Below are 72089 nucleotides of genomic sequence, written 5' to 3' on the forward strand. Positions count from 1 at the left end.
ATGTGAGGTGATATCTCATTATGGCTTTGATTTGCATTTTCCTGATGACAGATTACATATGCGTTCTTCTGTATCACCTAGTCTGCTGTTCATTCTGTCTAGTGTGGTTTTCATTTCAGTTATTTTATTCTTCAGTTCTGACTGATTCTTTTTTATATTTTCTAGTTCCTTGCTAAAATTCTCACCATGTTCATCTATTCTCTTCTGTTGTTCAGTTAGCATACTTATTACTAATGCCTGAGCTCTTTATCTGGTAAATTATTTATCTCTGTTTCCTTAAGTTGTTCTTTTCATGTATTTTTTTCTCTGTTCTTTTGTTTGAAACAAATTTCTCTGTCTTCTTATTTTGCTTAATTTTCTCTTTCTCTATGAAATTACATGAAACAGTTACCCATCCTGGTCTTAAAAGCTGTGTCCTCATGTGGGAATGTCCCTATATAGTCTGTGTGTGTCCAGTGGCCTTTGTGGTATATCTGGATCTGAAGAGAGCACTAGTCACATCTTCCCCCAGGGTGTGCTGGCAGCTATTACATTCTTAGGACGTGGGGTTGGAGACGGAGGGGCTAGAGCCAGAGCCAGGTGTGAGCTGAGGCTTCTCTTCTGATCAGTGGCCAACACCACCCTTTAGGGGCAAGGGCAGGTCCCAAGTTCTGGAACAGAAGCCTGGAGGGCCGGTCTGAGCTGGTCCTATTCCCTTTATGTATGTGCTTTCCTCCTTCCCTGCACTGGTACTTTCACCCCAGAGGGAAGCAGTGCTGTAGCAAGGGGGGCCAGAGCGGCACCCATTGCTGGCAGGGGTGCACACTGGGGCAGTCCAAGCACACCAGCCAGAGTTGCAGACTGCTCACAACCTGCTGCCTATGCAAGTGCCACTAATGGCTGCTCTTGCCCCATTTGGAGGCTGTGGCAGGTCTGAGCTGAATCCAGTCCCCTGCAACTGTACACTTTCCTCCAGCAGCGGCAGCCTTTGCTCTAGTGGGGAGTTGTACTGTGCAGCAAGAGGGACCAGAGTGGGTGCTGAGATGGTTCTGGTACCAATCAGAGTTCCAGAATGTTCCCTATCTGCTGCCTCTGTGATATGAGGCTGCCCTCACCCCATTTGAATTTAGTGCCAGGTCTGAGCCGGCTCTGTCCCCACAATTGCACAGTCTCCTTGGCTGTGACATCCATACCCCTAGTGTGGAGCTGTATCTCTGAGCAAAAGGGGTCAGAGCAGGTGCTTGGTTCATGCTGGGGTGCATGCTGGGGTGGTCGAGGGAGACTGGCCAGAGTCCAGGAAGTTTGAGTCTGCTTCCTCCACCTTGTTTTGGGAGTATGAACTCTTCATGGGTGAGCCTAGGTTTCTTAAAGCCCTGCTGTAAGTCCCACTAGTTTTCAAACCAGCTAAGGGGACTCATCCTCGTGGTGTTGGACCCCAGGTCTGGGGAGCCCAATATGCGGTTTGAACCGCTCACTCCCCAGGAAGGATCTCCGAGCCTGTGTGATCACCCTCCTCTTCTGTGTCCTATCCTAGGGGTCAGGTCCCAACCTGATTGCTTCTTTTCCCTTCCCACCCAACTCTGCATGGAACTTTCTTACAGCCTTGATTGCATAAGGGTCTTTCTGACAGTCTGAAATTTGTTTTTTGGTGAGAATTTGTCTACATGTAGATGTATTTTTGATGTGTTAGTAAGGGGAGGTAAGCTTTGCATCCTCCCACTCTGCCATCTTGATCTCCTCCTAGATCTAATTGTTAATATTTAAGAAACATTTATGCAGGGTGAGAATTCTTGCTCCAAACAGAAAACATTAGTAGTTAAACTTATTTTTATTGCTTATTAATGTGAAGAATCTTATGCTACAGTTGACTTAAGTAGATCTTCAATTTTTATAGTGTTTGGGCAATGTATTATAGCATAACTGGGAAATGTATACTCTAAGAACATCTCAGAGGGCTTTGGGATGAGCAGAAACCTGAGAAGTTCACATTGCACTCCACAGCATTGCCTCCTTTAAAGTTCTTCACAATTAATATACCCAAGATTTAACTGTAGGAGCAAACTAATGCTATAACACATTAGAGATGAGCTACCTGCTCTGGTTAAATTAAGAACTGACCTAAACCCTTTCCCAAGGTTGAGTCTAACTATTTGGGAAGAGTGATTTCACCACTAAACATTTGCAGACCTAATATTCTAGCCAATGCCAGTGCTGAAAACCTCAAGGAGACATTTGTTTTTAGAGGCAAACTAGCTGAAGTAGAAAACTTTTAGAATCATAAGAGTTGATACTTCATAACAACAACAACAAAATGACTCTGAGAAACTGAATAATTTTAGAAGAAATTCTACTTTTACCTAAATCATATCAATAATTCTACGTGATAAATCAGTAGGCCAATAAAGCAAATTCTTTAGTTTTTTTTTTTCCCTAGCTACTTAGAGAATTTAGGCAAAAATTATTTTCTGTAATTATATTACTCAAATAACATGTAGACCAAACTTAGGCCTTTACTATCTTGACTAATTCAAAATATCTATGACTAAGATGACTCGATATAGAGAGAGAACAAAATATCCTGATTTCTGTATCATCTAGTAGACATTTTAAAAATTGTTTGTTTTATATTGCATTACTTACTTTAATTTCCCACCCCATTTCATATATGAGATTTCTAAAAATCCTAGCTTCAATGAATCAAATATTTTAGGGAAAAGTCAATATTTGTATATGTTTCCTCATGAAGAGCCCACTTTCTTTAAGTTGTTTCATGCCAACTGTGAGCATGGAAATTTTCTGAAATTTTCTGTGGAAATTTTCTGAAGTATTCTGAACCCAGCTATCTGTACTATTTAAATATATACTATTACATATCCCAGATCAAGTGGTTTTCAGATCATAGGATGCATTTTAGGTTGTGACTATTGGTAGAAGATTGAGTATTAGATGCTTTGTTTAGATGATATCTCAAATAATTATACGTGTGGTGCAGTCACTACTAATCTTGAGGTAAATAGTTACGTATGCAGTAAATCTAACATCAGCTATAGAATTGAAAATCAAATATAGCAAAGAATATATATACATGTAATATGAATATATATGAATAATACATTCCATTAATAACATAATCTGTTTTTATTTGTTTTTTTACATAAAATGTGGTGGTGAATATATGAGAAATAAAGTACATCTACCAGAGTTAATTTAGGAAAGAATGAGAACAGAACTAACATTGAAATGGCAATCAGGGGACTTCCCTGGTGGTCCAGTGGTTAGGACTGTGCTTCCACTGCAGGGGACATGGGTTCAATCCCTGATCTGGGAACTTAAATCCTGCATGCTGCACAGTGCGGCCAAAAAAAAAAAGGCAATTAGGTTTCTATGTTCTTACATCATTTTCATGACTAAATTATTTTAAGAAAAAAATGAAAAATTTGTAGGAAAATGTTTTTTATTGTACTATTTATAGAAAACATTTTTTTCTTCTTTAAGGACATATTTGTTTACTCAATGATGTAAAACATAATTTCCTTTAAGGATATTGTTTCAGTTTTTGTATCTAGAATTGTGGTGTTTATTATAATTGTGAAGAACACTAAATAAACAATGTGACCTGAAGAAAATAAAATCATCCTCTAATTAATTTGAGCTAAATATTTATTTTAATAGTAAAAATTAGTATATGATATGCCCTTTTGGAATAGCTTAATGTAATTTTATAATTGAATATTTGAACCATGAGAGAAAATGAAAAGAAAATTTTTGAATGTCTACTTCTTTTACAACTAAACTATTCAGTGGATTATTATGTAGATATGTTTTAAAACAATCTCTAAAAAAATCTTAAAAACAAAATTTCAATCCTGATTTTGAAAAGATAAAATATATATTGTAATTAATGTGATATAAATTTGATTAGTGTGTGCCTCACTCAGAAACTCTTTCTCCTAAACATTTGGTTTAGGGAAAGAGATGTAGAATACAATAACTTCCCTGACTGAAAATGAAGGGGGAAATTTTTAAGAAATTGCTTTAAGCAAGGCTAAATTCTAGGGCTCTCACAGTGTGTTTAAGAGCCAAGCTTTCTTTCCCTCATCTTCTCTCCCTTTCTTTTTTTCTCTCCCTAGCTCTGTTCTCTGCATACGTCTTCACTGTCCTTGTTCCAACCAGGGTTTTTCCATGTTTCATCCCTTGTGGCTTCAGGTATAAATCCACAGAACTCTCAGGCACAGTAGAAAAACAACAAAGAACAAATAACCAAAAACCACATTTCCTCCAGGTTGTCCCAGCTAAAATCTCAGGACTATCTCTGATTGGACTGACTTGAGTAATATGACCATTCTTGAACTGTGGTGCAAAGGGTGGAACATGTCGATTGGAAAGGACAGAGCCTGGTGCTTTCCTGTGGTTACTGCAGGAGGGAATAGTACCATTTAAATCACAGAGAGTGAGAGCTGAGAATGTATGATTCCCTGAGGAAAATAAAGGTTCATCCACAAGGCAGAAGGGAAATGGCTATTGGATTTAAAAAACTCAACTTTCACTCTAACTTCTTTCTGAAACCGGAAGGTTAATGTGGAAAAATTTGAAGAAAGCTGTGATTGATTGGAGAAACTAAATGGGAAAATACAGATACAGCAATTCCTGTGGTACATTTAGGTGACAAGGAGTATCAAAATCAAAGTGTATCTGAGAATTTCTTTGTTGAGAACAAGGGTTAGAATGGTAGAAAATGACATTTAAGCCAGTTTAAGGAGAGCCTAAAAGCTTTATCTCATCATCACAGAGAAGTTACTGGACACTTTTTGTGCATGAAAATAAAAATAACCATACTTAAGTGTGTAGGGTATAAAAAGACTTTCCTTCTACCCTCCTACGTTCCATAGAGGGGTCTATAAAATAAACTGGCAACAGACAGATTAACAAGAGAAAAGGTATATAAATTTATGAATTTTTAATATAAGAGAACAAAAGTGAAAACCAAAAAGGCAGTGAGACTTGAGAGCTTATATACCATCTTAATAAGGAAAGAGGAGAGGGATGTAGGCAACTTAGGGAAGTGTAAATGACTTTTAGGAAAGATGAATGGGTCCTTAGAAGAGTCGATGGAAGTTTTATAGTTTTTGACAGTTTGTCTGGGTGTGGTGTTGACTTCTAATCTCCTCTCCTGTGAGAAGAGTCAATCTTACCTGGTTGCTGAAACTCCCTGGGAGAGGATTTATGACAACTGCTGTCCTTTCGGAGGATCCTCCTTTAGGCAGGTAAGGGGAATTCAGAGAAAGCTTCTCCCTGTGTTTGCTATTTTTCAAGTGGCTTCAACTCAAAATAATCAGTATACCAAAGCATAATATTTTGGGGTGGCATGTGCTAATATCCTTCAACTGACAGTAAAAAAATTCTATAAGATATACAAAAAGAAAACTCTTGTTTTGTTAAATAGATATATAAATGTATATGTGATTCTAGACTATATACAATAGATAAATGTTTGATCTATGCATGCCTGAGAAATTGATAACTATAGGTGCCTTCATTTCTGGTGTACTATATGTAATAAATTGAAATGGTCTCTAGGAACTACAACTAATGTGCTGATTAACTTTAGTCCTCCCAATATAATTTTCTTTAGAGGAAGATAACATTTTTAATTTAAAAATAAGATGGAGGTTCACAAAATGCTTATGGAATTATTATAAAATTATTTTTCTCTTCAGGGCTACAAACAAAATAACAGTTTAGGTTGACTTGTGGCTGGAATTTTGGTAGCAAATAAACTGGGAAGAAAGTTGAGCATAGTAGCATTGTATCTTTCCACAAACCTTTGGGGAAAAAAAGTGACATGTCTTAAAATATATTTTTTTAATTGTTAAAGTAAGGATGCTAAATAGATAACCCTGTGCAGATTAAATATTGATATATATGTGTATATAATATGTATATATCATGTATATCAAGTATACACACACACATATAAATCCAATGGCATTAGAAATTTCAAAACTGAGTTTATGAGCTGAAGGTTTAGGGTGATGGTCAATGGAGAAATCTCTCATCGGAATAGTTGCATGAGAATATGGTGCAGTAGACTGTACATCACGACTCTTTGCACGTTCTGATACTGTGGGTACCTAATATAATGTAAATTTTAAACTTTACATACTTACATATTTTTCAATATAAAATATGTTAACAACTGACAGTGCTGCTTTCCAATATTCATTTTATTCTGAGTGTGCTCTGGATTGAATACAGATTTCTATTAACTACCCCACTGCTTCAGCCTCCTTCCCCCAGAGCTTACCCTGCAGAGACATGATGAAAGCCAGCTTGAAAACTCTCCTGTACAAGGGCCAAACACTTCATTGGTGAGAGACAAAAACAATGGATTTTCTCAGTTTATGTACATAGATATGCATATATACACTTACATGTATATACATATGTATGTATATATTTCCCAAAAGAAGGAAAACACATTGCTCTTTTGGTGGAAAGGATCCTGGATTTTCACACTAACTTTTTGGAATGTAAATACATCTTCCCAAGGACCAGATAAATGCTTGCTGTCTCTGGCTTTTATGACCTAGAGATGTCTGTCAGGTCTGTACTTCATTCTCTTGAAATATAAAAACCTAGAAAGATAGTGTTCCAGTCTACTTGGCACTTGGGGAGCTTAATCTAGGGACCTAGTCTGGGCTATAGCTATTTGACTCTCTTGAGACAGTATGGAATGCCTATTATCCTTTCAGATAAGAGCAATTAACTTATGAATAATGACATTAATGTCACAGAGAGAAAGTGAGCTTTAGGAAAACAAAAAGCAAAACCAAAATGTTATTTTGATCTGTGTTATATAATTCCTTGCCCTTAACTAATTGTGACTTTGTCTGAAATACATGCCTCCTAGGCTTGTGAATTTATTAGTCTGTATTATTTGTTTTTAAAGAAAGGCTAGAAGTATTTTTTTATATTAAAGTAATTCTGACAATCGTTTTCTACTGACTTCCTTACTCTATGGCCAGTCTCTGGAAACTTAATTCAAGGGTTAAAAGGAAGAAAAAAATGGAGATTTATAATATGGTATGTTAAACAGTATATTATCACATCATGATATAGTACATCAAGTTGTATTAAAAGGGGGACATAGATCAATAAACTTACTACAGTAATATTTGTAATCAAGTTAGAAAATACATGAATTCATCACTTTTTTAAAGGGACTTTTTAAAATAACTATTGGGTTTCTGGTATCATTTTCTCGGCTGTCACATGAGACAATCTGAAATACAACCTCAGTGCCAAGATTTTGACCCCTAATGCTCTGATGCTATTCTTCACTAATCCTAAGAACCAGAATTCTTAGGAACCAAGAATGACTGATTCTATATTTGAAACAGGAAAACTCAAGGTGAGCCTTGTGAGAAAGAAAATATTTTTTCATAGTACTAGAGACTGTACTAAATAGGATCAGATAGAAATTTCAACTTATAGGGGAGAAAACTAGAGGCCAAGAGGGACAAATTGAACATTAAAACAAAATAAAACTCCTGCTTTTGAGTTAGTATAGTTGGTCTTGGTGGGACACTGCTTCCTTTGACAACAACTAGAGGAATCTGCATATGTTCCAAACACTGTATTTTTTTTTTTAACATCTTTATTGGAGTATAATTGCTTTACATTGTTGTGTTAGTTGCTGCTCTATAACAAAGTGAATCAGCTATACGTATATATATATCCCCATAATCCCTCCCTCTTGCGTCTCCCTCCCACCCTCCCTATCCCACCCCTCTAGGTGGTCACAAAGCAGGAGCTGATCTCCCTGTGCTTTGCGGATGCTTCCCACTAGCTATCTATTTTATATTTGATAGTGTATGTATGTCAATGCCACTCTCTCACTTTGTCTCAGCTTACCCTTCCCCCTCCCATGTGGGCATGTAAATTGATAGAGCCACTATGGGGAACAGTATGGAGTTTCCTTAAAAAACTAAAAATAGAACTACCATATGACCCAGCAATTCCACTACTGGGCATATACCCTGAGAAAACCATAATTCAAAAAGAGTCATGTACCAAAATGTTCATTGCAGCTCTATTTACAATAGCCAGGACATGGGAGCAACCTAAGTGTCTGTCGACAGATAAATGGATAAAGAAGATGTGGCACATATATACGATGGAATATTACTCAGCCATAAAAAGAAACGAAATTGAGTTATTTGTAGTGAGGTGGATGCACCTAGAGCCTGTCATACAGAGTGAAGTAAGTTAGAAAGAGAAAAACAAATACCGTATGCTAACACATATATATGGAATCTAAAAAAAAAAAAAAAAATGGTTCTGAAGAACCTAGGGGGCAGGACAGGAATAAAGACACAAACACTGTATTTTTAAAGCATCCAAGAGCTGTGGAAGCAATGAGGACTAAAATGAAGGAAAACTCCAAAGAAGGGAGAATTTTTCACACGTGAGCTGACAACTGGCAACTATTATTTTTCCCTGTGGTGCCATGGGTTGCTAAAATGACAAAATTAGAGTCTTGAAGGCCTTGGATGTATGGTTAGTTTTCCGTGCTAGACATTTTCTGAATCCGAAAGGGCGGTTGAAATGGTCCATTGTCTTGCAGTGCTTAGGAGCAAAAGGTCCGCTGCTCACCTGGGAGAAGGAACGTGAGAACCGGAGAGGCTGGATAAGCCAGCCTTAAGGAAAGTGATGAATTGACACTGGGGATTTTGAGCTCCTTTTCACCTGTGCACACTTATATTGGGGCTATATAGAGCCTGAGAACCCAGGGAAAGTCCTGGTCAAAAAAAAAAAAAAAAAAAATACTGAGGAATAGATAACCAGGAATCATTTTAGCCTTCATGTGGGGCTGAAGTGGCATGTTAGAATCTTCAAACACCCATTCTTTATCTCAAGGCATTTATCAAATTTTGAAATTGTGTGGGGTGAAAAGAGCTGAGCTAAAGATGTCTGAAGGGCAAAACTCAATATCCCGAAGCCTTGCAGTGATGGGATGACAAAGACTTGTAAGATCTCAATTAAAAGCCCCAGAAAGAAAGTAATGCCAGAAGGCGATCTTAACAAAGGAGTCTTACCAATATAGAGCCCCAACCTAACTCATAACTAGGTCCAAAGAGGGACATTTCATTATGATAAAGTGTTCAATTCAAAAGGAAGATATCAGAATGCTAAATCTAGAAGTTGTGTGACTATTATGTCATCTACAAAGATTTAGAAAAACACGAGGATATGAAACAGTCCCCAGTGGAGTAGTCTAGGGCTTAAATACTTGAGCAGAATGAGTATTCAGTTAGAATTAAATGTCATATATTTTTCTAATTCTTCACAGCATTCTGAATTTTCAGTCAGGTTTTGTTTTGGCAACTAGAGCAAAAAAAGTGGATGGTCATGGTAATCTAAAAAATTAATTTAGAGTATGATAGTGAGAAAAGAAAAACATAGGTGACCATGTTTTTTTATAAAATCAAATGTAAACATAAGTTCATAATTGGCTTGGAAAGTTAAGAAGTAAAACATTTATTGATACTACAGAGGAATACTAATAAGTTCAGCAAAAAAGGGGGAGATTTAGAGTTTGAGGAGGAAAAAGTAGTCACTTTAGGTGTGTTGCTGTGTGATATGCTCTTGCTAGCAATGTTTATTTGGACTGGAGCATCATGGTGTCAGTGAGAAGGCTAGGATTGTGAAATTTGAACCATGTTTGGGAGCAACATGTAGGGGAGAGGTTAAGAGATAGAAACTGGAAATGCACCCAAGCTTTCAATCAAGAAAGGAAATAAAGTGAGAAGTAAGAAGAGGTAGTCATGATTCTGAAGTTGAGAGAAAACAAAGGATGAAACACATTTTCAACAAACCTTAATAAGCAGTTACTTCAAGTAAAGGTAAAGAACTAGTTCGTAAACAAGATGATGAGTATTTGTGGCAGTCATGGAGGGGGTATTCAAGTGACTGTTCACTGAAGAAAGGGAAATGTTTAGATATTCTGAAGAGGATTACTGCATACAGGGTTTAAATTGACATCGATACCTGAATACCTGATACAGTAATGACCTGAAGTGTCATTATGGCCCTCCTCTTAGAAAGGAGTTACATGGAGGATGGGTGAAAAATGGACTAGTTCAGTTCATCAAGGTCCAATAATAGCAAAAGTCCAGTGGTTCCAGTGGTTCTGCAGACCAATTTAGTAGATATTTACTAGCTCCTGAATGTATAATTGGAAGTGACATGTAGTCACACATATACACACATATATATATTATAAAGTATATCATATTAAATATATGTTTATATATAGATACACACATATTATGAAGCACAGAGAAGCTACATAATTTTATACAGCTCTAAGTGACAGAGCTGAGGTATGAATCCAGGCTGTGAGGCTCAGATATCTGAATAGTCAACCCTTATGATGCTGCCTATTCGGAAAGTATAATAGAGTATCTGCTTTTGGGTTCACCAAACTGTGGAGTAAGCACTGAACTTAAACCAGTAACACCCATTTCCTCTCTATTCTAACATGTATTATATAGTAAAATAAATAATATCACAAAGCAAGTCATTCTGCTCTATAAAATTGCAGCGACTTTTTTCATCTTTCAAAACATAGTCTGACTCTGGCAAGTTTATTGTGCTGCTGATTTGAGTGCCAACGGCCTCTTGAAGAAAATTGGCTTTTGCAAAATAGTAGGTTTTAAAGCAGTCACACTGCAAACCCCTGCAGCAGAAAGGAGTAAAAATGCTATTACATTTCTTTTATAATTTCTCTTGGATCTGTTCTTCTGGAAAAGATAAAATCGAGCCAAATAGTTTTCACTACATTGGAGGTCACAGAAAAGAATCCTTTGTTTATGGGAAATGCTCCACAGAGACAGTACCCAATAGCATCCAATTAAATTGCTGGAAAGGTTGAGCTGGGTTTGCATGGCCATCCCTGTGTTTGCCACATTGCACCCCTGATGAAGGGAAACAATTATACGATTCTTCCAACATTGTAATCAGAAGTGAAATGAGTAATCATCAGTTTGCATCATCCATTCTGGTTTTCCAAGGCAAAAAAAGTTATGATTGAGGCCACAAAGAGAGAAAGACTTTTTCCAAGACTCCTATGGAACAGGAGGAGGAGTTGAAGGCATTCCTTTTGTTCTCTTGATCTCCTACTTAACATTGGAAAAGTTATATTTGCCTTTTGTTTATTACATTGCTTAGTAGATTTTGAACAATAGAGTAGTACCTAATCTATGTTCATATCATTCCATTTTACCCCAATAGTCTCCTACTGGTAAGGAGAAAAAGTCATTCAATGTTGATATTGTTGAAATTGATTCATTAATTTACTTAATACATATTAATTAAGCCATGATGATATGTCAGACATTACATTCAGAATTAGAGATAAAAAATGAATTATAAATAGTAATATCCCTAATAAACATCCAGGCCCACAAGGGAGACAGAACTGTAAACAAATAAATTAAAATAATATATAAGAAGTGCTTAGTAAGATTGTATACCAGGAACAGAGGCAGTACAGAGGAAGGAATGATTAACTGTCTGTCTATACTCTTCCTGTCATCTTCAGACTTTTGCAACTCCATCAGAAGAAAAACAAAACACATAAAAATAAAAGTTAATGTTGAAAATTAGTTTATTAGCACCCTCAAATGTGTACAAAATAACTGGTAATACTCAAATTTGAATATGGATTGGTCATTTGTTTATTCTTTCAATCACTATGTCAAGGATTAATTTTTAAATTTTTAGTTGTGCAATAAAGTTCAAAATATACATTATCATATAGTAATTTTTCATAAATTTTTAGGAAATACACTTTGTTCAAAATTTTCAGTGATTTCTCAAGATTATTGCTTAATAATTTTGTTACTTCCTGAGTAAGAGGCTTGGAAGAATTAGGACTGTTCTGTAAATGACTAAGGGACCAAATGCTTAAGCAACATCTTCCATTAATGTAATCCGTAGCTAGGTTGGCGAAGAGGCCATCTATAATGTGACCCGTGGTATTTATCACTTCCTTTCCAAAGCTTAAAATCACCTACAATAGCAAAAACCAGAAGAAGAGGATTTAATGGACATCTTTGTTTTGTTTAATTAGCATCATGTCTTTGGGATAAACTGAGAGGTAACTGCATGCTTTTCCTTCGAGAAAATTTCTTCCTCCTCACTCCAACTTTATGTTCCTGACCTTCTCTTTAAGAAAACTCTGACTATCTTGGCCTATCACAGTACTCCCATTCTCCTGGCTATCTAAAATCATCCTCTTTGTGTCACACTATTCTGTATTAAGTTCTTCACTGCACTCCTGCTTAACTAAATTGATTTTATTAATTTTTTTCCATGCTGGTTCTTTGATTCCCCCATTGTAATTTAAAATGCACAAAGAGAGAAGGAGTTTGTCTTGTTCACTCCTATATACCTAGATTGAGATCATGACCTGGAACATAATAGGTTTTTTATATAATATTTACTGAGTGAATGGACTGGTACAAGAATAGGAATGTGGTACAAGAATAGGAATGTGGTACAAGACACAATGAAATTCCTTCACCTAGAGTTTTCCAAGTGTAGTTGCCAGGGAAATTTCCTTCTCTCTTGAGTCCTGAAGTTATGAACAGGTAGTCTCAGGGCCACCAGCTTTCATGTCTCCACAGAAAAAGCTCAATAAATAAAGGTGACCCACAGCAAGAAGAAGAGATGAGATGACAAAGATGGTGAGAGTTTTTGTTGGATTAAATATCTGGTTCATACTTAATATCCATCAGAGGAGCCCTGGTGTCTGCAGATTATTTTTCATCTCAGAGTTACTTCAATATCCTTCCAATAAAGAAGGATCCTTTAGCAAAAACTAGAGTTGGAAATCTGATTTCCATGCCAAAACAATCCTGACTAATCAGGGTAGAAGAGGAAAGCAGTTTGATTCATTGAATTACTATAGATGGAAGTAAAACTGCTCTAATAATACTTAATATTTTCTACTTAATTAGCACCTTAACAGTGTAAACAGCACTTTCACAGAGTAGCTCATCTGAGATTCATAATACCTCTGTAAGGAATTTGGTGTATCAATAACATCTTTTTTCCAGATGAAAGTTGTAGTGCTTAGGTAATATTTATTAATATCATAATAATATCATTGAATGCTTAGAATATGCCAAAGCTTGCACTGAGCATGTTAATCCTCATGGAAATGCTGGAGGTAGGTTCTATCATAACCTCTATTTAAGAACTGAGGAAGCTGTGATTGAAGAGGTAATTCTTTCCAGAGACACACAGCTAATAGTTAGATGACCAGCCAAATTCACAACGCTAGTCACTGAGATAGCCAGGACCTGAACTTGTCTATTATAATAACAATAATTGGATAATATCTTGTATTATGACTAAATAAGAATCAAAGTATGTTCACATGGGTTTTGTGGGAAATTTTTTTGAAAGTTATTTTATTTAACATAACAGATTTACATCTCTTGTGGATTACTTCCACATCTACATGTCTGTTCCTAATTCCTAATTTTCTTTCTGATTTATAGACCCAGCTACTTGAACAGCAAATAGTTCAGTGAGACTGGAATATAGATTGGAAGAAAAGGGCAGTGTGAGATAAGACTGGGAAGGGTAGCTACTAAATAAATAAAATGGGCCAATATGTGAAGGGCCTTAAATAACAGGCTGAGAACTGTGGCCTTTATATCTAAGTGAAGGGGCCAGTAGAGACTCTGGAGATACGTAGAGACTCTGGAGCTGTGTACTTGCTCATATTTCTCAAGACATGTTTCTAAAATGAATGCTGTGAATTCTCTCTTGGACTATGTAACTTGCTTCCTGCTTTAATCTTTCCACTTTCTGATTTTAAGCTACTACTCTGATCACATTGTTCTACTCAAAAAGCATCAGTGTCTCTACATGTCCTACAGAATAAAGTCCAGATATCTTAGGCTGAAATTCACTGAACTCTACCTAAAATTTCAGAAGCACTTGCCCTACCCTGCTGAGATGTTATCTTTGCTGAAACAGCTTCCCACATGCATTTCTACTTCCATCAGGCTGTATTCTGATATGACTTGCATTTTCTAATCTTGGTATTTCCTATACCTGCAGTGGTCTCCATTGACATTCCTCTACATGAAAATTCCCCCATCTTATCATTCCCACTTCACATTGCACTTTCCTTATTATGCTGTTCTCCTCTTTCAATGGAAATTCATTCTCTAATGCATCTTTTATGATTTGATGGCTCACCAAATTTTGATCTCGTTGTGGAAGAATTTTTCTGTGTACAAATTGGTTTGTAAAATGTTGGGTTAAAGAAACTTTAATAGATGTTTCTTCTGACAAGCCTTCTAGAGGCTTTTATATGATAGTGTGGATGTCTCTAAGAGGGGAATATGCCAGTCAGCATTTCCCAAAATTATTTAACTAAGGAAATTATTTTTTTGTGGACACCTAGGATTACTTATTCACAGAATACTACTTGGGAGGAACAGCACTATTTGACACTACTTTGTTACACTTCCTAATTATATTTGTAGTTATGTTGCAATTGTTCATAAAAATGCATTCCTTCCTTTCCTTGATTGTCAATTCTTGAGGGCAAAAAGTTTATCTTGTTTATACTTGCTTACCTTTAGGAGCTTAGCAAAGTTTTACAACATCTAGTAGTTGTTCATTAAATGATAGTTGAATTTAATGGAATTTTTGCCATATACTTATGGTTTTCAAGAAGAAAATAAGACTTTTTTTTATTAGTGAATATCTTATGTTAAATACTTTGTACACGTGTATCATAGTTTATGAATTATCACAAATATTTGCATGTATTGAAATATATGCTTTGAGTTATTTTGCCATTTTTGGTTGTTTTTGTTGTTATTCAGAAATGCATTGACAGGTGATGCTCAACTTAATTTCTGAACTACACACACACAAAATATAAGAAAAATTCAATAATAGCAGCCATAGGTAATTTACCAAAAAGTTATTAAAGTTTAAGTTTCAGGGGCCCTCACTCCATGCTGATACCTTTTGAGATACTGGGGAAGATCCTAGCAATGTGTTCATGTGGTATTATTATTATTATACATTATTATTCTATGGCAACAATAAGATAGCTTAGCAGCAGTCATTTATTACTCTTATCATACTTCACTCTGAATTCCCCTCTGTCATATTTACTCACATGTTGGGTAGCTCTGGAATGACCACAGTTGACACCTTTTTAATTTGTGATTTTCTGATGTTTATTTTTTCTTTTAATTAAACATCCAAGTCCATACCCAATATAGAAGGAGTTGTCAGTACTCTTCCAGTATTCCCTGCCCCAAGTTTACTCAGAAACTCAACTAGGGCTTTCTGCTGGACAGTTCATGTGCTCATCTATGGTTGCCCATCCCCTCCTTGGGACTTTCTCTGGCTGCAGGGGTGTGCATAGCCCGTGGGCACACACAAGCACGGAGAAGGCCCGAAATGCCCAGGAATTACTACCTCAGGAACAACCCTCAATCAATGAGGAATAGGAGTGGTATAGACCCCATTTCCCCTTCCCCTCAGGGGGACATCGGACATTCTGAGGTGTGATCTAAAATGTCTCTCAAAGGGCTCACACCAATTGCTCAAAGTGGTGACTATTATTTATGCCCCTTTATTGGTTTTCTCCATATCAGCTTCACTTCCTCACACAGCTTATGGGATCACTCCCCATGTAAGTTAATTGCACCCATGTTCTCTTCCTAGAGGTTGGTTTTGGGAAACCCCAACTAAGACATTTGGTTTTGTATTTGCAAATTGGTATTATTTTTCTTTAAAGGGTCCCCCGTATTGTGTAAACTTCACGGCCTATCCAGCCTGGATCCTCCCCTCAATGTGGCATACTTATGGAAAAAGAAAACCATTAGTTAATTCTGAAAGCTCCTCACTCATCACAAGCCAACAGGGTAGGCAGTGGGAATTACTGTTATAAATTCACATAATCTTAAAAACAAATGCTGAAACTATTTTTTGATGTCATGAGATAATCTGTCCAAAGAAAACCTTTAGTTTTATATTAAGAAAAATATTTTAAAGCTTGACCTCTATCATTCCTCAATAACAGCGCTTAGAGGTTGAAGCAGTGAACTTGGATGCCGTTTTGACCTGTTTCATTCAGCAGCCATGCCCCTAAAGCTACTGTTAAATTAGAGAAGTTAAACCAACAAACCAAACAAAAACAGTAAGTATATGTCAATTTGGCTTGCATTCCCGTAAACAAAAGTAAGACTTCTGTAAATAAAAGCAAATCAGAATCGGATGGGTATGTCTTCAATGCCTCACAGGATCGGTAACAGGGTATGCGCAGCTCTCCTTTCTGGGTCAGCCGTCTGAATCCAGCCCAGGTCAGTTGAAGCCAAAAAAGTCATTGTTATTACACAGCTGACTTATACACTCGGTGGAATGAGGCTGGTTTCGCTCCAGGTTTTGGAAGACAGGTGTCTGCAGCTTAGCACTCCCCCCTCACATGGTGCACTAATTGGCCCCCTTGTTAGCAATCTGGACAAGAAAGGCCAAGGTTTAAATGAACACTGAAACTGAATGGCACTCACTGTGGCCGACCCAGGAGCCTCATTCCACTGGTCAGACAGGATTGACAGCAGAGCAGTGTTTTCTTTTTCCTGTCCCACACTGTGTAGATTGAAGGGGAAATTCAGAATACCAGACAGCAGCTTGCTATTTGTCCAGGGAACTTAAAACATTTTGAAAAGAAAAGGATTTCAAAGGAGCTTATCAAAAATTGCTTTTGGCATGGAGCTCTACTTGACATGTTTCAACATAAGAGTAAAATGCCATGGCTGAGTTATAACCCGTGAATACATAAGTTCATCACCACAGCACTTGCAAAGCCCACATTGAAATAGTTGTCCTTCAGGCACTTGGTTGAAAAGTGAGCCTATGTCTGATTTCCGTCTGGTTCCGTGCTAGTAATAGTGTGGTCATTTTCAAGCAGTTCATAAATGAAGAAGTAAAGAATGGATTTTCCATTTTCATAATTTTACTTAGGGTATCTTTTTGAAGTGTGTATTATTAATTTGTCCTAATGCTAACTACCAACTGAAACTAATCTCCCTAATGAGGTTCATTTGTCCTTTGACAAAGCAATAAATAGTTTCCTCAAGAAAAACTTAACTAATAGTGTGGCCAGTACCTTATAATTAATTTTCTTCCCCAATCCTTGCAAGCATGAAAACAAACAGTAAATTTTTCATTTGTTCATCTCTTTAGAACAACTGTTTAGCAGAGATATGCTTGATTAATGGATTTAATTTGTTCCTTTCTTCTGTAGTCAGTTTTCATATTACATTGGTTATCAGAGGATAGGACAATAATGTGGGCATTCTCATTGCACTCCACTCCATCAGTGTCAGCACTGGCTTCTAGTTCCAGGTCTGCATCTTTAACCTTTGTCATCCTGCAGAATCTTTCATCAATCTGTGTTACAGTCACCTTGGGAAGAAAAGGCAGAAGCACTTGGTCAGCACTTACAGCTAATAAAGTGTGTCATTATTTCTAACAAAATGCTGGCAGCGGTGCACCTCTCATTTCCAAGTGAAATATGATTTGTGAGATCAGCAAGGCAACTGTTAAAAGGGAAAAATGGAAGGTACCAGTCTGGTCACTACAAGGCCCTCTGTAAAACCAACACAAAATACCAAATGCTTCCCTGAGTGCTGAGCACTTTCAAATGGCTGGGGCTAGTTTGGCAAATTGAATATTTTTGTCAGATAATGAAAGTACCCATGTAGGGGTCAAATAGCATCATAAAAAATATAATAGCAGACTTCAAAATACTGACCATTTCATAGTAGGGGAGAAATCTCCATGGTTCAAATCTGTAGTTCACTTGACTTTTCAGTGTGACACAAAATGGCCATAAATTCTAGCTTGAGGGTTTTTTTTAATTTTTTTTTTAAACTAGGTGTAATATAGGCTTTGTGGAAAAATGGAAATGTTTAAGAAACTTTAAGGGATGCCTTTTTGGCAATTTTTCACTTCACCATAAAATTTTAAACTAAAACATATGTTTAGATATTTTCTGTGTATAAAATGTACTTATACGTTATGTAATTTGACCATGGGTGCTACTTTTTTGCATATTAAAAGATAAAACTCTAAGTTAGTATGTTTAAAATACAGAAAATATAAACTAAATACATGCTGGTAGTTTGAAGAAACTTTCACAATCTTATTTTGGATACTGAATTTCATACTTTAAAAAATGACCTTTCTCAAATGTTATAAACTTCCAGTTATAAGAAAAATAAGTACTAGGGATGTAATATTCAGCATGGTGACTATTGTTAACACTGCCATATGCTATATATGAAAGTTGTCAAGAGAATAGATCCTAAGATTTCTCTTCACATGGAAAATTTTTGTTCCTTTTTCTCTCTCTCTCTTTTTTTTTTATCTATATGAGATGATGAATATTTAAACTAATTGTGGTAATCATTTCATGATATATTAAGTCAAATAATTATGCTATTTACCTTAAACTTGCACAGTGCTGTATGTCAATTATACCTCAACAAAACTGGAAAAAAAATAATTGGAAAAAAATGACCCTTCTTTCTGTATAGTTGAGGATTTCTTCATTATTAATAATTAATGAAATTAATAATAATTTCATTATTTTTTCTTAGTGTACTTGTCAGTATTATTGGATATTTCTCTTACAATAATATTATATTCTTTGCAAACACTTCAAATGAATACTGCAGGGAATAACTCTAAAGCAATATATTTTTAAATGATTTTGGCATTTATTCCAAGCAATCTTTTCTTGACCTGTTTTGGAAATTAAAAATACAAACCAAAATAAAATACCTGATACTTAAGAAAACTTTCACAATTTTAGACGTGAATTGATGTAGAGTCAAGATTTGGGTTCTACTACCAGTTTTGTCATTTACTATTTTTAAGTTATTAGTCTAGTCATTCATTTTTGTCAGAATATGCAAATGTGAGGCTCTGTCATATTCACAACGGAACAACATATTAGTGGCTCCTCACGGTGCACTAATTTCCTCAGTATTTCTCGTTTTAGCATGCAGTGTACTCAGCAATCTAATCTTCCAGCCATGTATCACACTGCACACCACATCTCTCTTCTTATTATATACATGTGTGCAAACTTCCAGTCATGCTGAACTTCTTACTCTTTTCCCTATTCCCTGTGTATTGTTACGGCTCTGCCTCTGTAAGGTGTCTCTCCCTGACTAGTGCCTACTCATCCATCTTCCCTACAGCTCTGCTCAGTAAACGCCTACCTATCTTCACAGCTCAGATAAAATGTTCCTCTTACTCCCTGAAATCTGTACACATTATCCCAGTTTGAATTAATTTCTTCCATCTTTGTGGTCTTATAGTACTCTGTTAATTCTCCTAACGTACTAACCACGTTGATTTGAAAAATAGTTGTGAGTATATGTATCAGTCCTTACCACTAAACTGTTAGGTCTTGAAGTCTAGACTACATGCTTTTCTAATCTCCTCCTCACCTTGGCCCTGCCTCACAGGCAGAGCATAAATGCTTGGTACAGAGTGGAGCTCAATAAAATACATTGAATGGATACATGAATAATTTGATAATAAATTACAAATATTTTTTATTGTTCTGAAATCACAAATACATTTTGCCAGATATTATCCCAGAAAGGGGACAAGGAATAATTTTTCAAAGGAAAATATGTAAATACAAAAACTTCCTGTTATTTTATTTTATTTTTTCCCCTTTTGTCACACAGTATGTTTAAAAATTTTCTTTTCTTTCAGTTTTATTGAGATATAATTGACATCCAGCCCTGCACAAGTTTAAGGTATACAACATAATGATTTGACTTACACACATCATGAAATGATTATCATGATAAATTTTGTTAATATCCATCATCTCATATAGATACAAAATTTTAAAAAATAGATAAAAAATTATTTTGTGTGATGAGAACTATTTGGATTTACTATCTTAACAACTTTTATATATAACATATAGCAGTGTTATTATATTTATCACATTGTACATTATATCCTTAGTTCTTATTTATCTTATAATTGGATGTTTTTACCTTTAGACTGCTTTCATCCAATTCCCAACACCCCCCCTCCGTTTGTTTGTTTTTAAAGTATAATTGACCTGCAACACTACGTTATTTCCTGTTGCACAACATAGTGACTTGGTATTTCTGTACATTTCAAAATGATCACCACAATAAGTCTAGTTACCATATGTCACCATAGAAAGATAGTACATAGTTATTGACTATATTCCCCACATTGTACATTTCATAACTATGACTCATTTACTTTGCAGCTGGAAGTTTGTACCTCTTAATCTCCCTCACCTATTTCTTTCCTCCCCCACTCTCTTCTGTTATTTTAGATTTCATAACATTTTTTTTCTAAAATAGTTTCATGTTGCAAAATATTACATAACTGTTTCATAAATTTGCCTATAACTTTGGATTTCTCAAATTATTCTCTGGCCATGATTTCTGTTTCTCTTGTCCCTCAGGTAGATACTGCAAGGCTCCATCCACAAGTATTTTAAAAATTATAAAAGTTCATGCAGCTCAAAGTATGAGAGAGAAAGAGAAAAAAACTCAACAAAATAATTTATATATTAATTTTAACTTAATCTGCTACAGTAATGAGAACTTTGATAGTGGATAAGGAGAACAACTTTAGGGAAAAATTATTAATAACTGGAGAAAGTCTTTAATCAAAGCTATTCAGTTTAAATCAAGGGAGTCTATGAAACTCCTCCCACTGCAAGTCACTGTACATTTAATATATGGTGTCTCCAGGCCTTTGTCATAATCTCAAAGATTGTCTTTCAAGTCTCAGAAATTTATGGAAACAAAAGAGGTCACAAGACTGAAGTCCGTATTTGCATGGCTCAAGAAAACCTCAGGCTTCCCTTTGAGATCTCCCCACCCTGCTATGTCTGGGGGGGCCCCAGTGTGTTTCAGTGATGTTTCTCTTCTCAGATGAGCCTGAAGATCTATCCCATTAAGCTCCAGTTGCCCATATTTATTTTACCCAGAAGCTGATGCTGGCCACATGCCAGGATTGCATTCCCTATTCCATCCCACCCCCAGGTTTATTGAGATACAACTGACATATAACATTGTGTAAGCTTAAGGTGTACAGCATGGTGATGATTTGATACACATCTATATTGTGAAATGATTACCACAATAAGTTAATTAACACATTCATCACATCATATAGTTACTCTTTTTTTTTTGTATGTGTGGTAAGAATATTTAAAATCTACTCTCTTAGAAACTTTCAAATGTAAAATATAATATTGTTAACAATAATCATCATGCTGTACATTAGCTCCCTGGAAAGTATTCATCTTACAACTAGAAGTTTGTACTCTTTGACAAACAACTTCCTTTTTCCCCCACCTCTTAGCTCCTGCAAACACCATTCTACTCTCTGCTTCTTGAGTTGACTTTTTTACTTTCTACATATAAGTGAGATATACAGTGTTTATCTTCCTCTGTCTGACTTATTCTACTTACTTATTCTACTTAGCATAATGCCCTTAAGTTTTATCCATGCTGTCACAAAGGGCAAGCTTTCCGTCTACTCTACGGCTGAGCAATACTCCACTGTGTGTGTGTATCCAATATTCTTTATCCATTCATATATGTATATGAATACATATATATCTTCCATTGTGTCTATCCACTTCTTTATCCTAAATATTAAACAACACATATGTTATTTCCATGTCTTCACTACTATGAATAATACTACAATGACTATGGGAGTATAGACATCTTCTTGAGATACAGATTTCATTGCCTGTAGTTATATACCTAGAAATTAGATTGCTGAATCATATGGTAGTTCTATTTTTAATTTTTAAGGCACCTCCATACTGTTCTCCATAGTGGCTGCACGAATTTACTTTCCCACCAACAGTGTAGGGGGGTTCCCCTTTCTCCACATCCTCACCAACACTTGTTATCTGTTGTCTTTTTGATAATAGTCATTCTAAAATACACCTCTTTTCCATTTTCCCCTTTCAAATTACAGAAAAGATTGCTCCTTTTGTTATTATCATTATTCAATGTCTCATTTACCCAGCCTTAAATAAAACTACATGAAGAATAAAACATTGGAATCTGCCAAACCAACTTTACTTTACTTTAGATCATTGGCAATCTAGACTGTACAGTCTTCTTATCTTCTGACACTCAGTGCTTATCTTTATGGATCAGTTGTTCTTAACACAAGCAGACACACATCCACCAAAGCAGTGACGACTGAGGGCACAACCTGGGACAAAAGAAAACTGGGTGGAAGGATACTTAAAAGGTGAAATAATGTACAAAAGTGCAATTTCACTTCCAACATAGACAATCGTTTATATTAAAATATAATACAACTTGGTTTATTAAGACCACAACTTCTTAAACATGTGTTTATAAATATGACTTAGGCTGCCTATAGTAACAAGATCTGGCAAACTTTTTCTAACTAGGGGCTGAACAGAACCTTTCTTATTTTTTTATTTTATTCTCCACACACATAATTTTTGTAATAATTTTGTTAAATAAGACTTTCATAATCTAAACCATTACACTTGTATAAGTGTGAAATAAACGTATCAAATATTTTTCTAACACACTAATTAATGAGGGAGCTAGTAAAAGTTTAAAATCAGTAAAATATAGATTTGAATCTCAGAGATTTACATCCTCTACCAAACTTCTTTTGCATCAGAATGAATGAGAACTATTTCATTGCTATGAACAGGAAACATTTGTATTACTTTTAGTTTTCAACTAAAGTTAAAACTAAGTTAAGGCCTTCCCTGGTGGCACAATGGTTAAGAATCTGCCTGCCAGTGCAGGGGACACAGGTTCGAGCTCTGGTCCGGGAAGATCCCACATGCCGCGGAGCAACTAAGCCCGTGCGCCACAACTACTGAGCCTGTGCCCTAGAGCCCACGTGACACAACTACTGAAACACGAGCGCCTAGAGCCCATGCTCCGCAACAAGAGAAGCCGGCACAATGAGAAGCCCGCGCACTGCAACGAAGAGGAGCCCCGCTCAACGCAACTAGAGAAAGCCCGTGCGCAGCAACGAAGACCCAACGCAGCCGAAAGTAAATAAATAAATAAATAAATAAAAAACTAAGTTAACTAAGTTAACTTCTGTCTCTGCAGAATTATAAAATAGTTTAGTCAAAGACATTCAAAGGTGCACATTCTACAGCATCAGATAACCCCAGAGTCCACTAGACTCACGCAGCATTCCTTTGAGAGAAACCTCAGTATTTTGCCCTTTCTAAGCTTTTACATTTTTCCTGACCATCTTTATATTAAAAAACATTTTCCTAATTATCCATAATTATTAAATTAATAACACTGTTTTTCACTTAAAAACTCAAAATTTTATTCTTGGAGGAAAAAGATGTTTCCTTCTGCTCCTTTTCAAAGGACACTTTATCCTTATGGCTAGTTTCTTGCCTAGTTATTCTAGGCTAGAGTGTCTAAATACCTAAGATGTGTCATATAGTCCCTTAAGGAAAAAAAAAAAAAAAAACTAATTAAAATCACTCAAATTCAGAAATGTACCATAGGTGACCTTTCCATGAAGAAGAAAACCTTTGAAAGGGATGACATTTGCAAGAACAGTGATAAGGGCATAATTTGGGGGAAAAATAAATTCTCAAAGGATTTTAACGTCACTTTAAGAATCAGTGCTATAACAGATAGTCATCAAACTCATCATCGAAGACGTATTAATGTGCAGGATAAGCTATGGAAGCTAAAGACTTCTTTGGTATCTGAGTTTTAATGCATGAGAGAAAGAAGTAAAAAACAATTCCAATTCTGTATTTCCCAGAGACTGTCCCTGGTTAATGTGATAGACGTTCGATTGTTAAGCCTTACATAATAAAGGGAGCCACCTTTTAGGAGGAAAGGAAGTTTTTGTTTTGTAGTGGTTACTTGACTATTTAATTTCAGAGATGTCCTTGAGGCCATACAAGAATGTGAATGTGCTTGCCAAGTTATTGGTTGTCTTGAAAATATGGAACAGGCAAAATCAGAATAATAATAGGGCTTTGCAAAATAGTAGTGGATATATAACTTGGCTCCTTTACAAAGATATACAAATCCAAGACAGAAAGGGAAATTGTTATGAGATAAGCTCTGGGCCGTTAAGTTTTCAGTTTGAACCAGTTAGAACTAGAAAGAGTACTACTGAAGATAAAGTACATTTTAATGCTGCCTGTAAGTAAAGTGGAATGAATATAATGAGCTACAGAGAAGGCCAGTTTCTAGAGTGGTGTGTATTGTGTATTTTTCCTTGGGGTATCTGTAAATGCCTTACTAATTGCCCTCTTTTAGTGTTGAAAAGTGTTTTAAATAATTCATGTCTTTGGTTATATTCCAAATTTTTAAAAATAAGCATATTTAAACTTTAAAATCAGAAAACATAAAATAGATGTTAATGAAAATTTGGCTCTCAGAATGTGATATAATATGAAATGTGGGATCTACAATGGTATTAACCTATTGATTTATTTAATGAATTAAACAGAACTATACAGTTCAGCTAAAAATGAAAAGGGAATCCACTAGCCATTTGTATGATTACTATATATTTATGATAATTAATTATTTTAGTCAACTTAGATTAAATTGTCATTGTAAAATACTCTGCTAAATATTTTTTAAATAATACTGCTAAATATTGAGCTTATGATTATTTGGTCTGTACTGATTAATAATGAAATATGCAGAGAAGCAAATAGCAGATGGATTGCTCACTTCTCCACATCATGTTAGTTAGTAAAGCTCAATGTTTGCAGCAATTTGTGTGTAAATGATCTGTAGCTTCTAACAGACCACAGCTCAATATTATCCCAAAAATCTCTAAACTACAGCACAGGCTTAGACTGCACAAATAACTAGGTTGTGTCTAGGTTGTGTTCTAGTCGTGATTAGGAATAATTTCATTATATGCTAAGCTAGACAGAAAAGCATTTTGCAAATTGATTTCAGTTCAAGGTAATACACTTTAAGAGGAATAATTACATAATAAAAACAGAAAGCATCCATGGGAAGGAAGGAATATAGTACATAATCTGGATTTTACTTAATAGGAATAATTGAGTAAATGAAATAAGTTTAACTCAGAAATAAGAAGGCATGATAAAAGGAAATATATGTATTCAAATATGTGAAGAGTTGCCAAATGTTAAAAAAAAAAGTAAGGAGGCTTACTTAGTATTGTCCTGAAGTTAAAAATTACAAGAATGCAGATTGTGGATCAACATATGCAAGAATTTTCCATGCTCTCCTCTTCGTTGGTGTTGTCTACACTATAAAGTTGGGAGCTCCCACTCACTGGATACATGAAAACTTAAACTGGTGATCCATCTCCCCAAGGTATAATGTATCAAATTATTGCACTTGTTCAAAAGTAGACTAGAAGATAATCAAGGTTCTTTTGACTATAGATTCTATGAGAATTTGGTGGTTATGTTAATGAACACTGTTTAGTATATCTTTAGTGAAGCCAGAGTTATAAATTTTAAAAGAGCTTTAATGTTAATAACCATATTCTATAATGTGAAGTCATACCAACTATGTTATCACCTCTTAAAAAACCATGCTAATGCAAGGAAATAAGAAGTATAATCAAGACTCTTTTAGTGGCAGCCAGAACAAACTGGAAACAGCTTGTTTTGGAAGTTTACAAAATCACTTAGCTGTAAAGTCTTGGATTGGAGTAGGTAGATTCAGGCATAACTAGATCAAAGTGATCAAAAGATATTTTTAGAAATCTTTCTTCTTGATACGTACATCCCCTCTCTCTTTCTCCATCTCTTACAGTGGGTCTTTTATCTGTTGTATTTTATTTTCTTGGAGGTTCTCTTCACATGCCAAGAAATATGACAATATGCATGTTTAGGAATACCTAGTTCTAAAACTTCCTGATCTCAGAGAGCATAAAGATCTACTTTCTCTAGCATTTATAGGGATCATAAAATAAATATTCTCATTGGCACTGTTATTTACTTTTGATTGTATTAGAAAAATCCCTGTTGTCCAGAGGGTGAACCTAGATGAAATTCACACTCTTGTGGTTGAGGATTGGAAGAACTGAGCAAAAAAATCACATGAAATTAGAAATAGTTCTGAAAAAGAAGACAAGAATATAACAAATATTTAGTACACGCACGATTAATAGCTAATCTAAAGTACACTCCAATAGACATGCCCACATGAACCATTGCCTTTCTTACTTATTTCTTAGGCCTTTTGCTATTGAACAAATTACTAGGCCCAAATCCTAGCTTTGAAATGGCCCAAATCCTTGCTTTGAAATAAAATCCAGATTATGTACTAGCTTTGAAATGTGAGTAACATCTCTGTGTAAATAGAAAATAACTTAAAGAAAACCTGAACTATTAACCAAGCATGGAAAACTTTATATACTACTTGTTGTGTGGAATTTTTAGTACACATACTTTGCCAATATATTTAGCCAGTGGCCACAAAGCAACTTAATCTTTAGTCATTTGCTCATTAAGTAAATATTTTTTGAATGCCAGCTAAATATCAGACAGTGTTGCAGGAATAGATTAATAAAGCACAATTCCTACCCAGCAGAACTCAGTCATCATGGAAATAGATCCCTAAATATGTAACTAGAATCACTATTATATATGATATTTTAATACTATATTGATATGATATCAATGCATATTACTGTCGGCATATTATATATTATTACATATAATATATATTGTGTTATATGATATATTTTTAATATGTTAATACAGATCTTCCTTGACTTACAGTTGTATTATGTCTCGATAAATTCATCATAAGTTGAAAATATCTTAAGTTGAAAATGCATTTAACGCACCTAACCTATTGAACATCATAGTTTAGCATAGCCTACCTTAAAAGGTGCTCAGAACACTTACGTTAGCCTGCAGTTGGTCAAAAATTATTTAACACCAACCCTATTTTATAATAATGTGTTGAATAGCTCATGTAATTTATTGAATACTCTACTGAAAGTAAAAAAACAGAATGATTGTATGTGTATTTGTTGTGATGGTGTGGCTGACTGGGAGCTGTGGCCCGCTGCCACTTCCCAGCATCAAGAGAGGATAGCACAGCATGTTGCTAGCCCAGGAAAAAGATCAAAATTCCAAATTCAAAGTACAGTTTCTACTGAATGCATATCACTATCACACTATCGTAAAGTCAAAAAGCCCTAAGTCAAACCATCATAAGTTGAACCATCATAAGTTGGGGACCGTTTGTATTTAGCATATATAAGTTTTAAAAGGTTAACAAGGCCTGTCAGAGCCCAGCAAAGGAATATGTCAACACTGCCCTGAGAGCTGGAGAGATTTCCCTAGATGGTGACATTTGACCTGGGCTTAGCTGGGCCTTACCAGAGGGGCAGGAGCTGGACTGGTAAACAAATGTGGGAATAAAAGAATGTGAAGCAAAGTGCAAAATATATAAAAAATGCCAAAGATTTTAGCAAGATGGCTAAAACAATGTGGCAACAGTATGGGTGGGTGTGTGGAAGGTAGGAGGCAGGAATTCTTATGAGTTTTTATTTTTCTTGGCTCCTTTACTTATTTTTAGATCTCCATATTACTTTAAAGACAGTTTTCATCTATATTTGACTAATATTCTGTGTTTAATATAAGTTATTGTTTCATCATATACATTATGCTTCGGTAGGCTTTGCCCCATAAAAAATTAGGACAGTATAAATAATTTATTTTTGTTCCTTTTTGTGGATAAGCAGTGCCTTTACACTACCTTAAACACACCGAGAAGAGAACTCCAGGACTTACTTTTCTTTGCATTTCCTCTCATTCTAACATTATTTATTTTTCATTCTCATCGCAAACTCTGATAAACTCCTATTTTATACTTGAAGTTTGTCTTAACTAGGAAAATAATCAAATTAATAAAATCGAAGGCTTCATCTGTTTTTCATTTTCAGTGATGACATTTCTTAATTTAAATCTCTTTTTTTCTTATCAGCCAGAGTCCAGTAAGGAAACCTAACCATCCATTATTTTAACAGGAAAAATTTATTAAAGAATTGTATAAATAGCTATCAAGTGTTTTATAACACAGCAGTACTAATCACAGAAAGTAGCTACCATTGTGAAATCTTGCAGACCAATAGGAAGAGGTTGGGATAATTCAAATGCAGAAATGAGGAGGTACAGCCCTGTGCAGCTACGGCTCAGACTGTCAAGAAAACTAGCTGGTGGTGGCATCCCTGAGGTTGTTTGATGAGGCTGGCTTTAGGAGTTTGGGGAGTGTGATGGTTATTTTATGTGTCAACTTGACTGGGCTAAGGGATGCTGAGATAGCTGGTGAAGCATTAATTCTGTGTGTCTGTGAGGGTGTTTTTGGAAGAGATTAGTGTTTGAATCTGTAAACGGAGAGTAAAGATATACCCTTACCAATGTGGGCGAGCATCATCCAATCATTGAGGGCCTTTACAGATCAAAAGGCAAAATCCCTTTCCATCTTTTACCTTTGGACATCAGAGCTTTTGGTTCTCGAGCCTTTGGACTCAGACTTATACTCACAGTCTCCCAGTTCTTAAGCCTCTAGCCTTAAACTTGGGCTTACACAATTGACCCCCAGGTTCTCAGGCCTTCGGACTTTGACTAAATTATATCACTTGCTTTCCTTATTCTCCAGCTTGCAGACAGTAGATTATGGGGCTTCTTGGGCTCCATAACTTTGTGAACCAGTTCTAATAATAAATCTCCTCGTATATATATTTACATCTATCCTGTTGGTCCTTTTTTCTGGAGAACGCTGACTAATCAAGAAGCAAATGGAAAACTAAAGTCAACTGCTATTACTCACACCAACAGCTGCTATTAAGGTGAAGAACCTTTGCTGGAGTGATGCTAATAGGAATAGGAAGCAAAACATGGAGAAGCAGGTCACTGCATCCCCCACCAGCTGTCCGGTTTCCTTTAGTTTTCCAATTTGCATAACCTAACAAGGACCCCCCACTTAGTGAAGAAGAAATGTACATTTGCAGCATCTTAGCCCTAGTATCACAAAGTAAAGTATAGCAGTGTGGGTTTGAAACTGAGAAACACCTGAATAACCCACTCACTGTCCAACTGGTTGAATATTCCTCACAGTTTCCAAATAAAAGAGGAAAATTTTCAATACAGAAGAGGACATTTTCAAGGCTATTACAAATAAGATAAACTACGGGTGACACTAGATCTTTTACTACTTATGTATTCTTGTAGACTCTCTTGTGTTTACATATATTCATCTCTTTACTCATTTTTTTAATAGTAGCCTTCATTCTAGAGCTAGTTCACTGTGGTAGGAAAAAGTCCTGAAAAGGTCAAGCCTTGCCTCTCTCATTGTGAGCTAGGCAACAAGGGCATGTCTCTTAATTATTTTCAGTCCCATTTTCTTCCTCCATTATCCTAAGAGTTTAGATAATATTCATTTATTTATTTACTTATTCAACAAACATTTATTGAGCTCCTAATGTGTGTGAGGCTTGTGCTACATTGTGAGATATAAAATATTGGGTGATATCAAGCTGTCTTTAAGAACCTTAGAGAATAGAGAAGATACAAATTTTAAGATGTCAAAAATTGCACTGGAAAGATTTCCCCAGGTACTAAATTTATACCATAAATACTAAGAAAAATATGTATAACTCAAGTCTGTACTTGCAGAAAGGCCATAAGCCAAGCTTACAATCATTAGATAAATATACGCCTTGGAATTATTCTGCTAGTGATTCATACAAATATTACAAATGTATGTTTAATACTATATTTTAACACATCATCATTATTTTTAACAGAGAAAGCAGTACCAGAGCAATACAAATTGTTGTGATATTGTAAAAACCAAAATGAATTGAATGCATAAAATTTGTAGCACAATGGAATAGTTTCACATTTTCTATTAGCCATCAAATTTCTAAAGTTATGCATAATGTAAAAATATATATATAACCAGTAATAATAATCAAATACTAACTCCCATGAATGACCTATGGTCTAGGATTGCAGTTAAAATAATAGATTCCTCAAAATCAGTTTTTACCAACACTGTTATCTCTATATCCATGTACTAATAATCCATTAGCTGCCTCTATTTCCCCCTTCCTTTTGTAAAGATGAGCCTTCTGTGGCTCTGACAGATGATGATAGTATTCAAAATTATTTTGTCCCTTCCATTTTCTTTGGTCTTGGTCACGTGACTTGCTCTGATCAATACATTGGTGAGCAGGAATGACCCATGACCTATGTATCCTGATCAGAAGATTTTAGAGACCTTGTGAGTTTTCAGCAGTGCTCCTGCTCCTGTGCGCTCTGTCATGAGAAGGATAAGCCATTCCATTGGGGGTGAGAACAGGAATGAGGAGACCTGAACTACCCACAGCTTGGAGCAAATCCCCAGCAACAGACCTGGACCTGTAGCTGCTGACAAGTAGTGGGAGTGAGAGACTGAATATACAAATGAACCACAGCTAGACTGTCTGACTCACAACCTGCAGCAATCAACCCAGCAAGCCAGACCACCTGTAGCAATCAGCCCAAAATATCTGGGACTTGATTAATAATTGACAGATTCCCATTTTTGTTTCCACTTCCAAGTTAGGACTGACTAGAAGAAACTAAATATGCTCTTGTAACCCTTCAGCTTCCCCCTGCCAACAGTCTCCAATCAGGGCATACCTGAAGCCTTTCCTTTTTTCCACTATAAAACTTTTCCACAGGAAGACATTCCCACTCCTCTGTCTGTGAGCAAACACAAATGATAGTGGCTGACTCATTTGCTGTAGGAAGCTCTCACTTGGGTGCTCTTTGCTTGTGTCCACGGTAGTGAGAAATAAACACGAGCCACTAAGATTTCAAGATTGCTCTTCTTCAGCATATACTAGGGATTTCTGACTATTATATTAACAGCTGACTACAGAGGAGATTACCTAAAGGGAAATGGAGAATATTTCGCCATGAGAATTTGGATTGATTTTATTGACCACATAATGTTCATAAATCAAGTAATGTCGTATTTTATGTCCAAGAGAAAGAAATCTTCAAACAGAATAGATACTGCAATATTTTACCAAAATCTTCTCACTGTCACGCCTCGTCCATCTAATCACGTAACAAAAGGCAAGGAGAAAATTTCTAGAGGCTGTTTTTTTCCCTCCCCGTGCTTCCCCCACTATAAATGATACTCAACACTACCTAGGAACTTGTTAGTAATGCAAATTCTCAACCCATCCTGGGCCTACTATGGAATCAGAAACTCCAGCAATCTGTGCATTAACAAGCCTACCTGGTGATTAGGAGCAGGCTAGAGTTTGGATATAGAATATGACATTACCTGACTTGTAAATACTATATGGCCAACAAAACCACCACAAATATCCACTATTTCCCTGTAGGTGATAGTCTTTGTTATCATTTACTACTATAATAGCATTCCTTAGTACCACTGAGTTATTCATACTATCACGCAAAGACCTTTGTGCTTTGAAGTAGTAGCTGCTAAATTTTTCATAAGAATTCTGCTGGTTCCTGCGAGAAAGATGAAGGTATAGCAGTATTTTCTAATTTCCAGGGGTTCCTTGATTGCTAAAAGCCCACCCACACATTTAATTAAGACCACTTGCTCTCAGTGCATTTCAGCTGGCACACTATTCACATTTGGGGTGTAGCATTTCTCTGTTATATGTGACTCCCCTTGCAATGAAGGGAAATTAGGATGCTTACTTCAGTGTGCTTGATATCAGTGACACTCTTCAGTCATTGTGCCATCCCAAAATCTCTGCAGATATTTTCAGACTCTGACTTTGAAGGCATGTACAGTCCCTGTTGAGAACTATTGCTCTTGGGTAGTTGCTGATTTTTAAAAAACTTTGTTGTAATGGATGCCATCTGGAAGCAACTAAGATAAAATTATAGCACATTTATATGTTTCCCTCCTCCTTTACCAGCTTTATACTACTAATCCAGATTTCATCACCAGCTTTATGCTACTAATCCAGATTTTTATTTTTAAGATAAAATTATAGCACATTTATATGTTTCCCTCCTCCTTTACCAGCTTTATGCTACTAATCCAGATTTCATCACCAGCTTTATGCTACTAATCCAGATTTCATCACTTCATCACTTGAGTGATTTCATCACTCAGTACTGTGGGCTTCTAACTAGCTCATTTCAAGCTCTTCTTCAGGTTTTTCTTTACTCCAAGCAATCTTGTATACTCTTGCCAGGCCACTACTAAACAGCACTTTTCTTAGGTAACCAGTTCTAGCACAGTTACTTCTGATTTCATAGTATCAGTACTCCTGTTTGAATTCCACATACATTTATTAACTGGCCATTTCTACTCTTCACAAAGTAAAATTAATCATTATTCAAAACCAACTCTTTGCTTCACTCTGGCAGGGTTCTCAGTGTCTGAATATACTCCTGACATTTCTACTCTGGGACTATGCTCATGTTCTTATTACCGATGGTGCCCTCTTCTCATCCTTCCCTGGTATCTAAATATTATTGCATCTTTTAATATCTAACTTAACCTTCACATTTACGATAGAGACTTATTTTTCTTACTCTCTTTGGTCTCCTGTTATTTGAACTTTTATAAAATTATTGTAAGTACCACATAATGTACAACTTTCTTACATATGGTACTGTTAGGGTACATACTTTTATAAATCATCGTTCTGTAGCCTTCTATTTTAAATAAATTTGTATTTACACTCCACTATCATGTTTAGGATGTCTAAAGCAGAGAGTCTAGTTAGAACACTAGAATATTTAATGAAAGAGACAAATGAGAGGGATTGACAAATTTAGTTGTGAGAGAGAAGAGCAAGAGACTAATCAAAGCTAAATCCAAAATTGGGCTACTCTAAAGAGAATCATGCCTGTATCAGATTTCTCCATAGAAACGGAACCAATAGGAGACATAGATATAAATGATATATATAGATATAGAGATAGATAGGTAGATAGATAGACAGATAGATGGATAGACAGACAGGTAGATAGACACATTTATTTTAAGGAATTGGCTTACATGATTATGGAGGCTGAGCAGTTCCAAGATTTACAGTTAACAAGCTGCAGACCCAGGAGACCAAATCTGAAGACTTTAGATGTGCTGATGGTATAAATTCCAGTCCAAGGGCTGGAGAAGACTGATATCCCAGCTCAAAAGCCAAGCAGGCCAAGCTCCCTCTTAGTCTTTTTATGCTATTCAGGCTTTATAAATTAATTGGATGAGGCCCACCCACATCACAGAGGGCAATCTGCTTTACTCAGTCTATTGATTCAAATGTTAGTCTCATCCAGAAACCCCCCCAGATAGTCTCAGTCAGACCAAATGTCTGAACACACAGTGGCTCAGTCGAGTTAACACATAAAATTAACCATCAGAGTGTCATTAACTAAAATAGTGAATTAAGAAGAAATTGCAGTCCTTAAAATAGTAAGGCAAAATCAAAATGTTAATAGATTACCTATGTAGAATTTTATGGTGGGCAATAGGAAATGCATCATTGGACCTAGATATTAAAAATGGTGATATGGAGCATAGACAATAAGCATGGTGGTGGCTAGGGGGAGAGAGCTGACACAAATAAGAGGAAAAAATTAGAAGGGTGATTAAAGAAATTATCACAGAATATATAAACAAAGAGAAGCATGAATTCACCTACCCTTAAAATTTATTTGTAACCCCAAAATCAGCACTCGAGGCACTTTCACGATGATTGATGGACATGCGAGAACAGTGAAAAATTTGAGTTGCCCAACATGAACAGCTCAGCTGGGGTTGAACAAAGTGATGCTTTGCCTTCTTTCTGATCTCACAAAGTAAACAAGTGTTGTAGTTGTGGTCTATTTAGTAACATTTAAAAAAATTGTGTTGTGCTTTTTGTTGGTGATTCCACTGTTTAAAATGGTCCGCAATAATAGTTGTTTTTTTAAAATTTATTTTATTTTATTTTTGACTGTGTAGGGTCTTTGTTGCTGCGTGCGGGCTTTCTCTAGGCATGTGGGCTTCAGTAGTTGTGACACATGGGCTCAGTAGTTGTGGCTTGCAGGCTCTAGAGCGCAGGCTCAGTAGTGGTGGATCACGGGCTTAGTTTCTCTACGGCATGTGGGATTTTCCGGGACCAGGGCTTGAACCCGTGTCCCCTACATTGGCAGGCAGATTCTTAACTACTGCACAACCAGGGAAGCCCTGCAATAATAGTTTAAGTGCTGTTTCATGTTCCATGGCAGAAGAACACTGTGATGTGCGTTATGGGGGGATAAATATGTCTTAGATAAGCTTGTTTCAGGCATGAGTAATGATGCTGCTGGAGGTGAATTCAGTGGGTTTTTTTCTCCATTTTTTTCTTTTTTAAAATTAAATTTATTTATTATACAGCAGGTTCTTATTAGTTATCTATTTTATACATATTCATGTATATATGTCAATCCAAATCTCCCAATCCATCCCACTCCCGACTGCACCCCCCCTGCTATCCCCTCTTGGTGTCCATAAGTTTGTTCTCTACAACTGTGTCTCTATTTCTGCCTTACAAACTGGTTCATCTGTACCATTTTTCAAGATTCCACATATATGCGTTAATATACGATATTTGTTTTACTCTTTCTGACTTACTTCACTCTGTATGACAGTCTCTAGGTGCATCCACGTCTCCACAAATGATCCAATTTCTTTCCTTTTTATGGCTGAGTAATATTCCATTGTATATATGTACCACATCTTCTTTATCCATTCGTATGTCGATGGGCATTTAGGTTGCTTGCATGACCCAGCTATTGTAAATAGGGCTGCACTGAACATTGTGGTACATGACTCTTTTTAAATTATGGTTTCCTCATGGTATATGCCCAGTAGTCGCATTGCTGGGTCGTATGGTAGTTCTATTTTTAGTTTTTTAAGGAACCTCCATAATGTTCTCCATAGTGGCTGTATCAATTTACATTCCCACCAACACAGCAAGAGGGTTCCCTTTTCTCCACACCCTCTCCAGCATTTGTTTTTTGTAGATTTTCTGATGATGCCCATTCTAACTGCTGTGCGGTGATACCTCATTTTAGTTTTGATTTGCATTTCTCTAATAATTAGTGATGTTGAGCAGCTTTTCATGTGCTTCTTGGCCAGCTGTATGTCTTCTTTGGAGATATGTATTTTTATGTCTTCTGCCCATTTTTGGATTGGGCTGTTTGTTTTTTGGATATTGAGCTACATGAGCTGCTTGTAAATTTTGGAGATTAATCGTTTGTCAGTTGCTTCATTTGCAAATATTTTCTCCCATTCTGAGGGTTGTCATTTTGTCTTGTTTATGTTTTTCTTTGCTGTGCAAAAGCTTTTAAGTTTTATTAGGTGGCATTTGTTTACTTTTGTTTTTATTTCCATTTCTCTAGGAGGTGGGTCAAAAAGGATCTTGCTGTTATTTATGTCATGGAGTGTTCTGCCTATGTTTTCCTCTAAGAGTTTGAGTGTCTGGCCTTACATTTAGGTCTTTAATCCATTTTGAGTTGATCTTGTATATGGTGTTAGGGAGTGTTCTAATTTCATTCCTTTACATGTAGCTGTCCAGTTTTCCCAGCACCACTTATTGAAGAGGCTGTCTTTGCTCCATTGTATATTCTTGCCTCCTTTGTCATAGATTAGGTGACCATAGTTGTGTGGGTTTATCTCTGGGCTTTCTATCCTTTTCCATTGATCTATATTTCTGTTTTTGATGAACACTACTTTTTATCTTATATCAATCACATTCTTCACCTCTCATTTTTATCAAAGAATTGTGTCATTTGTTTCCCACATAGGAGCCAAAAACCTCTGGTATTTATAAACCAAAGGAGGTAAAACTGTCAATGAAATGTGTATACAAAACATTTGCACAATGTTTAGGCCCAGGTGTTTTTTCTGGAAGGTTGATGTGTTGCTAATATCTAGCTAGTTGTAAATATTAAGAAGAAAATTTGAAAGTCAAAGTTCTAGAAGTAAAACTCATTTTGTACAATGAACATAAGAAAAGACTGCTGTATAATCTTCTCTTCTCTAGCTCTCTCTCTTTTAAATTAAGTAAAGCTTTGCTTTAAGGGATGTATACTTTTAATGCAGAAAATCTGAATAATTATACTTCTTCAGAGTAAAACTAGGGCATCCCAGTTTCAAATTACATTTAGCTTCTACTTAAAATTTGAAAAATGAAAGCCTAAGCAAAATAGGTGAAAGATTCCTTTCTATTCAGATAAATACACACACACACACACACACACACACACACACACACACACACACAAGTTAGGGAAGCAAATTTAAGTAGCATTTCTAGATTCTTTTTTAAACGATTCTTTGACTAAGAAATCTTAGTCAAAGGTTTGAGATGAGATTTTAAAAGGAATTCACAACATACTGAGATTAGTTTGAGACTTAGAAGCTATAGATAATTTGAAAAGAATTCCAGTGGCTGGCAGCTGTATGGTATATTGTGCGTCCTATTTGTCAGAAAATAATTTGCCTGATGTAATAGTTACCAGATCCATTGACTATATGTACAAGATAACCTCCCTGCTATAAGAGAGTGTAAAAAGTGTGGGGAAACCCTTGCTTCATGCTAATTAATTACTAGGCATGATGCATGTATAAAGTATATTAAAGTTATGAGTGAAAGGAGAAAATAAGAAAAATACAGTATTTTCACCAGTGGTTCTCAATAAAGTGAATGAGGTCAGGATGACCAAGTCTCCTCACCTTCTTAAAAGGTTTCAAATGTAGAGTATGATGTTATCTTCTTTAGTTATATTTTCAATTGGATTTGGGGGAGGAGATGTTAAAATATGTCATAAAATAGATATCTCCAACATACTTCAGATTTTAATCTTGATTTGTCATTTAAAGTCTCCTCCCACAACCCCCATTATTCTTAGAGTCTAAAAAAAACATAGCCCTGTTATTGCTTTCAATTCATGGTAATTGCAAATTCTTAGTGGGTAGAGGAGAATCTGCAGGCAATGTCTGTGGGTAAAATAGAAAAAATACCCATGAAGGGTAGCAGAATGTTACCACCCAAATATTTATCTTTGGCATAAGGATGATTTTGAGCTGATTATTTTGAGGAACAACAGATGTAGGAGAATCTCTGAAAAGAGAGTGGAAGTTAAGTTCTGTAAGGGAGATTTCCAACTGTAAAGGAGACCTCCATTTGTAAAGGTGTCTCCCTCTCTTTACAGGAAGAGGGCAACTCTAAATCACAAGAACATCTTATGAATGAAGAAGCCCCCACTTAAATCTGCATAACAAACCTTACCCTCACCTTATCAGAAAAACCTTACTTCTTCTGGTAACCTCCCCATAACTGACATCCCCATATCCATCTTCTTTTGTCTGTTGCTGAAGATGGTATTTAAGCTAGTGGCTTAGGCTACCTCAGAGAGTTTTTCATTTTTACCAGAGTATCTCCCATGTACACATGAAGCATACATGTTAATAAACTTCTGTTTGTTTGTCTCTTGTTAATCTATCTTTTACTGCAGGGCTTGCAGCCAAGAACTCAAAAACGTAGAGGAAAATTACTGTTTCCCTCCCACAGCAGCGAGGTAATACAGTAGGTAGAAGTCTCTTAGAGAAAGTGAATGTAGAACTTAGAAAAAGACACCTCATGTTCTATGAATATAAGACGAGGCACTAACCTGGTATGAAAGTTTCAGAAAAGGTCAAGCTAGCAATGTGCTGTACATCAAAAAAAAGAAAAAAAAAAAGTCTGTAAAGACACTGAACATGGATCTTTAAGGTCAAATTTTTTTTAAAAAGATGGAGGAATGACCTACTACCTTAGGTAAATTGTGGACTATTAAGGGATGACAGAGAAATTAAAACAACACATCCAATATTTTGCTAAGTCATTCCTATCATGTAAGATAATATTCAGATGCAAAGAGTAGACCAAAATTAAGACGTTAAGACAATCATTACAGGTTTCTAGCCATTTTAAATAATTTCAATTCTTCAAGATCAAAATGCAACTTAAGATACTGAAAGAAACTGCTGATACAATTAAAGAAGTAAACTATTGTTCAGCTCTAAGAGTCAAAACTTTTAAAGGACAAATAACATTAAATTCATTTGCTAGAATCCACATCTCCTTACCCTCAACTCACTGTTGTTAAGTGATGTTATAACCTCTGGACGCTAAATCAAATAACCACCTTTCCCCAGGGCCCATCTTCCAAACTGGCTTACTTTCCAATATTTTAAGGAACTCTAGATTTAGCATCTGTGATGTCTTGGACCTGTACTAGGTGCTTTATATACATTAGAACTAAGTTTCATGAAAAGCCTAAAATATATGTTTTATTAACTTCATTTTATGATAGGAAAATGAGCCTCATACCAATTAAATTTCTGGCCTAGTGTCACATAGTAGAAGAGTTGGGATTCTTCAAATATAAAAATGGCATTCTGTTCATACTTTCTCTTATTATTCCACCACTTTACTTCATTTGAGAAATATAATTCCTCTGTTAACATTGTCAACAAGCAATGCATGTGTATATTTTCCCATCAGCTTGTTTTTTTTTTTTTAATGTATACTATAGATCACTGCTTCTCAAAATTTATTGTGCATATAATCTCCTGGGGATCTTATTAAAATTCAGATTCTGACTCAGGTGTGGCCTAAGATTCTACAATTTTAACACACTCCCAAGTGATGCTGATGCTGCTAGTCTACAGCCATGCTTTAAGTAGCTAATCATTAACAGTGCTATAACACCATGGTCTGTGGGCCTGTAGTGGTCTGGAAATGATTACTCTTCTGCAATGAAATAAGAAACTTGTACAAGGATGTAAATCAGTGTCCATCTTCCTTCATAGAGAAATTTGTTAAGAAAAGAATGACAGGTGAACTAAACGATGTGCTTAATGACATGGTAGATTTACGTTCTCATAACCCAAGCACCTTACCTTATATGAGACATGGGATGGGCAACAACCAACTCGCTGACAAGCTACTTTCAGAAACACATATACTAGGAGTTAAGAGGGGAGGAGAATTTTGAACACGGAGGAGGAAGAATAAAGTAGGTTTTGCTGAAAAAAACATTATCTGTAGAAATAGCAAAAGCCTTGCTGTGAAAGGCCATAAAGATTGGGTACCTGGAGAGTATAACATCAAAGGAAGGGAAAAAAGAGTTTGGAAAAAGGGTGGTTGGAAGTTAAAGACAGACTATTCCTATTAAATCAATTTACCTTTGGCTGTGGAAGAATGTTCTTCCCACCATTCTAGCATTAGGATCTGGGAAATGGTGGTGACAGTAGTTCTCAAGTCAGACTGTTAGAACCATTCTTGAGAGCTTTAAAAATGATTTCCATGGAGACTATGATTCATTTGGTTTACATCCAATTGCTTGATCATTAGAATTTTTAAATCTCCTCAGGGGATCTTAATATATATCAAAGTTAAAAATATTGACATTATGTATAACTAGACCTCTGAAGACTAACTTGTGAAGCTAAATATTATTTATAACATTGTATAATCCAGTATTAGTATCATCAATTCTCTACATAATTCAGAAGGAATGAAACAGATTGTGGGAGAAGATAGACCAGAGAGGAGTGATTAGTAGGATACAACATGGATTCAGTGAGTACTAGTTGGTGCAAACTAGCTTTATTTACTTTTTTGGTAGTCTTTTCATATAAGAAAAATGGAATTTGCATGATAATAATACTGCTTTATCTTTCTTTTTGCGTTTGAAAGAAAAACACTTTCATGTATATTATTATGTGTGATAGTCACTATAATTCTGAATATTAGGCAAATAATACATCATTAATCTTATTAAGACTGAATTCCTTAGATAGTAAGGGACTTGCCTGCATTTATGCAATTAGATTTGCCGACATTACATAAACTCTCCTATAAATCTCACGTGCAGAAAAGCACTGTTAAAGTCTTTCATTACAACTTTTGGACAAGGTGAAAAGATGTGGGCTAGACTGTAAAGCGAATGGTAGATTTATAGATTATTAAATATATTTATTTAAAGTATGTTGATGGATGTCAACCTTGATAAAGTTTATAGTGAGAAGATCAGAGTCTGTCCTATTCTACACTTTTTAATATTTATCACTAATGAATACAATAAAGATATAGAAGTTATGGTTATCAAATACACAAAGCTGAGATTGACAGCCAGTATTCTGCATACTAGAATCCATAGTTAAAATCCTGGCAGGCTGGAATAAGAGGTCAAATATAGCAAGATAAAATTTTACATGCAGATAAAATTCTGTATTCAGTTCAAAACTTCCAAGTACATTTAAAGAGAACATATTAAGTATCTTCAAATATTTGAAGTATTTTTATGAAGAAGAGAAGTTTGATGTAGTTTGCATAGATCTCCATGACAGAAATCGAGAGTGAACCAAAGATCAAGGTAATTTGTAGTAGAACATGAAAAGATTTTTGACAGGAAAGGAACTAACATTTTTAGAATCTTTGGCCATATAAGGACTGATGTTCTGCCATATTATTCTACTTAATTATTATAGCACTGCTAAGAGGAAGGTACGTTAAACTGGTACTATAGTGAGGAATTTGAGATTACATAGGTTAAGCTTTTGTAAAAAGCCACATATGGAACATGAGGTAAACTCAGAATTGGGGCTCAAGTCAGCCTGCTTCATTTTGCTAGAAATAATTACCAAAATAATACATTCTTTGTCGTGGGAATTATTCAAACTGAGTCCAGAGAAAAGTCCCTTAAGTGGGAAACTAAAATAGATTAATTCCAAGTTTCCAAATTTTCTTTTGAGACATAGTTAGTTGATTGACCAAAGGGTGGGTGGGCATCAGTTTTAGCCTGGGCAATGAATAGTTTCCATGAGATTTCTAAATTTGGGAGCATGTTATTCTTCTTACAGGTTATTCAAAGTACCAAATCTAAAGTTCAAAAATTGGTAAAAGCTATGTTTTCTTTCTAGTTAGAGAAAGCTGGTCTAGAACTAAAGCAGAGAGAATCAGAGATGAGAAAGGGAGAGCCCAGGGGCATCCAACAATCTGATTCTGTATTTCTGAAGCTAAAATACATTCTGGTCATTGGTTCATGACAGGCACTCCTTTGCCTTTGTCTTCAGCTAGTCTGAGTTGGATTTCTCACCACTGCAAAGCAGAGTCCCCAATCACTTTTTTGCCAAGAATACCAACAAATAAAACTTAAGATACAGAAATGGCATTTGAGGATTAAGTCTTTGCATATATGAGTCACAATATTGAAATAAATTAAATTTAATTATTACACAAAAATTGTTACCCCATAATGTAAAGTTTGATATTTATCTCATCTCAATTTTTTTCTTGTGCAAATGAGTTTTGTGTTCATGTCATTGTTTAATTTTTCCAATAAGTTTGCCTTAGTAATAATGGCATAGGGATATGAAAACGCAAGTTACCAATAAGGTGTATATGACTTGACTGTGTGTGGGTTTGTGCGTTTGTAAAATCAGAACTCTAGCTTTAGTTCCTTGTGCTGCTGTATAAAATTAAACTTACTTTCTATTAAAGATATAATTACAACTGAAAGGTTTTTTAATTAAAACATATAAAGCTATACTTCCAATGTTTTATACGGGGGCCTCAACATTAACCCTGCAGTTAATGTATTTAATGAGTTATTTTATATAAAGCTAATTAAAAATTTAGGGTTTTAATATAGTCTCTGCTCCATTTTACTCTCAGCATCTCATACCATATTCAGAATAGTGAATTAAATTATGATGAAATAGTTTGCATTGTATCTATAACGATTAACATTTTGGCAGGGGTTTCTAAACAGAGCCATGTATCAGAGGGTCAATTGTTTGAAAAGAAGTCACTCTGATGGTTTTTATTCAATAATCTTGTTATAAAAATCACTCTTTAATATATACCTAGACTGAAATTTGGGATACATATATTATTCCACTAAATTTACACTTTCCATCACCTTGATTTCTAGAAACAAATGTTATTGTGTCAGTTTGGCTATTGATGTTTTACGTATTTGGTAAAAATGAGTTTTAAGTGGCTATTGCATTATATTAGAAAACATTAAGACATTATTTTTTAAGTTTTATTAAGATAGAGTATATTATTGTAAAAATTTTTAAAACATTACACAAAAATTTTCCTTAATGCCAAGAGAAGGTGGGGATATTATTCTTGTGATTTTCTTTCACATACCTGAAGAATATGAAAGAAATTACTTCTTACCAGTGAAAGGCTGACATGCGTTTTTATTATTTGTTACTTCTGGTAAAGTTATTATACGACATCTAATGTTTTGAGAAATGAAACAAAATGACAATCATGTTATTTTATATAAATCGAATTAACAGTGACAATCATGGTGTTTGAAATATGTTTATAAATATGAATATAAATACATATAAATAAAATTATTAATTAAAAACAATTTACAATTTTAAAAGGTTTTCTGAAAATATCTTAACAGTCATCCGCAACACTTGCTTTTCTTTTGGTGATAACACCACTTTTTCTTGGTGGTTATACTCTTTCCTAATTATTTAATTTCTTATAGCACTGGGACATGAGGGTGAGAATTGACATATTAATAAGCAAGGCAAAATCTAAACTAATCTGACATTTTCCTCTTTAGAATAAGAATCTTAAGTAGAGTAATATTCAAATTTAAAGAACTTAAAAATAAGCACTTCTTTTTATAAAATTCAAAATCCTGTACTTTTGGAGATCTGATTGTATTCAAATTTTCCTACAATTCTGTGAACTGTTCAATGATATTGAATATAGTCTTTTCGCATCTCTATTTGTATCTACTTATCTATGCTTAAGTGTGAATCTATGTCTGTGACATATCAACACTTTTTTAATTAATAAAAAAATTATAAAAGTGTATTTCAAGTCCTAAAACCAGCTAATTTAGTGGCATTTTAATTGTGGTTTTGCTATAGACTTAAAGTTTGTGTTCCTCCAAAATTCAGATGTTAAAACCTAATACTCAATGTGATGATATTTGGAGGTGGAAACTTTGGGAGGTGATTAGGTCATAAGAGTGGAGTCCTCATGAATAGGATTAGTGCTCTTTAAAAAAGACAACAGAGAATTCTCTTTGCTCTCCACCATGTGAGGATACAATGAGAAGCAGGCAGTCTGCAACCTGGAAGAGGGCTCTCATCAGAACCCAAACATGCTATCACCCCAATCATGGACTTCCAGCTCCCAGAACTGTGAGAAAGAAATTTCTGTTGTGTATAAGCCACCCACTTTATAGTATTTTGTTATACAAGTCTTATCTAATAAAGATAAGTTTACATATATTTTTGATATTTTAATAATGCATATAATTACGTGTGAATTATTCTAGAATTAGATTTTCCGTTCAATATTTTAAAAAAAGTACATAATAAACTTCCAGAAATCTTTATGAGAATTTCCTGGTGATACAGAAGATCAGCATGGAAGATGCAACATATAGGGTATTTCTGTGGTACCTCTTTACATAAAGACTTGGTAAAATATTTCATTTGTAATCATAATAATTTTAACTATACATTTTGAAAATTTCAAGATAGAGAATATATATATATTAATTTAAATGTATTTTCTCTAGTTTTATTGAGATATAGTTGACATATAATATTTTATTAGTTGCAAATGTACATGATGATTTGATATACATGTATATTGTGAAATATATAAGTATATATGATAAGTATAGTTAACATCCATAATCTCACATAGTTACACTTCTTTTTTTGTGATAAGAACTTTTCAGACTTGCTCTCTTAGCAACTTTCAAATATGTAATACAGTATTGTTAACTAGAGTCATTATGTTGTAAATACAGATTCACAACTTATTTATCTTATAACTGGAAGTTTGTACCTTTGACCACCTTTATTCATTTACCTCCCTCTACTATCCCCAACCTCTGGCAACCACAAATCTGATCTCTCTTTCTATGAGGGTTTTTTTTAACATATATGTATATTCCATATAAGTGAGATTATACAGTATTCATCTTTGTCTGATTGATTTCACTTACCATAATGCCCTCAAGATCCATCCATGTTGTCACAAATGGTAGCATTTCCTTCTTTTTCATGGCTGACTAATATACCACATCTTTTTTATCCATTCATCTGTCAATGGACACTTAGGTTGTTTCCATGTCTTGGCTATTGTATATAATGTCACAATGAACATAGCGATGCAAATATCTCTTTGGGGTAGTGATTTTGTTTCCGTCAGGTATCTACCCAGAAGTGAAATTTCTGGATCATATGGTATTTCTATTTTTAATTTTTTAAAGAAACTCCATACTGTTTTCCACAGTGACTGTACAAATTTACATTTCCATCAAAAGTGCACAAGGGTTCCCTGTTCTCCACATCCTAGCCAGCGTTTGTTCTCTTGTCTTTTTGATAATAGCCATTCTAACAAGTGTGAGGTAATATTTCATTGAGATTTTCATTTTCACTCCCCTAATGATTAGTGACTTTGAGCACTTTTTCACGTACCAGTTGGCCAGTTATATGTCTTCTTTGGAAAAATATCTATTTTGGTCCTTTGCCCATTTTTAAATTTGGATTATTTATTTGTTTGTTTGTTTGCTCTTGAGTTGTGTGGGTTCCTTATATATTTTGGGTTTTAACCCCTTATTGCATTTATGGTTTGCAAATATTTTCTCCTATTCTGTAAGTTGCCTTTTCATTTTGTTGATCATTTCTTTTCCTGTGTATTAGCTTTTTAGTTTGGTGTAGTCCCACTTATTTATTTTTGATTTTGTTGCTTTTACTTTAGATGTCATATCCAAAAAAATAATTGCCAAGACCCATGTCACAAGTTCTTTCCCTATTTTCCTCCAGGAGTTTTATGGTTTCAGGTCTTACATTTAAGTCTTTAAATCATTTCAAGTTAATTTTTGTAAGTAGTGTAAGAGAGGGGCCTAATTTCATTATTTTTCATGTGACTATCCAATTTCCCCAGCATCATTTATTGAAGAAACTGTCTTTTCTCCATTGAGTATTCTTAGCTTGCCTGTCAAATATTAGGTGACCATATATGCCTGGGTTTATTTCTGGGTCTCTATTCCATTCCATTGGTCTAAGTGTCTGTTTTTAAGCCAGTATCGTACTGCTTTGATTACTATAGCTTTGTAATATAGTTTGAAATCAGGATGTGTGATGCCTCCAACTTTGTTCTCAAGATTGCTTTGGTTATTCAGAGTCTTTTGTGGTTCTATGCATATTTTAGCATTGTTTTTTTCTTTTTCTGTAAAAATGCCATTGGAATATTGATATGTATTGCATTAAATCTATAGATAGTTTTGGGTAGTATAGACATTTTAACAATATTAAAATTCTCCCAACCTATAAATATAGGATATATTTCCCTTTGTGTCTTTCTTCAGTTTTTTTCATTAATGTTTTATAGTTTTCAGTGTAGAGATCTTTCACATCCTTGGTTAAATTTATTAATAAGAATTTTATTTTTTATGCTATTACAAATAGAATTATTTTCTTTACTTTTTTCAGATAATTCATTGTTAATGTATAGAAATACTACTGATATGGGGGTGTTGATTTCGTATCCTGCAGCTTTACTGGATTTGTTGATTAAGATCTAATAGTTTATTGATAGACCCTTTAGGATTTTCTACGTATAAAATCATGTCATCTGCAAATAGAGAAAAATTTTACTTCTTTTTGAATTCTGATGACTTTTATTTCTTTTTCTTGCCTGATTGCTCTAACTAGGACTTCCAGTCCTGTGCTGAATAGGAGTGATACAAGAGGGCACCCCTGTCTTGTTCCTGATCTTAAAGGAAAAGGTTTCAACATTTAATCATTGAGTATGATGTTAGTTACAGGCTCCTCATATATGACGTTTCTAATGTTGAGGTACATTTCTTCTACACATAATTTGTTGAGACTTTTCATCATGAATGGCTATTGAATTTTGTAAAATGCTTTTTCCTACATCTATTGTGATTTTTATCTTTCATTCTGTTAATGTGATATATCACATTTATTGATTTGACTACATTGAACCATCTTTGCATCCCAAGGATGAATCCCACTTGATCACGGTGTATTATCCTTTTAATGTGCTGTTGAGTTCTGTTTGCTAGTATTTTTGTTGAGAGTTTTGCATTTATATTCACCAAGGATATTGGCTGATAAGTTTCCTTCCTTGTAGTGACCTTATCTGTCTTTGGTATCAGAACAATGCTAGCCTCATAAAATGAGTTTGAGAGTGTTCCCTCCTCTTCAATTTTTTTTTGGAGAATTTGTGAAGGATTGATGTTAATTCTTCTTTAAATGTTTGGTAAATTCACCAGTGAAGCTATCTAGTCCTGGGCTATTCTTTGTCAGGAGGCTACTGATTACTGATTCAATCTCCTTACTGCTTATTGGTCCATTTAGATTTTCTATTTCTTCCTGATTCAGTTTTGTGAGGTTGTATGTTTCTAAGAATTTATCCATTTCTTCTAGGTTGTCTTGGAAGAAAGCTAGGTTTTCTAGGTTGTCTAGGTTGACCAGCATGTCTACTTGCACTCTAGGGAATAATACATTGAGAGTTTCCGTTGAAGTTATTTTAAAAATATTATATTATATTTAATATGCTACTGTCTTTCAAGAAAGGGCCAGTTAAATAAATTATGGATCATCATAAAATGGAATTTACATACCTGTCTAAAAAATGAGGGATGTATGTATTAATATACATACACTACCTATTATTAAATGAAAAAAATCAAGGTACAGAACAGTGTGACAGTGTTCTATATTTCTTATGAAATAAGAGGGATTAAGCATATATCTTTTGTCACTTGTGTAAATATAGACATCAAGAAATAAAGACAAAAAAACAGTAATAATCCTTATTTTTGTGTATTTGTAGGTTAGATGGGGGTGAGAATGAGGTGGATTTTGCATTGTATAAGTATAATAATTATATATAAATATATATAATATATAATATATACAAGTAATGTGTTATATGTGCATGCATATATATGATACACACATATAAATGCCACAAGTCCCCAAGCATATATAATGTTGAAATATACAAACTACTGAAAATTAAGTTGAAAAAATTTGCCTCGGTTATATGAAAATGAGTTATTCACTCTTTTGCTAAATAATTACCTTACACAAAGGCAATATCTAGGTAGTCAATCCAGCATTTTCTGTCCAGGTGCTTAAATTTTAGCTTTGTTGTCTTCATTTTCCTGACCTGAGGCCAGTGTTTTGACACTGGTTCTTTTTCTTTTTTTTTTTTTAACATCTTTATTGGAGTATAATTGCTTTACAATGGTGTGTTAGTTTCTGCTTTATAGCAAAGTGAACCTGCTATACATATACATATATCCCCATATCTCCTCCCTCTTGCGTCTCCCTCCCACCCTCCCTACCCCACCCCTCTAGGTGGTCACAAAGCACCGAGTTGATCTCCCTGTGCTATGCGGCTGCTTCCCACTAGCTATTTTACATCTGTTAGTATATATAAGTCCATGCCACTCTGTCACTTCATCCCAGCTTACCCTTCCCCCTCCCTGTGTCCTCAAGTCCATTCTCTACATCTGCGTCTTTATTCCTGTCCTGCCCCTAGGTTCTTCAGAACTATTTTTTTTTTTGATTCCATATATATGTGTTAGCATACTGTATTTATTTTTCTCTTTCTGACTTCACTCTGTATGACAGTCTCTAGGTCCATCCACCTCACTACAAATAACTCAATTTCTTTCCTTTTTATGGGTGAGTAATATTCCATTGTATATTTGTGCCACATCTGCTTTATCCATTCATCTGTTGATGGACACATAGGTTGCTTCCATGTCCTGGTATTGTAAATAGAGTTGTAATGAACATTGTGGTACATGATTCTTTTTGAATTATGGTTTTCTCAGGGTATATGCCCAGTAGTGGGATTGCTGAGTCGTATGGTAGTTCTATTTTTAGTATTTTAAGGAACCTCCATACTGTTCTCCATAGTGGCTGTATCAATTTACAACAGTGCAAGAGGGTTCCCTTTTCTCCACACCCTCACCAGCATTTATTCTTTGTAGATTTTTTGATGATGGCCATTCTGATTGGTGTGAGGTGATAACCTCATTGTAGTTTTGATTTGCATTTCTCTAATGATTAGTGGTGTTGAGCATCCTTTCATGTGTTTGTTGGCAATCTGTATATCTTCTTTGGAGAAATGTCTATTTAGGTTTCCTGCCCATTTTTGGATTGGGTTGTTTTTTTTTTTTCTGATATTGAGCTGCATGACCTGCTTGTAAATTTTGGAGATGAATTCTTTGTCTGTTGCTTGATTTGCAAATATTTTCTCCCATTCTGAGAGTTGTCCTTTTGTCTTGTTTATGGTTTTCTTTGCTGTGCAAAAGCTTTTAAGTTTCATTAGGTCCCATTTGTTTATTTTTGTTTTTATTTCCATTTCTCTAAGAGGTGGGTCAAAAAGGATCTTGCTGTGATTTATGTCATAGAGTGTTCTGCCTATGTTTTCCTCTAAGAGTTTTATAGTGTCTGGCCTTACATTTAGGTCTTTAATCCATTTTGAGTTTATTTTTGTTGACACTGGTTCTTGATAGTGAAAAAATTGCCCTGGGCTCGAGTCCTAGATGTGTGCATATGGCAGAATATTATGGACTCATTCCAGGAACACTAGGGAAAAATCCATCTGCACAATAGGAAGCAAGACTGGGATATCTATATTTGCACATTCTGAATAGCCCCGTATTTTTCCCAGTGTTCAGAAGGTTTTTGTACAGTTCATCAGCCATTAAGGAATATGTTTAAGCTGGGTTCTAAAGGTTTGTTGAAACAATGGCACAAAGCCCTTGATAAGAATTTATTTCTACAATAAAGTATAATTCTTTTCAATCATAAGGAACCAGCACTCTGTATTTTTGCTTCAAAAAGGAAAATTATATATATTCATTATATGTGAAATTTGTGAAAGATGCCACAAATAATGATGTTCTATAATGCAGCCACAGTGATGCATTTGACACTGAGAGAATAGCAATGCCAAGTTCTCACAGAAACATCCCTTGAGCAATATATGATACTTGATAGCATGCTCAGCACATTATATAATTTTTTTCTTTTATGACATATTTTATATAAAGAAAATTTTCTATTATAGTGGGTGTTCTTTAGTGATTGCTGTCATAGTAATACTTGATATAATGGGCTATTTTATAATCCACAGAACACTTTCATTCATATTATCTCATTTGTTTCTTGTGGAGGTTAATAGCATTTTAAAGAAGGCAAAACTAAGTTAAGGAATGTCTGTTTCTTGTTCAAAGCCAAATATAGTAAATATAGATGTAGAGAGAAACTTAGATTTTGTGACATATTATTTTATACTCTCATTATATTTTCTTAGGTCTTTAAAAAATCATATGTTCCAAAATATTCTAAATGTCTCGCTGAGTTATTAGATGTCTCACTAGGGTGGCATATACCATAAATTGTAACCACTAATGTTACTGTGTAAGGGAAATTTCACATTTGGGAATGAGAATATTAATATTTTATTTTTATTGTTATTCTTTTCTTTGTGAAAGGAGCTACATTCCTGCCCTACAGTAGCCTGTGACTGTAAGTACCTAAAAAAAAATTTCAAGGCTCTGGAAACTTTACCATCAGAAAGTAGGTTGTTCAAACTATATATCCTTTAGGGATTCCATCCTCCCCCTTGTCCACCTTAATTGTAGCCAAGTGCATATTGACAAGGAAGGGCCCCCAGAGAGCAGAGCCAGAGCCTGCCCCAGAGCAGGAGTTTATGTTATGGCTGCCCAGCAGCTGTATCTGGTCGTAATTTGCACTAGTCACTTCTGTAAACATTTTCTAAATAGGAATTTTTATTACAGATACATTATTTCATCCCCACCACTGTGCTTTCATTATTATTGAAAACAGAGGATTCATTTATTGGCTTCAGATCAGTGGACTGTGATACGTCGTCTGCCATCCTGTGTGAGACAAACACAAAAGAAGCAAACATCCTGAGCTTCCAGATGGTTTGGTAACTGGATGAAATTCTGAGTCTGTCCCTACTGTGAAAAAATTGACTCTTTCAGTATTTGGGGATCAGTATCTCCTTTGACAGCTAGTTTGCCAAAGGGGTGGACTTTTAAAGGACTAGAGTTACTTACATAGAAATAGAAATCTATATTATTGCAGTATGAAGTGTCCTCAAGCGTGCGCACACACACAGACACACACACACAAACACTTCTCAGACTCCCTTGCAAATAATTATAGCCATGTGACTATGTTCTGATCAAAGCTATTTAAGGAAGAATTGGTAGTAGAAACTTATAGGAAATCACCTTTTAACCTTTCTTCATTTATCCAATACAAGTCAGGCACTAAGGGTGGCAGGACAGAGAGAAGGACTAGACGTGTCCAACAACAGAGCTGCCATAGCAGCCCTGCTACATCTGGAGAAGCATATCTTGCTGATGCCACTGCTATTTCCAGTCACTGTTATTAACACCTGAACATGCTATCCAACTAATACCAGAAACATTGGTACTATTTGTTACCGTATTAGGGACTCACTAGAATGCCATATTCTCCTTGCTGCTTCCCTATTGCCTGAGCTCAGTCCAGTATTGAGACAGAAGAAAAAGGATTAGCAGCAAATAAAAGTTAAACAAATTTAAGAGGACAGAACCAGGGTTTGACATAAGCAAATGAAATGCATTTCTTACTGAACAAAGCAAACTGCAAATAAAATAAATGAATAAAATTGTGAGCGGTTGCCAGACCTTCCAAGTGCAATAGTAGGAGTTACAGTCTGAGAACAGGAAACATATGAGATAGCAGATAGATTTTGCTGATATAACAAATGGATAAAAAAATAATGCCTACTTCATGAGATGTTGTGAGGTTTAAACAAAATAATACATATAAAGTGATTATCATATTACCCAATGATTAATAACTTTTCAATAAATATTATTATATATTTATTAACTAAAAAATGACATTAGTCTTAAGATGGCTAAGGTTTTCCAATTTTACATCAATATAAACTGGGAGAAAGAGATATTCATATTAATTTTTTTTGGCTAAATATTAAATTCATGTCATAGTGGGCACATTTTTACGAGTTTGTAACATAGAAAATATTGTTACTATGTAAATATTTAGCATTTTGTCCTCAAGATTGACTCTGCTTTCTTTCAGCAGCAATTTAGAAAGGGGAGAAAACTGTCCAATAATAGAATGTGGAAATTTTAAAAAAGAAGAAAAGTAAAGCAAGATTTTTCTTATCTGACAGTGACATGTCCTATAATGTTACTGTTAAAAATTTGTGCTTGTTTACATTGAAAATGATTCAAAGATCAGCTAAATTGGCTGAACTGTACAGTAATTACTAAAATGTACTGAAGTTTTTATGTGAACTCATGTATGACAAAGGTGGCTTTTCAAAAGTGTGGAAAATGATGGTGAACTTAGTAATTATTATTAGCATAATTGGACATCAATTGAAAGAAATAAAAAGGTTTGGGGAAGAGATCATTATAGATGGAATAAATATTTATGTTTTAAAAATAAAACAATAAATAGTTGAAAACTACCAAAGAATCTTTGTTTACACTCAGAAAGGACACCTTGTTAGACATGTGAGAAGAGACAAAAGTCACGAGTGAAGAACATTTGGTACAGAAAATGAAAAGATTACATGTAATTTTACCATAAACAAAGTCTAAGAGAAAAATAGACTGAGACATTGTTTACAACAAATGTAGTAAAGATGAATATTCCTAGCTAATTAAGTCACATGAAGCAGGCAAATAGCCCCTACATATGAGATTGAGCATCTTTCTTTGGAAAGTGCTTGCCTTAGGAGCCAGACCAGTTTGGCATCCTCCAATGAGAAAGCCTAGCACCTGTTACCCTAAGATGAGGCCTGTCCATCTACACTTCTCACACAGTTCACAGAGCTTAAATAGCTTTTTATTTTGCCTCACTACTAAATAAAGAATGATGGTCAGATCAACAGACATTTCAATAAATCCTCCCACATAAAGGACATAACAAAACAAACAATGTGACAAAATTCAGGAGCAATGGAGAATATTAACATATTAATAGTCAATTTCCACAAAAATCTAACAAAAGATATTCCATCATCTGTGGGAAAAAAAAGTGCTATAAAACAGCAATTTTTTCTTAAGTACACAATTTTGGAAATTATCAAGCTTATTAAAAGATAACAAACTATAGAAAGGCTAGAAGATAAAGGGTGAGAAAAATCTTCCAGAAAATAGAATTAATATATAAACAAATGTAAAAGAAGAGAAAATAAAGAAAAAAATAGATACCAATGTAGTAAAGCATATATCTAACTAATAGGAGCTTCTGAAAAGCCACAGAGAAATGTTGTTGGGAGATTATATCAAATAAAAATATATAAGGAAATGTATTAATATTGAAAAGCACTAGTTTTCAGATTGCACGACCCACTTAGTGCTTAGCCCAAAGAATTAAACTAAACAATCCAAACAGAAATATAAACACAAAAGTTTATACTTGTAAAACTTTAAAAACCTGAATATTAAAAGAAGATCATAAAATGAAAGAGAGAACAAGAGTTAGCCATAAAGAGAGAGAGAAGAAAAAGCTTCCCAACATAAATCTTATCTTTAGTCATTTTTTTGATCATTAGTGATGTAAAGAATTTTATAGTTATTCAAAGTTTCAAGAATTTTAAATATTTTCCTGGATTGTCTGTTGTTATTTCAACATTGCTCTGCTATGCATCTCCTCCACACTCTCCTATGCATCTCAAGGATGACGTTGTGATCTAGATTTCCCAGACTCGCATGACAGCAGAAATCTGGGTTAGATGCTGCCAGTGAAAGACTATTATACACCTACTGGAAAGAGGGGATAATGGACAGATGGAAAGACAGAGAGCACATGGCTTGCAATGAATTCTGTGTGCACTCACCCCAGATCCTGCACCTCAGGTGTCCTGAAAGCTCAGAGCAGTTTTTATTTGAACTCTGCTTTCCTACTTTCTTGGTGCCAGGAAATCTTGATTACTTTCAGTTTTCCTGATGGAGCCCTATTTAATATCCCTTCTGCGCACGCAGTCATAGGAAAATTAAAGGAAGAAAAAAGAGAAAAAGAGAGAAGAGAGAGAAGAGGTTAAGTGAAAAAAAGCAAGTTACTGAACAGTGTGTAATTTGTATTCAAATACATATGTAAACCTCAAAATCTCTACATCTATAAAGAACATAGATAAAGGTGTGGCAGAGCACATGCTCAATAGTTAATATTGACTATTCCAGAGAGATGGAACTGGAATGGGGTTAAGATAACAAAGAAATGAGGTGAAGATAAAAACACTGTGTTTTTCCTTATGTATATTTATACTGCTTGATTTATTGCAAAGATTATAAATTGCTCAGTTAATTGTATAATGCAAATTCAAATGTCATTTTAAAAATATTTCCCTTACAATCCCTAGAAGGATGACATGTGTCTTCATGTGTCTCTTTCATCCTCAATTCACTCCAGAGTTCTTCCTGAGTTTAGAATTGAGTAGAGCAATTAGCTAATTAGTAGTTAGTTAGCACAACAGCAATGTTTCTAATGACCTTTCTATAAGAGAGTGATAAACTCTGGATTAAAATAATATGAAGCCTATGTGTTTGGGCAGGAGCTAGTGGTGGTAGCAGTGGGAAGCAGGATTAAGTTATTCCGTATACTTAAATTAAGCTATCTACTTGGGAGGCTTTAAACAGTGACTGTATGAGTTTCAAAACAACAGCAACATTAACAAAACACTACATTTTTTTTTTTTTTTTTTTTGCTGCACACCTGCAATGTTGCATGAAGATAGCAGCAAAGACAAGAATAGAACTTAGTGTCTTGTTTATGTATGTTGAAAAATGCTGCCATAATGCACTTCACTGCTATGCAGATCAGCTTGTAAGCTTTTGGAGTGTTTTAAATGTTACACACAAATGGGAAATGTTAGTTGCTCTGATAAGGTTTAATCAAATTATGTCCCAGAGGATGTATTTTTTATTATTATGAATGAGCATGTTGACATAAGGTGTGATAGAAGCAGTAGTTATGTCTCTGCTTGTGCTGACAGCACATTATGTTCACATGATATTTTTGAATTTCGTTTACAGATAAGCACAGTAATTGTAACATGAAGTGGTAATCTACTGCTGATATATGAAAATAGAGGAACTTAAAAACATCATTCAACTGAAATTGTAGACTGTATTGTAGAAGGCTGGGCTCAAAATGCACAGACTATCTACTTGAAAAAATTTTCCATTCAAGTAATTATATGAAATTCTGTCTCTAATAGATGGCAAGTGTTTCTACTGATAACTGATTAACATATCGTTGTATACAATATATATGTTATATATATTTTATATATATAATTAAATTTTGATCCAAAAAATTGAAGTATCCTACTAAGCAGTTGGCTTATGTTTCTAATTTACATTTGCATTAAGTGATATTTAGCTAAAAAATTATTGCAATATTTTTTGTGTGCTCTTGATCTCTATAGATGAAAAAATTTGTGATAACTTTAATCAAATGCAAACATTTTTATCAAGGAGTTTTTTAATGTTAACATTAATTAAGTAGAGAGTTTTTAAAAAGAGTTTTATAACTACAGGTCATCTAGTTCAGTGATTCCCAACCTATTGTAATGCACTTTTAGAAAATTCCCTGGCCTAACTCTGTTTTACTTAATCTGATTCTCTTTATTTGGGCCAGGAAACCTGTTATTTATTTATTTTTTAATAGAGTCTCAGGTGACCTTGATGATCCTTTATTCACTTTTCTGATAGGATCCAGCTTCTCTTGTGGATTGATGAGAAACTGGAAATCTAGAGAGCTAAGACAAATGTTCAAGGGGAGATTAGCGCCCTGTTTGACAGTCTGCTACCTTGCTTAGAATCTTGGTTACCGTGTTTTCCTATTGCAAAGAGTATTCACAGATTTTGAGGGGGTGAAATTTAACAAAATAAAAATTAACATTTAGATCACAGGATATTGGCCTTGACAGATGACCCTATTTGTTTATTTTAGCAAGCCTGGGAATATTTTAGTGTCATAGCGTCTAAATTTTTCCTTTACCTAATGTTGTCACTATTACATTGATATAAAAGGGCAGATGAAAATTAATGAAAAAGTGAGTCTTAATCTCTCTGAATTTCTTTAGAATTTTTATTTATTATTGCAGGCAGCTTCTAATATTTCCATCTATTTTTTAACCTTCCTAATCTCTGTTGCTTAGTGCAATTTCTACTGAGGGAGAATTTAAAAACAGATCACATGGAGATCAAATATTCTGTCAATATACAGTAGTAGACTTATCTGGTGATGTCATAAATTACTTAATTAGCCAAAAGAGATATGTAGGATGTGTAATTTTGTCAGATAATGTATGAAACAATCACATAACAAATGAAGAAAATTTGTGTACCTTGATTTGACGTTGAGATATGGCCTTGGATGCTTTAATTAACCTCTATTTCTCTGTTTTCTTATAATTAGAATGGAGCTATAGTAATACATACCTCATAGGGTTGTTGTAAGTAGTGGCAGGCATGGAACTGCAGTGCTCAGATCTCCTTCATAAAACTGGCAGCAAGGAGCAGCAAAGTTGACTGTTTTCCCCAGATGCCACCCTCTGGATCCATCAATATATTTGCATTGAAGCCATCCTTCTCCCAGGATGCTTCCAGTCAATGACTGACCACGGCAGGGGTTCTAGTGCCCACCTTTTCCTGAAGGATTCAGGGCTTCACTCACTGGTAACTTTGGCTCAGGGACTACCATCAACCTTGTGGAATCTTTCCTAGTGCTGTGCTGTAGTCTGAGACTCTCCCTGCCACAGTATCCTTCCTTTCCCCTCTCCTTTCTCAGATGCCATACCTGCTTTGGATTCTGAAGGCTTCTCTTACATACTGCTGCTTCCTCACGTTTATCCTACACAGAACATTTCCCATCATAAATGGCTTTCACATCTCATCATATCATGGTGGCTGCTACTTGGAGGACCTCAATTAAGACTTGGGAATAAACAAATGAATATTAGTAAAAATATTTAGAATATTGCCTGCACATAGTGCAGTATATAAGCACTATATAAGTGTTACCATGAAAAAACAAGTAGGGTGAAAGGGTCAAAAGGCACAAACTTTCAGTTATAAAATAAATGAGTCATGGGGGATATAATGTACATGGTGACTATAGTTAGTAATACTGTACTGCATATTTGAAAGTTGACAAGGGAGTAGATATTAGAAGTTCCTACTACAGGAAATAAAATTTTTTGGAACTATGTAAGATAATAAGTGTTGACTTATTTTCATGATCAATTTCCAAAGTATACAAATATCAAATCATTATGTTTTACACCTGAAACTAATATAATATTATATGTTAATTATACCTCAATTAAAAATAAGTAAAGGTTTTGAATAATACCATGAGAAATTTTATTAGATACGTATAAGAGAGACAAACTCAACAGAAATATGAGAACTATTATTGTTGAATATGACAAAAAATGCCACTACTGGCCATTTTACTACCAGTATAATTTTGACAATTGAGTTTCCAAGTTCTTGGCATAAAGAGTAAGTGGTAAATTTATTTACTGAAACAAACAATTTTGTCACAGTTACTTTAATTTCCTGTAAAACCTTAATTTCCTGTAAAACCTTCTACAGAGAAACAACCTGTAGAGCAAGTGCAACAATATAATCTCATAGCTTCCTGTGTACTGTATCTAGAGGCTCTGATTTATTTAGCTTAGTAGAGCATTAATTGAAAATTTAGCAGCATGGGCTTAATTCACATTAAGCTCTGTGTCATGGTGTGCAACAATCAATAATTCAAAAGACTCTGGTTGCTTTGAATAATTTTCTTTCATTTTGGGTGGGGGGGAAGGAGGGTGGGGGAAATGCCCAGAGTTAAGCAATTATGTTTATAGAAGAATAAAGGATAATTAATACAAATTGAAACATATAACTTCTTGTAGCCAAAGTAGGTCAACATGGAGTTATTTGTAAAGATTATTTGTCCATAAAATGTTATTAAACATTATAAATTATCTCCTGAAAATTATTTTGAGTTTATATAACTTATTAATTTATCAACATTTGTTCTACAAATTCTATGAAATATTTATTGAATTTTCTTATGTAAAACTTGTATATGAAAGTAAAACAATTTCTAATTCATCTCAGAGCTTTTCCTATCGCTCGTTTAGAATTTGACTAGTGAGTTTTTAGCAAGATACTTAATTATCTGGGCTAAAGTAAGGTAGAAAAATTGGGTTTGAGTACTAGCACTGCCATTCAGTAAACTCTGTGATCCTAGATCTTTTCCAAACCTAAGTTTACCTATCAAATGAAAATATTATATATCTCGTATTAATTTTTGTGGATATTTATATTCATTTTTTATATTACCTGAAAATGAGATTGGTATAAGTTTTCTTCTTTGTGCATTACTTTCTATTCATTCCCCAATCCTCTATGCCACCTATTATGAAGTTGGTGGTTAATCTATTTAAAGCTGCTTCCAGCCTAAAACTCACTTGGCTTAGAGTAATTAATCTTGTGTTGGTTTTTAGCCTCATTACTCAAACTGATAGGACATTGGGCAGAGTAGAAAACAGGGAATTGGGCTGAGTAGCAAGTAAATGAACGATTTGGGCCAATTTCTTGTTTCACAGGTCTTTACAGTCTCATTGGTGCTTTGATACTCTCCTTATTGCTCTCTGAGACCTTACGTGCCCTCAGGTAGTAGTGAACCCAATCAAGACGTTTCCAGGTAACTAGCTGTAATCTCCTTCTGCTACTTCAGCATCCATAGGGAGCCACCGAGAGCTGGAGTTTGAGGAAGCAAATGAAAATAATGTGTTTCTGCTAATTATATGCACACCAACCACTCCACTGATCTTCTAAAAGGAGCAAACTCATACAGAATATTCAGCAGAAAAAGAAAAAAAGGAAAAACAAATAACTGTGGGAGGAAAGGGGGAAGGTGAATCAAAGATGAGAGAGAGTAAGAGGAACACTTCCCTTTTCTCACTTCCAATTCAAGAATCTGAGAAGACGCTCCCACCAAAATAAACACTATCGCTTTCCCTGTTAGGTCTGCAGATTCCCAGGTTTTCACAGTGCATTACTTTACTTTTTAACTCATACTGGTAAGAAAAATTTTATAAAAATCAATGACTCACTTTGTTCAAAACTACTCACATAAGTCCAATTTTCATAAAGGAACATGGGACTTTAGTATACAAATTTCGAGGTGTCATGAGGCACTATTGATGTTGATATCCAGTCTTGACTAACCTTCATAATGAATGTAGGATGAAAAACAATTAATGTTTAATAGATAGAAAAGTTGGGACTGAAAATGGTTATATAGTCTGCCCAAATTCGTGCATTTAGTAAGAGCCCTTGGATTGAAATCCAAATATCTTTCTGCTTTACTACTTCTTTTCAAAAATTTTCAACAATTTACTCCAATTACTTCAAAAAAAGAAAATGTCTATTTTAAGGCTCTAGAAGTTTAGTCTATAGGTGAAAACGAAGTTTCTTACCTTCTCTCTTCTTAAACTTCCTATGTTTCCTCCCCTAACATCCCTTTCTAAACTTACATTTTTATTCTTCTCTATTTTAAAATAGAGAAGCAAACATACAATGTTTTCCTTATCTTCCTACAACCAAAACTACCAGTTTATATGCATTTGTTCTCATACACCTTGGCTGCCCATCTATGTTAATAATAAATAACACTACTTGTATTAAATGCCCATCCTTTGCTTTCTCATGAATTTTACTCCTAACATTACCCTCTATATTTGATGTCATCAGATTTCTTTCTTCTGGAACTTGCGCTCCAGTTTACAAACATGCTCTGGCATGTCCTGTCTTAAACGAACAAAACAGAACAACCAACCATCCAAAAGATAAACACAAACATCTCATAATGGTTCACCTCTCTCTAAAGCAGTTTCTATGTTCCTTTCAAAATGAAACTATATATATATAGTTCACTACATTGGGCTGTATTCCTTTAACCTCCAATGAGACTGCCCTTGTCATGGTCACCAGTGAATTTCATCTTGACTAACTCAATTATCTTTTCTCTGTATTTGATATCTCAACATACATAGTTGATTAACTATCCTTGATAAACTTTTCTGTTTCCTTCCATGATACCATGCTCTTCTATTTTTCTGAGTACTTTATAATCATCTGCTTCTCAGACTCTTTTGCTAGCGTCTCCTTTTCTATAGGTTAAAATAGTCCAGGTCTCTCTCAGGGGTTTCCTTTATCCTTCTACCAGATTGATGGCTTTTAGAGACTCCGGATTTAATGCTATTGATCTGCCAGTGACTCACCAGGAACTCATTTATCCACTTGCTACTTGACATCTACATATAGATATCTAATAAGCATCTCACATATATTTGGCAATAAGCATTCCTTTTATAGTCTATTCCATTTCATTAAAGTCATTACCATCAATCCAAAGGTTAAGAACTCTAGGTGTTATCTTTGATTTTTTTCTTTCCCTTACTCTTTAACTTCCAATCCGTCTGTCATTTATGTTGATTCTACCTCTAAATATCCCAAAGGGGCCCACTTTTTTTCTATTTCATAATTATCACCTACTTGTCTGGGTCCTGAAAAGGAAGAGAAATCCACTTAAACAGGTTAAAAGTGAGAGAATAAAGGAACAATTTCAGGGTGTTGAACAGAATTAAAGAAGGTTATAAGAGATATTGGGACAACCAGGACTAGCGACAGCAAGTTGCTATTACATACCCACGCTTGTATTGTCAAGAGGAAAAAATGCTCTGAAACCCGCTTAGAGCCAGATTCTTGAAATAGGGGCTGCCCAGCAGGAAGGAGCTGCAGTCAACACATCTCTTACATCTGTAAAGAAGCAGAGAGAGAGCAGTGGGAAGAAATAACTTTACTGTTATCTCGTTGTGCATTCCTTTACCATGTTGAGGTCTCTTTGGCAAACGCAATGGAAAGAGAGCAAGCAGTGAAGCCTGTGTGATGCAGTCTATAGGAGATGGCATCCTCGGCCACAGAGTAGGGCAGAGGAGGGTGGCAAATGACCTGGGAGGAAATGGTGAGTAACCAGGACACCTTTCTAGGCCAAGTCACCCATGGCTAATCCAGACTCCTGCAATCACTTCCCAGTTGGTCTAACTACTTGATTTATGTAGTTAATAATATTGCTGTAATCCATTCTCCAAATGGCAGTCCAAGGGATCCTTGTAAAAAATTAGTCAGATCACAGCATGCTCCCGCTTAAAATCCTTAGAGTATTATGCAAAATATTTACACTGGCTCACCAAGGCCTACAGTAACTGGTCCCTGCTTTTCTTTTTAAACTCCTGTGATAGATTGGATTACTGATGATTAATGCATTATTCCCTGACATCTTTGCCTTGTGACCCACTCAGTTTGAATATGGCCATTTGTCTCCCTTTGAGCAATGGGAATGAGCGAATGTAATATACACCAAGAACAACCAAATATGTGCAAACCAAATGTTTGCATGGAAATGCTTAGCTTCTAGTAGTTTTGACCTCCATCATAAGAAAACATGCCCTGGAAAGTTGTGGGTACAAGGCTGAAGATAGAACCAAATTGAACCTGAGCTGCGGTCTGGAGCCAAGTTCAGCCAAGCCCAGGAGATGTTGTTAGATTTTGTTTTTCATGAGGGAAAAAATATGAATTGTCCACTACTGAGATATTGAGTTGTTTGATACCAAACATTATGACAGCAAAAACATTATTAAACTAAAATTGGCCATCCTCCACTGAATTCATATGTTCTAACACAAATTGCTTACTTTCTCTAACCCCTGCATATTAAGATCCATTACATCTGCTTGTAATGTTCTTTATTTAGATCATTGATGGCCACTTCCTTCTGGTCATCAAAGAATATGCTCATGACTTGCAAATACATATTTATAGCAGCTTTATTTACAATAACCAAATATGGAAAGCCCCAAGTGTCTACGGCTAGATTAATGAATAAGAAAACTCTTATATATCCATACAATGAAATTTTACTTCATAACATGTAAAAAAAGTATTGATATATGCAACAACATGGCTAAACCTCGAAATAATGATTATGATTGAAAAGGACACATGAAAATTGTATACATATTCTATGATTCCATTTATATAAAATTCTAGAAATGTAAACTAATCCATAATCACAGAGAGCAGACTACTTATTGCCTAGGGGTGGTGTGGAAGGGGGTGAGATTGATTACAAGGGTGTGCAAAGAAACTTTTCAAGTTGAAGTGTTAATTTTCTTGATAGTGGTGAGAGTTTCTTGGGTATATACATGTGTTTAAACACATCAAATTGTACATTTTAGATATGTGTAGTTTATTTTACATCAATTATATCTCAATGTCACTATAAAAACTAATGCAGATTTTGTGTTCTGTTCCATGTTATACCGCTGTTTCAATATAAAATGTTTTAAATTACACACTTAAATTATTTACCTTTCCACCAACCAAATGTTTAATATATCCCTTGTATTTAAATCAGTGAAGAGAATTGTATTCTATTTTTGCTTGTGAGAGTATTTATTATAAACATGATTCATATTCAAGAAAGTAAATATTCAAATGACACAAACATGAATAAAGTGAAGAATATCTTACATAGTAACCCCTTCCCATTCCCTCCCCACTGCTCACAAGTAAATAATTTTTAGAATTTTTTCCTATGAAGTTAGCCCGGCATTTATTTGTTTTTATCTTTTTTTCTTTTTTTTTAAATCCCCACAATGTACATTTCATACCTGTGACCCATTTATTTTGCAACTGAAAGTTTGTACCTCTTAATCTCCTTCACCTATTACTTTCCTCCCCCCACCTACCTTCCCTTTGGCAACCACCTGTTTGTTCTTTGTATCTGTAACTCTGTTTCTGTTACATTTGTTCATTTGTTTTGTTTTGTTTTTTTAGATTCCATATAGGAGTGAAATCATACACTATTTGTTTTTCTTTGTCTGGCTTATTTCACTTAGCATAATACCCTCCAAGTCCATTCATGCTGTTGCATATGGCAAGATATCATTGTTTTTTATGGATGAATAATATTCCTCTGTATATATACACCACATCTTTTTTATCCACTCATCTATTGATGGGTACTTAGGTTGCTTCCATACCTTGGCTATTGTAAATAATGCTGCAATGAATGTAATGGTGCATATATCTTTTCTAACTAGTGTTTTCATTTTCTTTGGGTAAATACCCAGTAGTAGCATTGAGTAGTTATATTTTTAAGTTTTTGAGGAATCTCCATACTATTTTTCATAGTGACTGGACCAGTTTACATTTCCACCAACAGTGCACAAGGGTTCCCTTTTCTCCACATTCTCCTCAAACCTTGTTATTTGTTGTCTTTTTGATAATAGCCATTCTGACCAGTATGAGGCAATATCTCACTGTGGTTTTGATTTGCATTTCCTTGATGATTAGTGATGTTGAGCATCTTTTCATGTGCCAGTAAGCCATCTGTATGTCATCTTTGAAAAAATGTCTATTCAGATCCTCTGCCCATTTTTTAATTGAGTTGTTTGCCTTTTTGATGTTAAGTTGTATTAATTCTTTGTATATTTTAGATATTAACTGCTTATTGGATATATAGATTGCAAATATCTTCTCCTATTCAGCTTTTTAGTTTGGTGTCCCATTTGTTTATTTTGTCCTTTGTTTCCTTGGCTGAGGAGACATATCCATAAAAGTATTACTAAGACCAATATCAAAGAGTGTACTTCCTATGCTTTCTTCTAGAAGTTTTATGGCTTCAGGTCTTACATTTAAGTCTTTAATCCATTTTGAACTTATTTTTGTGCATGGTACAAGAGAGTAGTCCACTTTGATTCTTTTGCATGTAGCTGTTCAGCTTTCCTAACATCATTTTTTGAAGAGACTGTCTTTTCCCAATTGTATATTCTTGTCTCCTTTGCCCTAGGTTAATTGCCCATACAGTGTGTGTTCATTTCTGGGCTCTCTATTCTGTTTCATTGATCTACATGTCTGTTTTTGTGCCAGTACCATCTTGTTTTGATTACTGTAGCTTTGTAGGATTTCTATTTTAAATAATTAGGATGGATTGTCTCATTACTTTTAATAATATTATATTATTATATATTCCATATTATGAATTACAATTATGTAATTATAAGCATATATTTGATTTTGTTATATTATTAATTATAATTTTATAATTATTTATAATTATATAACTGTATAAGATTATACTCATATAATGAACAATTAAATAATATTATAATACCTCTATTTTATATTGATTTTTCTTGTCTCCTTATTCTTTCCTCACCATGTATGTTGAGAAGTTTTCTTACCATTTCAGTTAACTTTGGCTGCATAATAAACCACTCAATAACTTTCTCCTGTATTGGTCATCAGTTGGCAGATTAGTAGGATAGGAGGGATGGGAAAGTGGGGATGGGTGGGTGGGAGATTGTCTATCCACAGGTTGTCTTGATCTCATGTCTGACATTTAGCTAGCTTTTGGACAGGTAATAGTCATAACTGGGCTTCAGGCTAGCCTGTCCAGCATGCTGGCCCATGATTATTTATATCTTATCAGGGTTTTAGAGCAGCAAGAAAGCAAGCTCCAATGGGCATGCCCTTTTCAAGCCTTTGCTTTTGTCCCATAGGTCAAAACTGAAAAGGTCAAAGAGCCAGTGAGGAAGGATTACTACCTGAGAGTGTAGATGCAGATAGTTGGGAACAAACCAAGGGCCATAACTACAACAATTTATTTCTATCCTCTGACCTTATTATTCACAGCTGAAACTGACTTAGAGCTCAGATTCCCTTTGAGGAAAAGATTATTTGTTCAGCTGGGAGGAATATGGTTAGCCTCTAGTATCTAGCTGTTAACTCCTTCACTACCTCTTCTGCTTTTGAGCTGAGGTCTTGCTTTTCTTGGGGGTCCCAAGCCATTGACTGAGCAAGACTGCAGTAAAGGGTTAACTGTTTCTGTCCAATGCTAGACTTCATTAATGAGTCATCTTTGCGCAGGAGCTCGCTGTGGACTGGCAGAGACTTTGTCAGATCTGCATAGTAGTCTGACAGCTATCTTTTCCCAATTTGGGCTCCTTCCTTTTCTTTTTACAGATGTTTCTCCTCATAAATCTTTTGCACATCTAACTCCATTTCAACACCTGCCTCCCAAAGGACCCAATAGGTATGGTATTCCTCCTTCAGGCAAAATGCTCTCATATCTTCTCAAAACCCTAGAAGTCTTATCTAATCACAGAATCAGGATCAAAGTCTAGGATCTCTTGTTCTATATCATGTCTCATGGTGGCTCCTTGGAAGCAAGTTTTTTGTTTGTTTATTTTGAAATTCAGAGATATATGAACTATACTGTGGCAATACAGAAGACAATTACTTCAAAAGATACCCTCAAAGGGGTAAAACTGAAGGCACATAGCGACCACTCGTCCTTCATAATATCTAAATCCCTCTGATTCCTAGGAGTGACTTCCCAGTTTATTTTGTCTGATTTCTGGAGTTGTCCAATGTTCTCTCTCTCTCTCTTTTTTTTTTTTTTCTTTTGTCTCTACTTTCTGAACTCTCAGCTCCACTCTGAGACATCCTCACTTTTCCAGAAGACTTGGCCTCATTTTGCACTGGAGTAGTTTTTTCAACCAGATTTCTGCCCATTGAATGTTCCCAGAGGCCTTTTTACAATTGAAGCAAATTCAGTCCCTTTAAGTCCAAGTTGTTGGTCCTTTAGGTTGGAACCACAACAACCCTAAGAATGTCATATCCTTCTACATATAATTTATAATGCACTCCATTTGATGGCAGCCACATAGGCAATTTTTTCCCAAACATGCTTCTCTGTAAATAGACACTGCTACTTTTAGTTTTAACTTCTCTGGGACCATGACTTTATGATTCTTAGAATTTCTTTTGTCTATTTGAGGGTGTATATTAGTTAGCACTTGAAATAATTCAGAAGTCTTAATAAAGTGTCTTCTAGCCATACCACTAATTTGATCTTTGTTTCCAGGCCTTGTTTGACTTTCAGAATTTTTTTTATCGCCTCAGAATCCAAGAGATGAGAAACAATTTTACTTACCAAAATAGCAAGCTCTAGCTCCTCCATGTTACCTCTGCATTTTGCTTGTGAGTTTAACAGTTCTTTATCTAGTTATTTCTCTCTTTCTATATCTTACCATAGATAGTTAAACTCCAGCAGACACTTTACATTTGGATTATAAATTAGCTTGCCAAGTTTGGGTATGGTTCATTTTCTGTCTTACAAGGTACTGCATAGGACAGTTTTGTAAATTATTTTGTAATTGTATGACATGATTCACCATTCTTCCATTTTTCCATGGCTGTGTACTTGTCATTTTCCAACCTCTGCTAATAATTTCTTTGCTGCTTTCCAGGCTCCACCACTACTAGGTTCAGCACTTTGCTACCACTATCTGTAATGCTATATATTTTTTCACAAAATTATTTAAATATTTACAGGCATATCTTGGAGATATTGTGGGTTTTGTTCCAGACCACTGCAATAGAGCAAATATCACAATAAAGCAAGTCACATGAATTTCTTTGTTTCCCAGTGCATATAAAAATGATGTTTACACTATAGCTTAGTCCATTAAGTGTGCAATAGCATTATATCTTAAAAAAAGCAAATACCTTAATTTAAAATTACTTTATTGCTCAAAACTGCTAACCATAATTTGAGCCTTCAGTGTGTTATAATCTTTTTGCAGTAGTAACATCAAGGATCACTGATCACGGATCACCATAACAAATATACTAATAATGAAAACTTTGAAATATTGTGAGAATTACCAAAATGTGACACAGAGACACAAAGCAAACACTGTAGGAAAAATGGCCCTCATAGACTTGCTCAATGCAGGGTTGCCACAAACCTTCAATTTGTAAAAAATGCAGTGTCTGCTAAGCCTAATAAATCGAAGCACAATAAAATGAGGCATGCCCATATTTACAATTGGAATTTTTCAACAAAAATGAAAAAGCAAATGAGCCTGAAAGAGGAACTAAACTGTTATCTAGAATATATGCCTCAGATCATTCAATACCTCAGTGCCTAAGCTTCCTCTGCACCTGACCAGCATAACAACAGTGACTCAACACACACAGCAGTGGCACTAACAGCAGCATACATTTTCCCCTTAAACTTGCCCAGAGTAAAGCAAGAGAACAAGGGGAGAGTATAAACTCTGCCAAAGTTAAGTGTATTTTCATACTGCATGGAACTGTTAACAGCCTGAACCTTTTCCCTCATTTTTGGTAGTTGTAGATTGATGTAGTAACAGTCATTTAGCAAATTTGACACACATGATGAATGCTATAGCCCTTTGCTACCAATATCTGTAAGGGTTAGTTTTTCCTGTGTAACCAATTATCCCCAAAACTCAGTTGGCTTAAAACAACAGCCACTTATTCAGCTCGTGATTTTAAAGCACAGAGTCTCTGGGATGGACTGGGCCTAGGTAGGCTTGCTCAAACATTGGTCCTGGTGGTCTCACTCTACTGTCGTGCAGTTGGTTGCCTGTCAGCTGGGTCAATGGACTGGGCCCATGTGTTGCTCATCAACCACCAGGCTATCTTGGCTTTTTCACATGTCGTCAGGTTTCCAAGAGCAATTAAAACAAAATTAAGCTCAAATACACCAGCATTTTCATGTGTATGTTTCATATTTGCAACAATTCTTTGCATTACAAAATGCATTGCATAGCTAAGACCAGAGTTGGTATAGAGGTTAGTGTCTAAGTATGTAGATAAAGGGAGGTGTGAACAAGTTGGGAGCCTTTCATTTAACAATATAAGTACAAAATTATCTAGCCTCCCCCCCTTACACTTAAGAATTTTTTTTGGTTAGTGATATCATCATTTTTAGGTCATTATTAAATTACATTTTTAACTTAGTATAACGTACCTACTAAGCCTCTGCTTCTTCATTTACGAACATTAGACATTTCTTTATGTGTATGACTAAGTCTGGGCCAAGTTATCCTGCAGTAATAATGAACGTAAAAATCTCTGCTAATTGAAGAAAGGTTTATCTTTCACTTACTTATAGCATGAGTCAGCACATGGGGAGGGGGCGAGGAAGGGCTTTTCCTTCAGGTGATTAGTGGGGCAAGAGAGTGCAATTCTACCATATGCCTGGGAGGGGAGTGAAGACTGAAACATTAGAAAACAGTACTAATAATTACCACACTATGAAATGCAAGGAAATGGGAACCTCTACACTCTTCTCTAGTTTAATTCCTCAAGTCCAGCTTCTGTAATTAGTTATTTACTTTATATTAAGTATTTTGCAGCAGATTATCATTAAAGTGATTATAAATTTTATTTACTCCTTCGACAGAGAAGCTAATTTGGACCTTTTAATCACATTATCATATTTAAGTAAGCTTTTCACTTGGACCCATTACTTCATTGATGAAAATTATTTATCCAATGTATCTTTATAACTAATACAACTTCCCCATGAATTGCTCCTGATATTACCCAATCTTCAGACTATCACTTTGTTAACAATTATGTAAGTATGTGCAGAGACTATCAAATATCTTGCCCTGCCAGGGAGAATTATTCATCTTCAAAATATCTTTGGGTAGACAAATTCCTGATTTGGGGAATTTTCTTCCTCCCAGTGAATTGATAAGAGAAATTTAGAACACTTGAATATCTAAATAAGTTTTCCTCTAACTTTCTTGATTAATATAATATCTGAAATTTTTCTTACTCATTTTATGGTTTCTTTCTCACTTCTTCAAATACTGTGTTTTGAAGTCCATGACGGGTCCCAGAAACTTATGCATTTTTAACAAGCACCCCAGGTAATCTGTCATATTAACAAAACACTGGACTAGATAATTTGGGAGATTTAATTCATTTTTAATAATGCCACTCTTGTACTGAATAAAGAAAGAATGTATTGCTTTTCAAACAGCACTGTAAGGTTGAGAGCAGTCTCTTTCTTAGTCAAGGTAAAAGCACTTTGGGACTATGCCTTTCAGAGTTTCTCATGTTGCTGAATGTTGAAAACTAAATTTTTTATATTATGCACCACAAATGAAGTCTAATCATAGCAGAGATGCTCCACAACCAGATATGTATTGCAGTGGTACTACTTTAACTTTTCTCATGTGCATCCATGGGATATATAAAGCTTTTGTATTCGCTCCATCATAATTTAGTAGAAGTATAGCTGCTAGCGTGTAAGCATAACATCCAGAACACATTATGACACATTATGACAGCTTATTTTGAGAAGTAAAAATTATAGCTTAAATTTTTTTTCTTATTCTAACGTATCAATTTAGTTGGAGATAACTAAGATGGTGTAGTGCTTTGTAATTTCTTTAAAAGCAAATCTTAGATGTACTGTACCATTTCTGCCTTCCTCAGAAAAAAGATGCCTCTTGCCAAATGCTATTAACTTTTATTGAATTGATGTTCTTGGTACGGTATTACTAAATTTTATTAAATAGACCATCATTTTTGGTAAATGTTATTGAAATATATTTACAGAGAAAAGGTAGCATATCATAAGTGTAGGGCTTGGTGAATTTTTACACAGTGAAACACAGCTGCATAATCAGCACCAATACCAAAAAGTAGAATACTCCCAGAACCCAGAAGTACCCCTCAGCCCTCTTCAAGTTAGTATTTCTCAAGAGAAAACTTATATTGTGACTTCTAACATATAACACACAACACATAACACATTTATGTTAATAAAATCATAAAATATTAAATTTGACAAATAAGTTCAGGAATATTTTGAGAAGAGGTTTATTTAATATAAACAAATCATGATACAAATAACTGGATCAAAAAGAACCTGAAAGGAAAGCTGACAAGAAGGGCAAGTTGAACTTGAAAAGAACAAAAAGACATTATTTCTATTTATTCTCACTGGGAGGTATATGATGTCAAATGACCAAATTACTTTTGAAAAAGTGGTCCATAGTTTAGGTCATAATAAGTGCGGTCTCATTTTTACAATGCCATTTATTTCCTCAGGGTAGCACGAAACAAGGACAAGTTTTAGCAAAACTAATAATGATTAAGGAACAAATCCTTCCTGTTCAAGCTGTTAGGAGATACAGATGGCATGGTGCAGATAAACACAGTTTTAACCTTGCATTTTTCAAGGTTTTATCAGCTATTACACTCATCTATGCTTTGGGGGAGTTCATTCTCTGGGAGCATAATAGCAAAGATTTGCCTCCCTAATACCCTGGTCCATCTAATAGAGAAATTAGAGCCACCATTAGTCTGAAAAGAGCTTTGCAGAGTGAGTCATTTATTGTCTAAAAGCTGTAAAGCCTTTTGCCCAGATGGATGATGGGTATACATGTTGGCTAGCTTTCCAGAGTATTACTGATTAAGCTGGAACATTTTCTGAGTGCTTTTCTTTCTATTTTAAATCTCAGCAGGAAGGTCATGCTTGTGGATAAGAGTGTCTAAACTTAGTGATTCGGGCCTAATATGGAGAATGAGCAGACACAGGGCAAGGTTCCCTGTGATGCTGATTTAGCATCTAGCCTGTATCCATGCAACACTGGGCTACTTCCCTGAAATACCTTTCAATTAGTTTAAGATATTTTAACAAAATGTGTTGATTTTAAATTGTAGTGCTTGTATATGCATCTCTGCTATCGTTCCCGCTGCTGAAGTACAATCACTTTTTCGATAGGGAATGATTTTGCAGCCTCTTGTCTCAGTAAGACTCTCTAACTTTGGAAGTCACAAGGATGGGACCCTCAAAGTGACCTGTCCATACTGAAATACCAGTTGTTCAATTTGAAAACTTGGGACTGGCTGCTGAGTATAACAGGAGAGGCAGCAGCCGGTGCCAATGTTCTCTCTTGGTTTCCCAGCTGCAGACACATGATTACTAATGTCTTGGATGCCACTTAACATCATGGGAGGCTTTTCAAGACGGTGGCTAAAAGTAGATGACCTGAAGTCAGATTGTCTGGATTTGAGTCCAGTGCTAATATTTACTATGTTCATACCGTGGACATTAATATCCTTATCCACAAATTAATAAAAATAATAATGATAATGAAAATATTTTTATAGCATATTATGAAAATTAAGTGAACTAGTTAATTCATATATTTTGTTTACAATGGTGCTTGACACATATTAATCCCTAGAAAGGTATTTTTTTGTATCCTTCTTAAAGTTATGTAGGGCTCCATGGTTGTATTGGTCTATTTCTGACCTGGGACTGGATTCTGACTTTACTTATCCTTTCATTCTTCTAATCAGATATACTGATTCTACTCTCTGCTAGGTAAAAATTGGTAGATTGCTTATAGCATATATCTCTATTCCCAAAAATAATGCCAGTAAATATGCACATATGTTTTTAAAGATATTTTGTAAATAAAAATATTTATGAAAATTAACAAAACATGTCAATGTAAAATTGACTTTAACTCATGTGGGCATTTTGATAAAACTTGAATCTCATTATGTGCTTCTGTTAACAATGCATAGAAAAGACGCTGAACAAAGTATTTGGTCATAAACTCTCTTTAATCCAGTTTTAAATTTCTGTATCTTTTAAAGGATTCTATTAGATTCAATTAATGATTCAAAAATTCTCAATAAAAGTGTGAATGTTTATCACAGCTTGAAAACTACAATATTCATATGCTACACTACAAAATATTTCAATAATAGAAGGGATAATTGATTGCAATCCATGATTTGCTTCCATACCACTACCTTCTCCAGCCAGGAAGGAAGACAAAAAACAAGCCCTGGGCAAGAAACTCTGCCAATAATACTATGGTGAGGAAGTTATTAATACATACAACATTACCAGCCATTCTCAATTGGATCCAAGGGAATCACAAAACTGCATTTTGCTGCTATGGAGTCTTAAGAAATATAGGTTTCAACTTTGTAACTCTATCCTGAGCTTAAACTGAGGTGAGGTGGTAAAGAGTAGAATCTGTTGCTGAAAGACAGAAAAGGAGGAAAGAAGGAAAAAAGAAAGGAAGGAAGGAAGGAAGAGAGGAAGAAAGGGAGGAAGGAAGGGAGGAAGGAGAATGAAAGGAATAGAGGAGTGAGAGAGAGAGATGAAAGAAAAAATAAAAGAATAGGAAAATTGGTAGGCGGAGATACATTTCTGTATCACAAATATTTAGATTTACTTGTTAGGAGATTAAATCACATATTGGCTATTAATTAGGATTCAAAGAATTCCTGCTCTTGGTGATACACGCATGACAACTCCTTTTCCAGTGAGCTTTATATGGTCAGAGAAAGGCAACTTAGTGTTACTTCTTTTTTTTTTTTTTTAAATGCATCTTTATTGGAGTATAATTGCTTCACAATGCTGTGTTAGTTTCCGTTGTACTACAAAGTGAATCAGCCATATGCATACATATATCCCCATATCCCCTCCCTCTTGAGCCTCCCTCCCACCCTCCCTATCCCACCCCTCTAGGTCATCTCAAAGCACCGAGCTGATCTCCCTGTGCTATGCAGCTGCTTCCCACTAGCTATCTATTTTATATTTGGTAGTGTACATATGTCGCTGCTACTCTCACTTCGCCCCAGCTTCCCCCTACTCCCACCGTGTCCTCAAGTCCATTCTCTATGTCTGCATATTTATTCTTGCCCTGCCACTAGGTTCATCAGTACCATTGTTTATTTTTTTTTAGATTGCATATATATGTGTTAGCATACGGTATATGTTTTTCTCTTTCTAACTTACTTCACCCTGTATGACAGACTCTAGGTCCGTCCACCTCACTACAAATAACTCAATTTCATTTCTTTT

General features: G+C 35.0%; 1 long non-coding RNA gene across 1 annotated transcript; it reads right to left on the reverse strand.

The window, feature by feature from the left end:
• Positions 1-13604: 13604 nt before the first annotated feature.
• On the reverse strand, positions 13605-47542 carry LOC309660203. The gene is made up of 2 exons (XR_014263266.1): positions 43991-47542; positions 13605-20084 (listed from the first exon to the last, which is right to left on the reverse strand). It is a non-coding gene; the product is annotated as an uncharacterized lncRNA (long non-coding RNA).
• Positions 47543-72089: the final 24547 nt, after the last annotated feature.

Source organism: Balaenoptera physalus (genome assembly GCF_965194825.1).
Source record: "Balaenoptera physalus genome assembly, chromosome: 4".
Classification (NCBI taxonomy): Eukaryota; Metazoa; Chordata; class Mammalia; order Artiodactyla; family Balaenopteridae; genus Balaenoptera; species Balaenoptera physalus.